General features: G+C 39.6%; 2 protein-coding genes across 2 annotated transcripts; both read left to right on the forward strand.

Moving 5' to 3' along the window:
* The first annotated feature begins 5,401 nt into the window (after nt 1–5,401).
* Nucleotides 5,402–14,444, forward strand: LOC307167840 (rhomboid-related protein 4-like). Its single transcript, XM_079887144.1, has 6 exons — nt 5,402–5,433; nt 11,704–11,841; nt 12,060–12,339; nt 12,795–12,927; nt 14,019–14,107; nt 14,396–14,444. Exons 1-6 carry the CDS (start codon nt 5,431–5,433, stop codon nt 14,434–14,436), a joined length of 684 nt encoding a protein of 227 aa, XP_079743270.1. The 5' UTR covers nt 5,402–5,430; the 3' UTR covers nt 14,437–14,444.
* Nucleotides 14,445–23,882: 9,438 nt separating this feature from the next.
* On the forward strand, nt 23,883–43,500 carry LOC307167841 (rhomboid-related protein 4-like; the record flags this gene model as incomplete). The annotated part of the gene is made up of 6 exons (XM_079887145.1): nt 23,883–24,251; nt 40,214–40,309; nt 40,528–40,807; nt 41,265–41,397; nt 43,345–43,433; nt 43,490–43,500. 6 exons carry the CDS (start codon nt 23,883–23,885, stop codon nt 43,498–43,500), a joined length of 978 nt encoding a protein of 325 aa, XP_079743271.1.
* Between the last annotated feature and the right edge of the window lie 14,688 nt (nt 43,501–58,188).

Below are 58,188 nucleotides of genomic sequence, written 5' to 3' on the forward strand. Positions count from 1 at the left end.
AGGGCGATAGAAGTTCCGTTAAATACCCAGGAGCTAAACCATTTAGGGCTTTATAGGTCATTAGTAATACTTTGTAATTGATACGGAACTTAATAGGTAACCAGTGTAGAGATGATAGAATTGGTGTTATATGATCATATTTTCTTGAGTCGTAAGAACTCTAGCAGCTGCATTTTGGACTAACTCTAGCTTGTTTATTGAGGATGCAGGACAACCAGCTAATAAAGCATTACAGTAATCTAGTCTCGAGGTCATGAATGCATGAACTAACTTTTCTGCATCAGAAACAGATAGCATGTTACGTAGCTTAGCAATGTTTCTAAGGTAGAAAAAGGCTGTTCTTGTAACATATGAAATATGATTTTCGAAAGACAAGTTGCGGTCTAGTATAACATCCAGGTCTTTTACTGTAGTGGATAAAGTAACAGGACATCCTTCTAAATTAAAGTTGTATTGTAAGAGGTTTTGTGGGCAGTTTTTTGGACCACTAAGTAATACCTCCGTTTTATCTGAATTTAATAGCAGAAAATTACATGTCATCCAGTATTTTATATCTTTAACACACTCTGTCAATTTAGATAATTTAGTGTTTTCATCTGGTTGTGAAGAAATATATAATTGAGTGTCATCAGCATAACAGTGGAAACTAATTCCATGTTTTCTTATAATATTACCAAGTGGCAGCATATATATTGAGAATAGCAGAGGGCCTAACACAGATCCTTGCGGCACTCCATAGTTTACTGACGTTATCTTCCCCATTTAAACAGACAAAATGGTAGCGGTCTGATACTGTAAGTACAATCTAAACCAGCTTAATGCCTGTCCATGAACACCAGTGTAGTTTTGTAGTCGATCTAAGAGTATTTTGTGATCTATAGTGTCGAATGCAGCGCTAAGATAGAGTAAAACTAGTATTGAGATACAGCCTTGGTCAGAAGCTAGAAGTAAATCATTTGTAATTTTAACGAACACAGTTTCTGTGCTATGATGCGGTCTGAATCCTGACTGAAATTTTATATAGATATCAGTTTCTTGCAAGAAAGAACACAATTGAGCAGACACAACTTTTTCTAGTATTTTAGACATAAATGGAAGATTTGAAATGGGTCTGTAATTTGCTAGGTTATTATGATCTAATTGTGGTTTCTTAATGAGAGGTTTTATAACTGCCAACTTGAATATTCTTGGAACATGACCTAAAGATAAAGACGAGTTAATAATATTGAGAAGAGGCTCTTCCACTACAGGTAACACTTCTTTCAGTAGTTTAGTGGGTATTGGATCTAATAAACATGTTGTTGGTTTAGATGCAACGATAAGTTTATTTAGCTCTTCCTGTCCTATAGTTGTAAAGCGGTGTAGTTGTTCTTGAGGGGCGATAATTGAGGCTGAATCATAAGACACCATTAAAGATTGTACATTTACAATTGTGTTTCTGATGCTTTCTATTTTCTCAGTGAAGAAATTCATAAAATCATTACTACACTGTAACGGAAACACTGTAATTTTGCTCAGGTGATGTCTGTTTATTTGTTAGTCTAGCCACGGTGTTAAATAAAAACCTTGGATTATTTTGGTTATTTTCTATTAGTTTGCGGAGGTGCTCAGCCCTGGCTGCTTTTAGGACCTTTTTATAATGTGACATACTGCCTTTCCACGTGATTCTAAAGACCTCTAAATTAGTTTGTTTCCATTTACACTCTAAATTACAAGTTTCTCTCTTGATAACATGCGTAGCACTGGTGCTTTAGTTTTCTCTCTAACCTTTTTTAATCTAATTGGTGCAACAATGTCTAATGTACTAGAGAAAATGGTGCTCATAGTGCTAGTCATTTCCTCTAGTTCATTTGTTTGTTTGGGTTGACTGAGCAGCTGAGATAGATCAGGTAAGCTATTTGAGAATCTGTCTAGTGGTTGGAAGAGTTGTTCTGCCTAGTCGATAACGTGGCGCAGCATGACAAATTTCAGCAGTACGTATATGCAAGTTACCATGTAATGATCAGTGACATCATCACTTTGCGGTATAAATATCTATATCGGTTGGATTGGTTCCATGTGTCTTCTGCCCTCGGTTGAGTGTGTGGCTACTCAGCCTATATGCAGCGAGCTAAACATACAGTAAGAGAAGGTGGTTCCAGGAATAACAGGACACAGTTTTCTTCTTAGTACCTTTACTGAAGACCTCTCTTTTTTGATTGTAAAACTGTGAACATACAAGCAAATTTTATTAAAAACACATTATTTAACAAACCAAGACTCATTGCTGTGAATTTAAATGCTGGAAGTGATCAGAGTTCAAGATATAAGAATCACAAGATTACATCTTTAAATGATTCAGTTTGTGTCAGTTTGCCACCATGTGGTTGCGGAACATACTGCAGTTAATTGCAGTTTCAGTGCACAGATTCACAGGTAGTTCAAAATATTGTTCAACATATCTGTCAAAGTATAACAGGTCTTTCCTCTTTAGTTAGATTTAGTAGAACATGAACTCAGCAAGCCTTAATCAAAGCTACACAGTAAAACAAAAGCTACTTGTTTTACTTTTGACAACCTGTATGTACAACTTGACGACCTGAGTTGAGTAAAAAGCAGTGTTCACATTGACTTATAAGATATTGTACAACCACATACTAAACAGAAGCTAGCAACATTAGCTTGGCTTAGATCAAAAACAACTTTTTGCTTGTACACTGTAAAAATAAAAGGTGCCTGGAGGAACCTTTTGGGGTTCTTCACTTTGCCACACCGGCGGAACCGTCCGTAGATCCTCTTAGGCACCCTTTAAAAAGAGCTGGTTCTCTGAGGAACCACACAGGTTTCCTGAGGAACTCTTATATAAGGCACTGTGTGGAACCACTGTGGGTGCCTCCAGGAACCAAATTTAAATTTTATTTTATTTGTATTAAATTAATTTCATGTTGTTACTATGGTTACCATTAACTTCTATTATAATAAACAAACTGAACCAAATACAAAATAAGAATTGTTTATTACATATTTTAGATCCATTTTAATACATACACTTCCATGCACTTGGGAAAAAAATCTAGTAATAGAACAATGAATACACACACAAAAAAAATGTATAATACATAAGTAACATGAATAATCATCCATGTGTATACAATAGGCTACACAAGAAAAGACACCTCAACAAAATGCATGGAAAACACATGTTCCATGTAATAAATCAATGTAAAAAATTAAAATTGACTAATTAAAAATGTCCATCTTCACTTGTTTCAGTTTGACGCCACTGTTTCCAAGTCCAAAAGCTCTATCAGATGCCAAAAACAAACAACAAACAGTGATAATATGCACTCATTGTGCTGTAATATGATCCTAACCTTTATCTCTATTCCGAAATCTCTGATGGTTTAGTTATTCAGCCATTTTGAATCATAAAATGTTGAAGTCTGGGATGCCGTGAGACTGGAGACTGTAATCGGGGTTCCTGCAGGTTTCAGTTAGTCAAATTTAAGACCTTTTTAAGACATTTTAAGACCATAAAGATTGAAATTTAAGACCTACACGACGCATTGCCAAAAAATATTCAAATCAAAGAATTCATTTTATTTCAATGAATTCAGTAATTGAAAAAGCATTAACTTAATTTACAGATAAAGCAATCACATTAGTAACCTTCCAGACCCAACAACGCGTCAGAGAAAAGAACAGAATTAGATATAATTTTTTTAATAGAAAATTGTACTTTGCATATTATAGGCCTACTGTAAAAAACACATAATTAGTTGATTTTAGTTGATCATAGTTCATCATAACTAGAGATGAAATGGCATGAACATTTCATTTAATTATTATAGTGCCAAAAATTATCACTTATCACAGAATCCTGTTCAAAAAGTACTAATACTTCACAATGAAATCAATTCACCAATGTCGAAAAACAGCAACAAATAAAATTAGCATCAATACGCACAAACATAAACATTAAAATAATACGATTAAAAATGATAGCCAGATTTTAAAAGTGTCTTGCAACATGTTATATACTAACATGTAGGCCTACAAGTTCAAATAAAGTTGATAAAAAAGGTTTGTATAAAAAGATAAACCTCACATATTTCAGACTTTAATTATTTATTTATTTTACTCATTCTTTTTATAAAAAATGATTTAGTGACATTTACAATGCACTTTAGCTTATCTTTTATTATCAATAGTAAAATTCGGTCCGATTTTCCCGTGGCGTCTGTCGTTGCTATGCAACTCCACAATGACAAAAAAGTTTTAGAGGCTAATGGATTTCCACCGCCGAAAAACGCTTGCTGTAGCTCTGTTACAAGATTTATTTACGGAGAAGAGAAAAACACCCGTAGTGTTTGGGTGCACCCGCATCCTCATGTCTTTTTTCATGTTGCGCCTGGAAAAAAAACGAGCGCGTCGCTTCAATTATAAGCGCGCTTACCGCGCGCCTACATTTGAATGAACTTGAGCGCGAAAAAGACGCGATATGTGAACTGCCTCTTGGCGAGCGACTTAGATACTTTTTTGCTACTTTGTAATAACTTTATGCGGCCAGCGTTTCTGGAAATGAACGAAGGTAAAATCTTTTTTAAGACCTGACTAAATGAAATTTAAGACCGCGGATGAAAATGAAAAAACGTTTTAAGGCCTTAAATTTCAAGTTCAGAATTTAAGACATAAGACTTTTTAAGACCCCGCGGGAACCCTGTTTAATGCTCATTGGTTTTAAACAACCGTATTATTCTCTTTTAAACTGTATGATTTTAAAACTCTGATTTCATGTTTTTATCTATATAAATTAGCCTATGTGTTAGTATTCCCAAACTCTCTGACAGTTTGATTTATGGGTTATTTGATTGTTGTCATATTTATAAAAATATAAATATAAAACATGTCTGTAATTAAAGTAAAAATGATTGATAAACACGTCTTTGGTAGCCTATGTTATAAAATGGGTCTAGTTCATTATAAATATTTTCAAATAAAAGCAACTTAAACTTAAATTAAGCTACATCCAGTTTATTAGCAACACTGTGCACGAGCGTGAATACCGCGATATCCATCTTTGATCTCACAGGTGTCTGATCCACTGCGAGAAGAGAGAACTGTCCGTCTTGCCTGCGCTTTTTTCACTCCCCTCACTGCAGCCGTCTACTCTAGCATACATTTCAGGCGAGGCTATAGGCGCATCTCAAACAAGCCTACTTTTTCGCTCGCCTGCTTTGAAGTATGCGGTTTCGAATTCGAACGCAGCCAGTGTGAAATGAAAGTAGGCCTAAAATCTGACGTGTACTCTTTTTATTACAGTCTATGGTCCTACTGTTGATCGCTAATATTAGGACTCGGAATCGCTTGACACAACATCCAATTTACAACGTAGGAACTCAATCAATGCTCGTAGGAGCATTCAAAACAGCAGCTGTACATTCAGTTGTAATGGTAAGTCATAAATGCACAGTTATTCTGTCTATGTAGCCTAGAATACTTTATTTATTTATTATTTATTTAATTACATGATTTAATTTTAATTTTAATTTAGCATCATCTGTTTCAAATTGAAAAATAAAATGCAATTGGTGATTTCACGTTTTATTTTCACTACAATTTCGAGGCAAGACTGCCAATATTAAAATGAAAAGGCAAACGTGAAAAAGAAACTGCATATACAGTTTTTACAGAGTTTTTTTTATATCACACAATAATAGTGACACATTTCATATTCAAATTTAAAGTTTAGTTGTCATTTTATTTCCTCTTTTATTTCACAGTTTTCATTTTCATTTTCAAAGACAACCTGTATGCAAATTCTATGTTAATGAGTTGGGATGGGCAGTATTTCAGATACATGTATTTAAAATACGTATTTGAAATACAAAATACTATTTAGTATTTTGTATTTTAAAGCATTTGGAAATGTAATTTGTATTTAAATACATTTAAGATGAGTATTTTTGTATTTTCAAAATACATAAAATACTTTTTGCCAGTCAACCTCTTTATCAGGGTACTGATGTTGTGCATCCAGACATTCACTATAGCTCAACATTTGATCAGCGATTTTTCTTTTCTTTTTTCTTTTTTTATAAGGTGAGAATGTCAAGATCAATTCTACTTGTTGATTAAAGTTATGCATTATTCACTTCAGTAACATGAAAGAATAAACGAAAGAGTTGATTTTTATCAACTATGTCAAATGTGTTTAAAGCATTACTGCATGTTAGGGCTGGGTGATATGACACAACATATCATGGCGATGATATAAAGTTTGAATTGATGGAACTTTTTCTAAATCGTTTACAGATGGGCGGGCCTATTTGTGGGGTAAGCAAATATCCGTGCAGCTTTTGGGCAGGAATTATTGGAACGTTGGAGTGGAAAAAGAAGCACTGATGAATGATACTCCACAAAAATCTTCAGCTTTTAGTTTTATTTTACATAAAAAATAATAATCAAAAAGGGGTAAATAGTGTCAAATGAATCTAAATTAATTCTAATTTTAAATTTGAGATATTTTCAAATTTTAATAAACGTATAGAAACAAATAAACTTGACATAAAATAAACATACAATTACTTAAAAAGCATTGGACTACCTGCAAAAAAAATAAATAAATAAATAAATAAATAAATTTCGGTTTCGACCGCAGCCAAGGTGAAATGAAAGTAAAATCTTACGTGTCCTACTCTTTTTATGACAGTCTATGGTCCTACTGTTGATCGCTAGTATTAGGACTAGGAATCGCTTGACACAACATCCAATTTACAACGGAACTTCGAGCATCCAAAACAGCAGCTGTAGCCTACATTCAGTTGTAATGGTAAGTCATAAATGCACAGTAATTCTGTCTGTAGCCTAGAATACTTTATTTATTTATCAAAATAATAGTGATTGTATGTATGTAGAAGGCTAGATAAGATTACATGCGTGAAGGAATGCCTATTTATGGAAGGCATTTTCTGCCAAAATTAAATAAATCAATTAAATGATAAAAATGAAAACTAAAACCAGATTAACCATTTCATTACAGAAAACTGTACGCAAAATATGTGACAAAATTGAGAATGAAATGAAATGATTTAATTTTTTAATTAATTTAATTAATTTTGACAGTGCACCATCCGTTTCAAATTGAAAAATAAAATGCAATTGGTGATTTCACGTTTTATTTTCACAATCTCAAGACTGCCAATATTAAAATGAAAAGGCAAACGTGAAAAAGAAACTGCAGTTTTTACAGAGCTTTTTATTAAGCTTACACAATAATAGTGACACATTTCATATTCAAATGTAAAGTTAGTTGTCGTTTTATTTCCTCTTTTATTTCACAGTTTTAGTTTTCGTTTTCATTTTCAAAGACAACCTGTATGCAAATTCTATGTTAATGAGTAAGTGAGGCTTATTCAAATAACCGTGCAACAGACACGATACGAAGTTATTGAAATATGATCATATTGTAATCGAGAAGTGAAGAGTCATGGCGAAATCTGAAGTCAGCTTTTGCGGGAAAAGCTGATTACCGCAGCATTGGAACGAGAGAAGAACAACACAAACCAGACTGTCCAGCAAGCGTCAAACCCTCGGCCCACTGTTCCTCAGCCTGAGTCGCGGGCATCTTCAGTTGCCAGAGAAACTGTTCAGCGAAAGTAGGCCGTAATGATGTTAGACTATAGAGCTGGTAAGTCCCGCCCCTTCCGCTAATCCCCCTGGACCTCTAGGTTGAAAAATCGTCAATGCAAGTGAATGGGAGAAAATAATTATTTTCTGGTCCCGTTTGAATTTTGCCATGAATGTGAACATGTTGTCTGTGAATTTTTTATATAACTTTTCGTGTAAAGAATGCTAAAATTTAGCGGGTAGAAGTTTGATACGGTTAGACTTTGTGTGAGACCACTTTGTGGACTACAACTCTTCGCTGCTTTCGACGCGTTTGAAACGTCAACACCACTAGCACACGGACACTAGCTCACGGATCCCGCTAAACATGGCTGTGTCTTTGGTGCACTTCACCGCCTTCTTTCAGGGAGAGGACAAAATCGTTGAAGTTGGTGAAAACCACGGGTAAGTCAACTTTATGGGGTGACGTCACATAGGCGACATGTAGTCTTTCTCGTTATGTCTTTCCACAACTGCTAGCCGAAGAATCATATACTGTCAAACTCGTAACATGAAAAATTATTGGCGGGACTTAGCAGCTCTATAACGGAAAATAGGATACAATTCATAACAAGAAAAAACATTTAGCCCCATGCCCTTGATCTGCAATTTTCAATGTCTAGCTTCACAATCAATGGAAACATGCAGTTTAATTTTAATAAATAAAGTATATTCCTATATCTATAATCAATAGAAAATTAAACTGAATATAGGCTAAATAAATGGATAGTCCTGCAGCACGGATTTTTCTTTCAGATAATATAACAAATAAATAATTATTGATAGGCCTTACTTGTTAAAAGGCTTTTTTCCCCCCATTTATTTGGCTAGTTTACTGTCATCTGTCAATAATAGAAAAAATAGAATGAACGAATTAATTAAAACGAATTGAATTAATAAATAAATAATAATATTGACGCACGCTTTTCTGTCTCATTATTGCAACATCTCTTTCTAATAACTGCATAAAGCCAGCCGAGGTGATAAACCTATGCGCGTGAACTCGGCAATCGACTACTTTGGACTTCAACCGAAAACAGGATGTAAACACAGGTATTTGCGCTGGCTTAAATAACATCATTTTTATACATATCTTTCACATCTACTGCAGTCAGATTAACTCGTGTTCACTCTGAAGGAATCACTCACATTTTCTGTGCACTTGTAATGACACATCAAGGATGTTAAGAGGCTAAAAGCAGGTTTAAAACTTGCCCCATTGAAGTCAACAGGGTGCAAATTTTAAAAATAGAATAACTCGGTGTAGGCAATCGATTTTTGTCGTTGTTCTCTGTATTGACAGCACTCCAAATGTACAAATGAGCTCAATGTTAAAATTGACCGGAGTTCTCCTTTAAGGCCGGTTATGAACTTACTGCCCAAACGCGTGTTCAAAGTCGGTGTATAAAATATGCTGCAATGAAAACAGTCAGAGAATGTGTCAGCTAGTCGTGTGTCCCCAGCATTAGTCTGCTATCAGTGGCTCAAACCTCCGTTACTAACTCTAAAATGACGTTTTGGAATTAGCAACGGAGGCATTGGATTAGATTCGTAAGAAATTAGTCCTGTGTTTGTGTGTGTGTGTGTGTTCATATTACATGTGCTCGCTCAAAACACACAAGGGCGTTTTAATGACAAAAACTTTACAAACGTCTTGAAATACATAATCTGAACAATGTTTCGAGGTGTGGTAACTGTAGTATAAGCGGAATAATTGACTTCAGGCCGTTGAATTATTAGAAAAATAATGCACACCCGAGGTGTAACGGCCGCTTCGCGTCGTGACCGCATTACCACCTCGGGTGTGCAATATTTTTCTAATAATTCAACGGCCTGTCGTCAATTATTCCTTACATAAAAACGACTGAACTAAAGATACACGGATTCTCTTGAACCACCACCGCATTTGCGGCAGCCAAAATGCTCCGTTCGACTTTTCTGAGATCCTTTACTCTTCCCTGGATGACCTGTGACCTACTTTCTGTAAGATCTGATTTTTCCGCGGTTTGAATTTTAGAAGTCTGAATTTGAAGTTCTGGATTTCTTCTTCATCTTGAAAACTTGAATCTGTATTTTTTAAAACTGAATATTTGCAGTCTGAATTCAGAACAAAAAATAGCTGTTTGAAAATGCATGTCTAATAAATTCAGCCATAATTTCAATTCGTTAAATTTCAAATGTTCAATATTTGTTTAAAGAAATCAAATTCAGAACTATTTAAAATACCACATAAAATTCTAATTTGTTAGATTACACGTCTTGTAGCCTAAATAATTCAAATTTACACAATTCAAATTCAAATCATATTGTCATATTATAAGCTCCATACAGCAGAACTCTCACTGTTTCCTTATCAGTTACAGTCCCATTCATCCAACATTTTTGGTGCATCCATCTAGCCATGACATTGCCCAGATGTTTGAAGTTGTTGTTCTATGAAAGCTGCCACCTCTGCCACATCCGTTTTGTTCTTTCTGCGCCAAAGTGCTTAACATCCTCTCAAGTTTCCTCTGTTCCTCTCAATCCTCCTCTGTTTGCTCAGAGCTATTCCATGCCGTTCAGCTAGTACGGCAAGAATTTCATCATTTGTAAAACCACGATCGAAATACTCCTTAATTTGTTCATAATTCATTCATCATGTGTCGGGTCGCGTGCGTCAGATCAATGAGCGTGCCAGTCGGCAAGTCATAATTTCGATTTAGTTATGTCATAATTTTGACTTTTAAAGTCATAATTTCGACTTTTTTGATCTCATAATTTCGATTTGGTATGTCAAAATTTTGACTTTTTATCTCATAATTATGACTTTTAAAGTCATAATTTCGACTTACTATGTCAAAATTTCGACTTGGTATGTCAAAAGTTTGACTTTTTATCACATAATTATGACTTTTAAAGTCATAATTTCGATTTAGTAAATCATAAATTCGACATTTTATGTCATAATAATGACTTAAGAATGTCATAATTTCGAGTTTTTATGCTCGTTTTTTTTTCTTATGTGGCGGGAATGGGCTTCCATATATAAACTCACAATTGTGAGATATAAAGTCCAATTCTAAGGAAAAAAAAGACAGACTTTTTTTTTTTTTTTTTTTTTTTTTTTACCTCAGAATAGTTTATAGGCTATCTCACAATTCTGACTTAATAACACGCAATTGCGACTTTATATCATGCAATTCTGACTTTATATCTCCCAATTGCGTATTATAAAGTCAGAATTGTGTAAAAGCCAGAATTCTGACTTTATAACACGCAATTGCGACTTTATTTCAATAAATTCTGACTTTATAACACGCAATTGCGACTTTATTTCACGCAATTCTGACTTTATATCTAGCAATTCTGAGAAATAAAGTCAGAATTGCGAGATGTAAACTCGCAATTGTGAGATAAAAAGTCGCAATTATCTTTCAAAATGTTTATTCTGTGGCGGAAACAAGCTTCCATATCTATATGCACTTTCACCATTAAAATAAAATAATTTAATTTCATTCTCAATTTTGTCACATAGGCCTATTTTGCGGACAGTTTTCTGTAATGAAATGGTGAATCTGGTTTTAGTTTTAATTTTTATCATTTAATTAATTTATTTAATTAAATGCCTTCCATAGGTATTACCCATAATATTCTTATGATGTTTATGTGTAATAGATAGGGCTTGTGAAAAAGCAAATTTCTTGGTTTGATGATATTTTGATTTGAATGTCCTTGTGTGTGTAGCACATACTATGAATGCATGATGACTTTATTGTGAAATTAAATGAAATACTTAATGTTATGCTAATAACATAGAAGGGACCCATTTCCAACTATTTTAGATTTAGATAAAATAAAATACACACTTTTAAAAATTCACATCGAAATAGACAGAAAACGTTGATGACTCATCCTGCACCACACAGTTTTTGTCCAATCAGATGCTCTCTAGAATGGAATGCCCCTCCCCAATATTGAACACATTACTGTAAAAAAAGCAGTCTTTCAAGAAATGTAAACTAAAACTTTTACATAGATAAAACACTATGTGTATGAGAATGTGGTTGTGTGTTTTAGATGCGCAACAGACAAAGGGGATCCAATCTGGCCTCTCAGGTTTTCCAGCTGGGAATAGACAACATCCCACCCGTCACTCTTGCAACACTGGGCCTCAATGTCTACTTGTTCCTGTTTCCTGTCAAACCCCTCCCACAGGTAGATCATGTTATTATAACAAACTTCAACACAGAGCACATCCAAAATGGGTTTTTGCCACATCTGCCGATAGCAACTGAATGTAGAAAATTTGCCGATAACCATTCAACTTTTGTATTATTTTATTTAAAAGGTTGGTAAAAGTTGTAGACACATTTCTTAATATGTTAGTGTTGATAAGATGTTTTGTAAATCTGGTCTGTTTGTATGTTTTTCAGACGTGTTTGAGTGTTCGGGAGGCGTACTGGTACGGAGACTGGGCTCGTCTGTTGCTGTCTCCGTTTCACCATGCTGACGACATGCATCTATACTTCAACATGGCCTCCCTCCTTTGGAAGGGCATCAAGCTTGAGAGGAAACTGGGAGGCGCCTGGTTTGCGTACCTGCTGTCTGTCTTCTCTGTGCTCACCGGATTGATCTACCTGCTCCTGGAGACAGGACTGACACGGATGACGGAAGACTCGTCGTATAGTCTACAGTGTGCGTTTGGGTTCTCAGGTGTGTGTTGTGTTGGATCATGATAACATTATGACAATTTAAAAGAACTGTTTTCCATTTTAATATATTTTTAAATGTAATTTATTCCTGTGACCAAAGCTGTATTTTCAGCATCATTACTCCAGCCTTCAGTGTCACATGATCCTTCAGAAATCATTCTAATATGATGATTTGCTGCTCAAGAAACATTTTTCATTATTATCAATGCTGAAAACAGTTGTGCTGCTTCATATATTTCATAAATCATGATTAAGAATTAATCTTTGATTAATAGAAAGTTCAAAAGAACAGCATTTATTTGAAATATAAATCTTTTGTAACATTGCAAGTCTTTACTGTCACTTTGATCAATTTAAAATATCTTTGTGGAATAAAAGTATTCATACATTATAGATGTAATTTTTATATTTCTCTAGTAAGAAATAAGCATTGCAGCTGTTTGTGGTTGGTTTCAGGTGTTCTGTTTGGGCTAATAGTGGTGGATAATCATTATCATCCAGACGAAGCCACATACATCATGGGGCTGCCCATAGCCAATCGCTACTCTTACTGGGTGCAGTTGGTCCTCATCCATGTCATGAATCCGAAGTAAGCATGACACTCATTTCAAAGACACTAGAGAAAAACAGTAATACTATTAGATTTAGGCCAATCCCGATATAGGGAAATTTTTTCCCTTGTCATGCAAGACATGAGCAGTGCTCCACATTTCATTTAATTTTGTAATTTTGTCTGTAATTTTTTTTTTTTTATATATAATATTTTTTTTCTTTGCTGTTTAAAAATACATTTGCGCAGCCATCATTTGCTAGAGCAGGAAATTAAGCAACCAGCACACTCATAGAGATGTATTTTTTTTTCCACTTTTTTTTTTTTTTTTTTTTTTTTTTTTTTTACTGTGAAATGACAGTTCCATGTTTTTATTAAAATCAAGAAATACAAGCTCAATATGCACTGAATCCAGTAAAATGCATTTATTGTTTGCATAGTCTAATAAAGGAAAATAAACTAGTCGCTACTAAAAGAAATTTATATTAGTATAAAATGTGATTTTTACCTACTAGCCTGTTATTCAGTTCATAATATTTAGCAGACTGAACAGATGAGATGGCATCGAGTAAATGACATTGTATCACTCAAAACTGGGCAAATTAAGGGAACATTCATAGTCTCACAGAGCCTGTCACAATTAACAAAGCTTATTGCCATTTTAAAACATGTTATTATCCAACATAATGGCAAATAGGCTTTCCAAAGAATGTAAATCAACATTATGTACTATAATAGTAGTACATTTATCTCTCTCAAGGTGATGATACACAGGGCAACTTTGAGCATTGTTGCTTGGGCACTTTCCCATTGAAAATGGGCAATACATTTCTATCTGGATAATTTTTTTCGGTCGTGGGCCCTGTGTCTCATCTGGTTGCCCATTGACGGCAACATTGCTCTGCAACATTGCTCAAAAAGTTGCCCTGTGTATCATCACCTTCACTTGTGTCCCACATTTGTCCCGCAAAATCACATCTACATCCTGCAACAGAGCAATAACCAGGTGGTCACCGTAATTACACTACAGACCATATGACATAGTTTTTTTTTCTCTAAACTACATTTTGATTTATTGTTGGCCTAGGATCTGATTCACAGCTTATATTAACACACTTTCACTCTTGCAGGGCGTCATTTGTTGGACATCTGGCTGGGATCCTGGCTGGGCTTCTCTACACGAAAGGACCACTAAAGAGGCTCATGAAAACCTGTGCAGGTAAACACAACAATTTGAGTGTTCTTGTGTGTGTTTGACATCTTTGTACCTTAAAGGGCTGGCATAATGCCCTTTTCACAAGATGTAAAATAAATCTCTGGTGTCCCCAGAGTGTGTATGTGAAGATTTAGATAAAAAAAAAAAACACACAGATATTTTTATATAGCATTTTAAAGTTGTCACTTTTTGAGGGTGAGCACAAACGCACAGTTTTTGTGTCTGTCCCTTTAAATGCAAATGAGCTGCTGCTCATGGCACATTTTCAAAAATGTAGCCTTTTATGTTCAGACCGGAGTCAGACAAAGATGGAGAGACTCGAGAAGAAGTGACAACATGTAGACAACATTTCTGATTGGTTAGTTGGTGAATTTATGTAGCTTATGTGTAGTTATCTTCTAGTCATTGATTATCAAATTATGTCTTGATATTCTAAAAATCGTGTTCAGGGCGGGGTTTATGTAAACTTTAGGATTGGTGAAGTCACTAACACGGGAGGAAGCTTGTGTAGTCCCTACCAGCCGTTTGTTGTAGTCCTTAAAAAGAAATTTCTTTAAAAGAAAATATCTCCATTGCTTTGAACTTTGGGCGCCGTGACTTTGCAGATGTTGTTTATGCTCAAACAGCAACATTACACACTAACTAAAGTTAGAAAAGTGAAATCATAATCAACCACCCCTTTAAATATGTTAATACTGTACGCATATACACTACATTACTGTTCAAAGTTTAGGGTCAAGGATGTGTTAAAGTGATCAAAAGTGACAGTAAATATATTTATTAGGTTACAAAAGATTTCTAAAAAATCCTGAAAAAAATGTATCAGTTTCCACAACATTATTAAGCAGCACAACTGTTTCCAACTGTCAGGATCATGTGACACTGAAGACTGGAGTAATGATGCTGAAAATTCAGCTTTGATCACAGGAATAAATTACATTTTAAAATGTATGATTGAATTAGAAAACAGATATTTTAAACTGTATTAATATTCCCCAAATATATATATATATTTACTGTATTTTTATCAAATAAATGCAGCCTTGGTGAGAATAAGAGTCTTAAAAACATAAAAAATCGTTCCTAACCCAAACTTTTGAACGGTTGTGTATTTATTAGATTTTTGTACAGTCCACAAATGAAAAGTGTCATTCCAAATGCTGGTTTTCTCTTTGTCAAAAGTGTTAGTGTGAATTACAGTGAGTTATGTTGAAGAAAAAAAACGTGGGATATTTTAGTGGAAAGAAATCACTTCTCACATTATATCCTGCTTAAGTGGACTAGTTGCACAACTACTTCCGTGTTCTAGTTAGTACATATCGGGAGTTTCCGGTTAGAGCGTTCAGCGCACCTTTTTTTTTATTATTATGCTTCAACAACACAATTAAAAAGGTACATTAACAAATCTCTCCATATCACCGCAGTTGTTCATCCTTAGGTTGAGCATAGCTAGTACAAAGAACAGAAAACTCATAATAAAACAAACGAATAATTAAATAAAAGAAATACAAAAAGAAATAAAATGAAGAGTAAATCAATCAAAAGGGGCTTTTTAAATTAATTTAAACGTATCCAGAAGAGAAATCAAATTAAGGGCTTTCTGATTTTTTACAAATTTTAAAGATTTGCACAAGAGTTTAACCTCATTCATCCAATGATTAAAGTTTGGTTTAGATTTAAACCATCTGCATCTATGAATGAAAAACTTTTCAAAACATAACAAGAAATGAATAACAAACTCACAATATTTGTTTTCCAGACCGACAACGACACCAACCTAATCAACTTCACCGTGAGGGGTGGGACTTCAACCCTCCTAGACTCTAACCAATTCTGCACCTTATTCCAAAAGGATTGCACCATATCACAATAAAAGAAGACATGCTCTAAATTTTCAATATTTGTTTCACAAAAAAACACAATTATTCACATCAAAATTAAATTTGAATCTTAAAAATTCATTAGTAGGATAACTCTCGTTTAAAATTTTGATGTTCACCTCCTTAGCTTTAGGAGGGAGGGGAAAAGACAAATCATTTTTCCTAATTTTTTTTTATTTCAACCGTATCAAAATCTTTAAGCACATATTCCCGTCTAATTGGGTTTGGGTAATAAGCCTGTAAAATAAAACTTCTGATGATTCTATTTGCGCATTTTTTATCACAGAAATCATAACCTTCTAAGGAGAGCTGTCTCAGTTGTGGGGAGATTTTGGAGTACAACATGTCTTCTTTGACCATTATCCTTAAAGGAATTGGTATGGCTCTGATCATTCTATTAACATTTTTTTACGGTACACTGTAATTGGAATTTCTCACAAAACTCTCTATACAATAACAAAATTCCATTATCATCCAAGAAATGGGCAATAGCCCAAATCCCTTTAGATTTCCATTCCTCAAGATATACAGATTTTCTGCCAAACTTTATATATCTACTATTCCAAATTGGAGTGTTGTGAGGCGTGAAGTTGTGTTTGAACATAGTTTCCAATAGAGCAGCACTTGCTGATGGAAGGTTGAAAGTTTAACTGGCAACGAGGTACACTCAAAGTCACAACATAACAAGAAGTTTATTCCCCCCAGTTTGTTAAAGATAGCATTTAGGACAATAAACCAAAACGAGTGGCTATTTTGAATGAAGGATTTTAACCATTTCAATTTCAAAACACCATTCATAATGTCAAAATCGATTGCATTCACACCACCGTCTTCATATTTTTTATCATGTCATCCTTTCTTATGTACTGACACTTATTCCTCCAAATAAATTTAAAATTCACCTTATTTATTCATTTAATTATTTGTGTCAATATGGGCAAGGAGAAAGTAGGATAGATGAGTCTGGACAAACTATCCATTTTAGATAAAATAACTCTTCCAAAAATTGTAAGATCCCTCTGCAGCCATCTATTTATGGACTTACATTTATCTATGTTATTCAACACATTTTTATTCTCCATAACATCTTTTTGTAACTTCTTTAGAAATAATAATCCCCAAATATTTAACTTCCCTTTTAATTTGTATATTACATAATGACTGCAAAAGAAACTCATGCAATGTTAACATTACACATTTGTTTAGGTTTAAATGTAACCCCGGAGCTTTAGAAAACTGGTCAATAGAATGTAAAGCTATTGGAATTTGATATTCATTTTTTAGAAACAATGTTGTGTCGTCAGCAAACTTATTTGTCTAACACTGTTAGGCCTTCAATACGATTATTTTAATCAATATAGATAATGACTCTGCAACCATTATAAATAATAATGATGAGCTACCACATCCCTGACGAATCCCCCTTTTAATTGGAAATCTTGAGCAGGTTCCATGCCCTAGAGAGAGCTACAGAGCTATTGATTCCATTATATAGCATTTCAATTAAGTTTATACATTTTACTCCAAAACCAAAATGCTGCAAGGTTTTCAAAATAAAAGGATGCTCAACAGCATCAAATGCTTTGTAAAAATCTATAAAAAATAAGAAACCCACTCTCTTGAACCACTTCACTATAATCAAGTAAATCTAAAACCAATCTAATATTATTATGAATCGACCTTCCTCCCAAAAACCCTGACTGTGTCTCACTAATTATAGTATAAATACTCTTTTTCAGCCTAGAAGCGATAGCCCCAGAAATTTTTTTGTAATCAATGTTAAGCAAAGTGATAGGCCTCAGATTGTCTAAGACTCTTTTATCTTTACCAGCTTTTGGAATCAATGTAATCAAACCTTGCTTCATACTTTCAATCAATTCTTTTTTTCAATACCTTCTTTTAGGGCACAGAATAATAGATTTCTCAAATCTCCCCCAAAAAATAAAAAAAAATTATTAGTGAGCCCATCTGTCCCTGGGGATTTGTTTAAAGGCATCTTCTCAACAACTGAATCTAATTCTTCAATTTTAAGATCCAAATCACATAAAACTTTGAAAGAGTCCTCAATACGTGGAATATTGTTCTGAATTTGAGCAAAAAAAAAAAAAAAAAAGATCTGACTCATAAGAGGAGAAATCAGAGGAATATAGTTTAGAATAGAATTGAAACACTTCTTTTTCAATTATTTTAGAATCTTTGCATTCCTCTCCTTGGATCATTAAACTACTGATAGAGTTCCTTTGCTGTCTATTTTTTTTCTAAATTACTGAAATATGAAGAGTTCTTTTCACCTTCCTCAATCCACTTGGCGTGCGATCTTATATACGCACCCTGCGCCGTCTCAAGATACAAATTATCTAATTTACTTTGAAGCTCCATCACCTTATCATTTTCATTTAAAACAGGTTTGTTACAACACTGACTTATTTCACAAATTAAATTCCTTTCATATTCTCTTTTATCTTTTATTAGTTTCTTAGAGAAACCAATGGAAAATTCTCAGATTTTAAATTTTAGAAATTCCCATTTACTTTTATTACAATGAAAAGAATAATTTATCTCAATATGTCTTATTAATGTTTTAATTTGATTGCAAAATTCTTCATTTTGTAAGAGGAAGGCATTGAACTTCCAATAACCTTCATTTCTAAATTGCTTATTTGTGGGTTCTAAAACAAGATCTATGAAACAATGATCTGTTAACGGAGCTTTAGAAATTGTAGATTTTGAAACATATTTTAGAATGTTGTCACTGACCATCCAATAATAAATTCGTTCAGCGCACCTACATACATGAGAATGTAGATTATCACGATGTTTAATGGCTGCCAATTGATTAAAACAGTGAATAATGATCTCTGTATTAATTATCTTGAGCCTCCTGAAATGTGCCTATAAATATATTTTCTTTCCAACAGTGCATTCTGAATAATAAATAGGCTAAATATATTTATCCACTAAGCTGCAGCAGTCCTAAATGCTCGTCTTCTCATTAACAGTTTTTTTCTCATTCTGACATTTCATACTGTACCTGTTGGGTTTACATTTTAAATAAAATGGACTATTAAAATGATTGCTTGTGTGCGCTGGTGTTTATTCCAGTATTTTAAAATAGTTGAATGAATGAATGCTCGCAAGGTGCCTGTAACGATGTTAAATAGGCTAGGCTAATTTAATCAACAACGTACACAGCGTAGAGGAGAATGACAGTCAACTACTTTGAATATTATAGCATTTTGGGCATAAACATGTAAATAGTGAAAAGACTGACATTGAAAAATGACACAGAATGATTAAAATATTAAAATGTTTGTGGTTCGTACTGATGTTATTCATCTGTTCTCATACACTTCAGCGTCGCGGTCACTAGTTTAGACGAACACTGACACCTTGTGGTGAAATAATGCCGTTCGTATTTTTAACACCCGCTGTTCTCTTACGAGAGTACTCTTGTGGAAAAACTCATTTTTCTCGAGAATACTGAAGCAGAAAATTATCCTTAATTTTTAATAATTTAAAAACTTTACTCGCCGTGCCTGCTGCGCTATCCGGCGCCTATATCCTTTTCTCGCTCCATGTGTGTTTGCCGCTGCGACACACACGTTTTCTTCCGAAAGAGCCGGCATTTTTCAATGCCCACCATGTCCTGCAGCTCGTGTCAAGCCACGCTCAACGATGGGGACTGCCACGCGCTGTGCGCTTCCTGCCTGGGCCGGGACCATGCGGACCACGCGCTTGCCAACGGCGGCCGTGAGTGCGAAGCACTGCCTCTCTCGACCCTGCGGGCTTGACAGGCTCTGTTTTCCGCAGAGTCCGCCCCTCAGATGCCTCCTGCTGGACCACGCCGTAAAAAGCGCCGTTCGCAGAGGCCTTCGGTGAAAGAGCTCTCGCCGGCGACTTCCCTGCGAGCCTCTCTCTCGGAGTCCCCCGTCTCCTTCATCAACGGTCAGCGCCCCGCTATGACGGGGCTCGACGAGATGGACGGGGGTGTTATGGTGGATGACAGCTGCTCTCTCATCGCGTCCGGGAGCGAGGAATGGTCGGGATCCGTCCCGGACCCCGCCCCGTCGACACTTGAGTCCAGCGTCAGGGCTTCGGTTGACACTGAGCTTCTCCGCCTCCTCACGAAGGCCGTGGAGGACCTCGGCCTTGAGTGGACCGCGCCCCAGGAGCCCGCGCCCAACAGGCTGGATGGCTGCTTTCTGCCAGGACGCCGCTCTTCGCCTGTTCTGCGGCCCGCTCCCTTCCTCCCTGAACTGCATGATGAGCTCTCCAGGTCGTGGGTAGCTCCGTATTCGGCTAGGCTAAGATCCTCTGTTTCCTCGGCGCTCTCTGCGGTTGACGGCGCCAAAGAAAGAGGATATCTCTCCGTTCCTCCGGTCGAGGAAGTGGTAGCGACTCACTTATGTCCGCCCTCTGCGGGATGGCGGTCCAAGTCTAACCTACCTATTAAAGCCTGCCGGACCACCTCGGCGTTGATTGGCCGTGCTTATGCTGCCGCCGGTCAAGCCGCTTCTGCGTTACACGCTATGGCAATTTTGCGAATACACCAGGCCAACCTTCTCCGCTCCCTGGATGAGGCTGGCCCGACTTCGGAGCGTGTGACGGACCTGAGGAGTGCGACGGATCTGGCTCTCAGAGCTACCAAACCCGCCGCCCAGGCCATTGGACGTAATATGGCCTCCCTCACCGTTACGGAGCGTCACTTGTGGTTGACGCTGTCCGACATGTCTGACTCTGACTGCGCCACTTTCCTGGATGCTCCTGTGTCACCGTCGGGTCTCTTCGGTCCCTCGGTGAAGGGCTTCGCGGAACGCTACTCTGAGGTACAGAAGGCGTCTCAGGCCATGAGACATTTTCTGCCACGGCGTTCCAGTTCCGCAGCGGGTCACGCTAAAAAGCAGCCGCCTGCTCGGAACCTCACGGCAACCCACATAAATCTCAAAAAGAGCATTATGTCTGGTCATATTCCGGCTCAGGCCGAAGGTGTTTTGTATGTAGGAAATGTGCCCACTACCCAGTGCCCACCCCTACACATAAGCACTACCCTCTCTGTGTGTCACACTCATCCAGGGTCAAAAACAGTAAAGCTGGCTCATGCCGCTCGACCGTTAAGTGTAAGAAAAGTGCCCGCTGCCCAGTGTTCACCCCTACACATAAGCACTACCCGCGCAGTGTCTCACACCACCCCGGGGTCCATATCAGTCAAACTGGCTTGTGCCGTTCATGTTTCACGTGTAGGGAATGTGCCCGCTGTACAGTGCTCACCCCTATCTATGAACACAACTGTATCTGTGTTACTAAGCACCCCGTGCCTTGTGTCGCGAGCTCACACAGCCTCATCTGTAATACAACACCTTCCCGGTTCTACGGCCAGGAAGTTAGCTACAAAACCACTGCACGAAGTGCTGACTGCCCCATTGAACATGAACTTGATTAACAGAGTATGTCATCATGGCCGGGTTCCCGAGTCCCTGAATACCAGCGACCGGAGCCCAGATTTCATTCTACCCCTGGCTATTCACGCAAAAGCGTGGGAATCGATTCCAGGGGTCTCAAAGTGGGTTCTAGAGATAGTAAGACGGGGCTATTCGCTGCAATTCGCTCGCAGACCGCCGCGCTTCACAGCACGGGTCGAAACCTCGGTCAATCAGGAAGTAGCACACCTACTTTGCGGCGAGATAGCGAATTTGCTAAGGAAAGGAGCGGTAGAGACCGTCCCCTTGGCAGAGAGCGAGTCTGGGTTTTACAGCCGTTACGTCTTAGTCCCGAAGAAGGACGGCGGGCTCCGCCCTAGACCTCAGGCTTTTGAACAAAGCTCTTATGATAGAGTTCTCAACGGGTCGGGTCGGCCCGACAAACCCGACGGGACCCGCGGGTTCGGGCCGGGTTCGGGTCGAAAATATAATCAAATGACTCGGGTCGGGTCGGACCTCGGGCTTAATCTTTTCCGCTCAGTAAAAAAAAAAAAAAACATTTATTAATCATCGCTGCTGTTCACCGTAAAGAAAGTCTTGCTGCTGCGTGTAACGTGCATCACGGAGAGGGGCGGCGGCAGACCTGACGCCGCTGCGTGCACGCCTTTACTGTACGTTCACACCGCCGCCGGCGAGAGCGGCAAAATTCGCTCTCGCCGCCCTGCCACCGACGCCGTAGAAAGATTCGGGGACGCTCTGACGCTCTGACGTAGATTAGAATGCGTGATTTTATAAAAAACTTCATTTAAAGGGGCCGCAAAAACCGTTGCTGCAATTGGTCAAAATCATTATTATTTTGAGCAAATGAATTGCATTCCTGCTTAAAAAACAAGCGTTTTTAGTTCAAAGAAGTTCTAGCGCGAAAATGTTGCCTATAAATAGTGTTGCGCAGCTTTTTCTAATCAACTAACAACACTATGGATGACAAGTCGTACAATAACGGGAAACCCGCAACAGAAATGATTAATTTTTCCTCCATTTTGCTTAGGAACTAATGTGGTGGGAACCAAAGTTTACAGAATTGTGTTCTCTCGTATCCTCTCAGGCGGAGGACTTCTACATTCCGACTGGTTGCCGCTGGTTGCCGCCGAACCGCGTCATAGCTTATTACCATAAAGTTGACTTGATTTCAACTCTTCTCGCCGCTCTCGCCGTCCAAGACGCGCCGCGCCGCCCTCGCCGGAGCTCGCCGCCGGCTCTCATTGAAAATGAATGGCTTCCGGCCACTTTGACGCTCTCGCCGCCGGCGGTGTGAACGCACAGTTAGTCTGGAGAAGAAGATGGAGTTGGTGAGAAGTAAACTTGCCGCAGGTGAATTCACCGTCGCTACTACAGCCTATTTATATATTTAAAGTTTATTGTTTCAGTTGTTTGTATTGTTAAAAGGCATGAACATTAAAGGTTGATTTGAATTCCCATCTGCTGGTCATGATAATACGTGTATGAGAGAAAAAAAAGTCCGACGCGGCGTCGGGCCGCGGGCCGGGTTCGGGCAGATAATTCATGTTTATGTGTCGGGTTACATCGGGTCCGGGCTTTAAAAGCCACGGGCCGGGTCGGGTCGGGTTGTAATTTTCAGGCCCGTTGAGAACTCTATCTTATGATATGCTCATTCAAAATGTTTACAACCAGACGAATCCTCGCTTGAATCCGACCGGGGGACTGGTTTATATCAGTGGATCTGAAAGATGCCTACTTTCAGATTCAAATAGCAGCCTGTCACAGGCCATTCTTGAGATTCGCCTTCGAGGGCCAGACTTATCAGTACACCGTCCTTCCGTTCGGCCTGTCTTTAGCACCTTGTACATTTACGAAATGCATGGACACAGCGCTCGTGCCCCTCAGACGAAGGGGGCGTGAGAATTCTGAACTATTTGGACGACTGGCTGATTTTAGCGCAGTCGAGGGAGGAATTGGTATTGCACAGAGCGCTATTGCTGTACCATCTAAAACAGTTGGGTCTCAGAGTCAACTGGGCCAAAAGCAATCTATCTCCCAGCCAGGAAATGTCTTTTCTGGGGATAGAGTTGGACTCCAGGTCGATGTTGGCGCGCCTAACGCGAGAACGCGCTGCAGTAATCCGGTGCCTAGCAGCGACATTCTTAGTGGGGAGGAATCTCCCCCTCAGAGTGTTTCAGAGGATGATGGGTCTTATGGCCTCAGCCTTGACGGTGCTGCGGCTGGGTCTGCTATACATGCGCCCCTTTCAGCTATGGCTGAGGCGGCATGTTCCGGCGCGAGCATGGACATCAGGCTTGCTGCGTCTCACGGTGAATCAGACATGCGTGGCAGCTCTGAAACCGTGGACGAAGGCCGACTGGGCGAGGCTGACTGAACCTGGGCTTACCCCCAGCAGTCAAAGCAGTCTCGACAGACGCCTCCAACACGGGTTGGGGCGCCCTTTACGAAGGGAGGCCATCGATGGGCCTGTGGTCAGACGCAGAGAAGCGTCTACACATAAACTGTCTAGAGATGAAAGCGGTCGAGAATGCCCTACAGTTTTTCCTCCCTGTGCTGAGGAATCACCATGTTCTAGTCAGAACAGACAATATGTCAGTGGTGTCTTATATAAACCTCCAGGGCGGCCTCAGGTCCCGGAGCCTTTTTGCAAGAGCAAAACACCTCTTTATATGGGCCCAGCACAATCTGTGCTTGCTGAGAGCAGCACATGTTCCAGGCGTCCTGAACGTGGGCCCAGACATGCTGTCCAGGGCCAAGCTTCCTCCAGGGGAATGGTCCCTGCATCCCCTGGTGGTACAAAACATCTGGGACATCTTCGGCAGAGCGGAGGTAGACCTATTTGCGTCACAGGCCAACGCTCATTGCCCAATGTTCTTTTCAAAAGAAAGGGACGCGCTGGCCCTATACTGGCCCAGACGCCCTCTCTATTCATTTTCCCTGGTCGCCTTGTTACCACAGGTAATCAAGTGAATCAGGGAGTACAAATGTTCAATAGTTTTGGTAGCCCCGCTCTGGGAGAATCAAGTTTGGTTCCCAGAGTTGATTGAACTGGGGAGCACAGCTCCATGGCCGATTCCGCTGAGGAAGGACCTGTTGTCCCAGGCCGAGGGCGCAATTTGGCACCCATACCCCGAGCTGTGGGCCCTACATGTGTGGGTGATCAATTATTACCATTTCACCTCCCAGAGGGAGTGATGAACACGATCACACAGGCTAGAGCTCCGTCTACTAGACAGCTCTACACGTTTAAATGGTCAGTGTATGCTGAATGGTGTTCAGCTCATGAATTGGACCCTCTACATTGTGAGGTAATGGTGGTGCTTTCTTTCTTGCAAGAGCTGTTGGACAGCGGGAGAACCACATCCACGCTCAAGGTGTATGTGGTGACCATAGCAGCATTTACGAAACCTGTAAATGGCCAGTCGCTGGGAAAGAATGACCTCATAATCTGTTTTCTCAGGGGTGCTAGGAGGCTGAATCCTACTCGACCCCCCTCGGTTCAATTTTGGGACCTTTCTACGGTCCTAGAGGCCATGAAAGGTGTCCCATTTAAACCCTTACATGTGGTGGAGCTAAAATACCTTTCCTTCAAAACCGTTTTTCTGCTGGCAATGGCCTCAGTAAAACGGGTGGGCGACCTACACGCACTCTCAGTGAGTGCTACGTGTCTGGAATTTGGGCCTAATGACTCTAAGGTCATCCTCAAACCAAGGCATGGTTATGTCCCGAAGGTGCTTGCGACTCCGTTTAGAGCGCAAGTTATTTCCCTGTCAGCCCTCCCTGCACCCGACAGTGAGGATGGGGTTAATTTCCTTTGCCCAGTTAGGGCCTTGAGGATTTATGTAGAACGTTCTGCTGCCTTCAGGCAGACAGAGCAGCTTTTTGTTTCTTTCGGTGGCCGCGTTAAAGGGCTAGCCACCTCGAAACAGACCCTGTCCAGATGGATAGTTGATGCTATTGCGTCAGCTTACGCCTCCAAGGGCCTGGATTGTTCCTTGGACGTTAGAGCCCACTCAACTAGAGGCATGGCCTCGTCGTGGGCATGGACAAGCGGGGTTTCACTTCAAGATATTTGTATGGCAGCAGGCTGGGCCTCCATGTCTACATTTATAAGGTTTTAAAACCTAGAAATGCCTGCCCTACAGGCTAGGCTGTTCTCAGTCTGATTATGCTATTTTAACTATGTCTACCCAACCCAGTTCACTTAGACTGTTGATATATTGCAATGTCCTGTGGGCCTATGCAGTTTCAAGGCTGATATATTGTCTTAACTGTATATATGTGTAAGCACCTATCTTCATAATTCCGAGTTGTCCTGCCCCGTTTGGCCGCTATGCGTCTATTCCACTTATACATGAGCCCCGGGCAAACTGCCCTTGGGAGATTGGTGTTGGCTAAGTAAAAGTAAGCTAAACTTACGCAACACGAGAGTACTCTTGTAAGAGAACGACACTCGGTTACTAACGTAACCTCGGTTCTCTCTAGAGAAGGAACGAGTGTTGCGTAACCTGCCGTGCTTGTGCTGCGTTATGGTTTTGCTTCCAGTCAACCTGAGCGATGGGTATTTATAGGCTTAGCCACACCCATATTGGCGGGCCATGACGTAGCGCAGGGAAAGCTTCCCATTGGCGCTTAAGTCATGGCAGACGCATTGATAGGTTGCAGCAGTTGCCGCGGAGCAGCCTATATGCGCGCGAGCTGCCTCGCCTAGGTCTGCTGCTGTAGCAAATGCGTTTTAAATTATTAAAAATTAAGGATCATTTTCTGCTTCAGTATTCTCGAGAAAAATGAGTTTTTCCCATAGCGTAAGCTAAACTTACGCAACACTCGTTCCCTCTCTAGAGAGAACCGAGGTTACATTAGTAACCGAGTGTCGTTTTCTCAGATCAGCTTGGGTTGGATTAAAACTTCATGTTTTGATAAATTTGGAAAATTCTGCACAAAATAAACATCAGAATATCCCTTCTCCGATGACCGATGACTGAGTAACGCATGCGCGTAGTTCGAGACACTGTGCGGAAGATGGCAGACCACTAGACGCTGAACAAACTATCAACAGTTACATTCCGCAACTGGATTTACAATAAAACTGGATTTTATTATACCCCTCGCCACACTGGAAGAACTCGAGGATTTTATCGACTCACATTACGACAAATACTCCACACTGGAAGATCTTGAGGACTCTATCAGCCCACGCCAGAACAAAACATGCCACACCGATCCGCTACCGGTAACGTTACCAAGAACACTCCTAAAAGAGCTCGCAATGAACGATCTATCTCGGAATCTCCAACACCTAAATGCTGTACCGAAAACAAAGAAATATTACTCTCCATTCAGACGCAACTCACCGGCTTCGAAGCCAGACTGTCACTCATCGAAGTATTACACAAGGAGATCCTTTGTATTCCAAGCTCTACGCCATAGCCTCGAATTCAGCCAAGAACAAATAGACACTCTCAAACAAGAAAACAAATCACTAACAGTATCTGTTCAGTCACTCACTATACAACTCTCCACTAATACTGTTGATTTGAAAAATGTGAAAGCTACCATCTTAGACCTTCAAACACGCAGTATGAGAGACAATCTTATTTTCTCAAGCATACCGGAAAAAATTCACGAAAACCCCGAAGCAACAATACGAGCATTCATGTCCGAACAGCTCAAGCTCCCAGCAGAAACGGTGCAATCCATCAGCTTTCACCGGGTACATCGCATACAATCCAGAAACAACCGAAATGATCGTCCCAGACCCATCGTTGCAAAATTCGAACACTTCAAACAAAAAGAACTGGTTCAACGTCAAGGCAAACATCTCAAAGGCACGGACTTTGGACTCAACGACCAATACCCAAAAGAAATACTACAACGCCGCAAGCAGTTATTCCCCATTCGCAAACAAATGAAAGAAGAAAGTAAGAAAGCAGTTATAGTTGTCGATAAACTTTACATAAACGATCAGCTGTATCGGGACAAGATCATTACCCCCTGGCTGTTCTAATTCTCACACTGGTAAATATGCAACACCCATTTCTCTTCACTGTCATGCTCTCTCTCTTTCTCTCTATCTATCTCGCTCTCGTCTCCATCATACCTATATCTATATGATAACTATATGCATTGAAACATTAGCACAGGTCTTGTAACTACAGTTTCCCTCTAGTAACTTTAGCTACTATACTGTCATTATTAATGTTTGTGTTGGTGTCTCTGTCTCCGTTGTTATTGTTATTGTTAGTTATATTATTTTTTTGTATTATTTTATTACTGTCAGTACCCAACTTTAGCTACCATGCTGTTATTATTAATGATAGGTGTATTATTGTCAGTGTTAATCACTGTGTCTACTCTGGCCTATACACCCCCCCACCACCACCCATATCCCACCCCCGTTCCCCATTCTTTCTCACACTAACCTTTGCTTTCACAATACAGATAACACATGCTTCTATGCATTCACAATCACTTATTGATAACATTTCATACACTCTCATCCATTCATGCTCATCTGTACATTACATTCAATTAGACAGAAATTATTACAGTTAAAATATGTCCGAACTGTCTTTTCTAACATGGAATATTCGTGGTATTGGGTCTCAGGCAAAGAGGGCCAAGGTATTTGACCATTTAAATAAATTACAGGCAGACATTTGTCTTCTTCAAGAAACTCATCTGGCAAAATCTGATTGTAACAGAATCAAATCATCTCAATATAATCAGGTATTTTCTGCAAATTATAATACAAAACAAAGAGGAGTCTGCAGTGCATACTGATTCATAAAAATATTTCATTTATTCATAATATTACAATCGCTGACACTGAAGGGCGCAATATTATCATCAATATCTCAATAGATAATAACCCAATCACAATTGGAAATATATACGGTCCAAACTCAGACGATCCAACGTTTTTCCAGTCTTTTTTCTCTGCCATATCAGACCTGACTGATTGCCCAGTAATAATTGCTGGAGATTTCAATACAGTTCTTGACCCTTCAATAGACCGTTCTGGTAATTCAAGAAATAAACCAATATGGCAATCCACATCAACAATAAAACAATTCATGACTGATTATGGTCTTGCTGACAGCTGGCGCTTACAACACCCAAGCAGTAGAGAATACTCATTTTTTTCTCCAGTCCATCACTCATACTCCCGCCTGGATCTTTTTCTCACAAGTAACTCCATGATTTCTAATATATCTCAGTCATCAATTCATCCAATTATCATTAGCGACCACGTCCCCTGTCACAATTAATTGGACAATGACTCGTACACACAAAACAACATCTAGATGGCGTTTTAACAGCTCTCTCCTCCAAGATTCACAATTTGACGCCCTCATCAAGAAAGAGTGGGCATTCTTTCTAGAAACGAATGATTCTTCTGAGTTATCACCCTCTCTTCTATGGGAAACAGGAAAAACAGTACTTAGAGGAATTATTATATCATTCTCAGTCCACAAAAAAAAAATAGAACAGGAAAAAGAAACGCATTTAGAACAAAAAATTAAACATATCGAAAATATTAACATGACTAAACCAATAGTCGAAACCAAGAATAAATTCGAGTTATATAAATCAGAACTCAATGAAATAATTAACAAACGAACCTAATTTCTAATACACAGGTTAAGACAGGAACAATTTTATCATAGCAATAAATCTGGTAAATACTTGGCAAATCAAATAAAAAGAAACAAAGAAAAAACTATGATAACAGCAATACAGGACTCAGCAGGGAAGCTTACACACTCACCAATTGAAATCAATCAAATCTTCTATCAGTTTTACAACCAGCTCTACTCATCAGAAAAAGATCCAGACAATAAAGAAATTAACCATTTTCTCAAAAACATTAATCTACCTAAAATTAACGAGGACCAAAAAAATAAGTTAGAAACTCCAATATCTCAAGCTGAATTTCAGGCTGCACTTATTTCAATGCCAAACAACAAAGCACCTGGTCCAGATGGCTTCCCTGCTGAGTTCTATAAACACTTTTGGTCAATTTTGGCCCCACTCTTCATCCGAATGATAACCGAATCAAAACACAACTCTAGGCTTCCGGCAACCTCTAACACAGCATCAGTTTCGCTTCTACTCAAACCCAATAAGGATCTGACTCTACCATCGAGTTATAGACCAATTTCATTAATTAATGTAGACACCAAAATCATGGCAAAGGCTCTAGCAATTAGATTAGAAAAGGTTATTCCATCCATAATTCATCCCGATCAAACAGGTTTTGTTAAAGGCAGACTAGTCGCAAGCAATACACGCAGAATGTTCAATATTATGCATCAATGTACAATTCAAGAAAATAACACAGTCATTGTCACATTAGACGCCGAGAAGGCATTTGACAGAGTCAATTGGAAATTCTTGTTTTCCACATTAGAGCGGTTTGGTTTTGGGGAATCATTTATTAAATGGGTTAAACTATTATACACTTCACCGACAGCCACTATCACCACAAATGGATTATCCTCACAAAACTTCACATTGCACAGGGGGACTAGACAAGGATGCCCACTATCACCTCAACTGTTCACTATTTTTATTGAACCTCTAGCAGCCGCCATACGCCAAGACACACTCATTACAGGCATCAGGACTAAAAATATGCATCATAAAATTAGCCTCTATGCAGATGACATACTACTATTCTTGGAGAACCCTCTAATTTCAATACAAGAAACAATCAAAATCATACACTCATTTGCCAACATATCAGAATACTCGATTAACTGGGATAAATCATCTGTTCTCCCATTACAATCCAAAAGCTGGGATGCAGCAGCCATCACATTACCTATACCCCTATGCACTGATCATATCACCTACTTGGGTATAGGAGTTTCCACCAGGCTGTCAGATCTATTTACATTAAATTTCACCCCACTTCTAAAATCAATTCAGGAAGACCTCCATCGCTGGGCAAACCTACCACTTTCCATCATGGGCAGGATAGCCACAATCAAAATGACAATATTACCCAAAGTAAACTATCTACTCTCAGTGACCCCAATACAACCAACCACCGCCTGGTTTAAATCCCTAGACTCAGCAATTACAAAATTCTATTGGAAAAATAAGACTCCAAGAATAAAATTATCCACCCTTCAGAAACCAAAGAGCCTAGGAGGATTAGAAGCACCAAATTTAGCTTTATACTGTTTGGCAAATCATCTGCAATATGTACACAGATGGACTCACCCTAACCAATCCGATATCACCTGGCTAGACTTGGAACAAAATATGTGTGATAACTTTCAGATCTCAGACTTGCCTTTTTTTACCCAGACAATTAAAAAACACTCCTGTTTCAAAGCACCCACAATTAGCTCAAGTCTGACAGCCTGGTGGAAATTCCACAATATTACTAACACAAAGCTCTCACATCTGAAACTCACCCCAATTTGGAATAACCCTGATTTCACTTGCAATAATAAAACACTCAATTTCAATTCCTGGAAAGATAAAGGTATTACTCATCTGCAACATATTTTCGTCAATGGCAATTTCTCTACATTTGAGGACTTGGTCCAGAAATTTGGCATCACCGACAAACAATTCCTACAATACCTACAGATTAAATCATCAATTAAATCATCAATTAAACCAACCACTAACACTCCAATGGTCAATTTAGAACTCGCCCCACCTATCTCACAACTAATTAATATTCCATCTTCCAAAAAACTACTGTCCAAAATCTACAAAATAGTGATACAAATAGACATTATCATAAGTCTCCCCACTGCTAAATGGGAATCGGATTTATCTATTCACACTGATGCCGATTTCTGGACTCAAGTCTGCAAAAATACTTTTCTCATGACCAAAAATGCTAACCTACAGCTAATACAATACAAGACTATCCACAGGACTCACCTCACTGGACGGAAATTATTTCATATGGGCACCACTTCACTTCATTTCATCTGTCCACACTGCACTCAAAACTGCAGGGACACATATATTCATGCACTTTGGCACTGCACCCCTATAAAACAACTCTGGGAAAAGGTTACAAAGATTTTATCCGCCTTCTTCGGCTGCTCCATCCCATCGTCCCCATCTCTATGTCTACTCGGAGACATCTCCACAATCAACTTAAATCACATGAACAGTAAAACTCTGCTGGTGGCGCTAGCTGTCGCCAAAAAAAACATCTTCATAAATTGGAAAACAAAAAACAAAATCCATATCGCTTTATCTTGAGGGAGAACATGTCTCCCCTTTCACCACGCCTCCACGGACCTCCTCCTCCACTGCAACTGCTGGGGCCGGCTCTACTCTGTACACCTCACTTTTTAATGCTCCTCATGCTAGATGGCCAACATTCACATTCCTACTTAAGAATTAAGGTGTGCTGTGTGGAGGGCCTGAAGAGGTCCTGCACTGTTGCCCCCCACCTTTTTTAATGCATCTCACATCACACATTCAATCACACAATCAATCAATAGGTAGGGAAATGGGTGGTGCTTGAGGTGGTTCTGAATAAGTTCTACCCCCTGCGCCGCACCTCTTTTAATGCACTTACACTTCATTTAGACCCTAGAAGACATAACGCAGGGATAGTGGGGTGTGTAGATGAGCTGGCCCGTCAGTAGGACAATAACTGACGGTAGGGGCAGGGGAGGGCAGAAGTGGAGAGGGGTTCTGGCACTGAGTGCCTCTGGATTAATTCCCCCCCCCCCAACCCCCCAACCCCCCCCCCACCTCCTAGGATTAATATGCTCCTCAGCCCCGGTGAGGGCTGGAGCAGTCAGAGGAAAGATCCTTTGAGCCCGACTCAACCCAACCCATCCCCTCTTATAACTAAGGCACAGTACTTTAATTACAACAATTCATACTATACCAATCCTGCTGATTTCAACATTCAAACACAAAACACTCAATCATCCACAAACTTAAACGCACAATAATGTTTATTCTAGCGCACACACACACACACATAGCCTTCCTTCTCCACCCTCATGGTAATCTATCCCAGTGGTTCCCAATCCTGGTCCTGGGGACCCACAGCTCTGCACATTTTATATGTCTCCTTTATCTGACACACCCAGTTCAGTTCATAGAGCTCTTTCCTAACGAGATGATGATCTGAATCAGGTGTGTTAAATGAGGGAGACATACAAACTGTGCAGAGCTGTGGGTCCCCAGGACCAGGATTGGGAACCACTGATCTATCCCAATATATATATATATATATTTTTTTTTTTTTTTATTTTTTTTTTTTATTGTCTTGTCAATTACTGTTCTTATTTGTTTCATGTTGAATGTGTGATACAGGCTCTCTCTCTATATATATCTATATATATTTTTTATTATTATCAAATAATCATTGTATGCTGTACGTTTTATGTCTTTTACACTTTGTTTGGGTTTTGTATCATATGTGTGGTTTTGCCAATATTTGTATAACACTTAGTGAAAATTAATAAAAAAGAATAAAAAATAAAAAAAAGAATATCCCTTCTCCTGTCGATAAAAATTGCCACATTTTTAAATATTATTGCGGACACTCATTTTAAGTGGCGTTTGTACAACTCATTGACCACAGTATTGAAAGTAAACATAATCGGAAATAAGTGAGACGTACTATTTCCAAACGGAAGTGCGTCACGAAGCTCAGTGCAAGTGGTCCACAGAGGTCATTTCTGTAAGATGTAATGGAAGGTGCTGAAGGGGTATTCAAGTAGTGTGTTTACAACAAAAGACTGAATGTTCAAACCCCAGAAGAAGTGATAAGTTTCTTCCATCTGCAGTGTATGCTTAATATTACATGTGTATTAAGAATCTCTCTCTCTCTCTCTCTCTCTCTCTCTCTCTCTCTCTCTCTCTCTCTCTCTCTCTCTATCTAACTCTCTCTCTCTCTCTCTCTCTCTCTCTCTCTCTCTCTATATATATATATATATATATACAGTGAGGAAAATAAGTATTTGAACACCCTGCTATTTTGCAAGTTCTCCCACTTAGAAATCATGGAGGGGTCTGAAATTGTCATCGTAGGTGCATGTCCACTGTGAGAGACATAATCTAAAAAAAAAAATCCAGAAATCACAATGTATGATTTTTTTACTATTTATTTGTATGATACAGCTGCAAATAAGTATTTGAACACCTGAGAAAATCAATGTTAATATTTGGTACAGTAGCCTTTGTTTGCAATTACAGAGGTCAAACGTTTCCTGTAGTTTTTCACCAGGTTTGCACACACTGCAGGAGGGATTTTGGCCCACTCCTCCACACAGATCTTCTCTAGATCAGTCAGGTTTCTGGGCTGTCGCTGAGAAACACGGAGTTTGAGCTCCCTCCAAAGATTCTCTATTGGGTTTAGGTCTGGAGACTGGCTAGGCCACGCCAGAACCTTGATATGCTTCTTACAGAGCCACTCCTTGGTTATCCTGGCTGTGTGCTTCGGGTCATTGTCATGTTGGAAGACCCAGCCTCGACCCATCTTCAATGCTCTAACTGAGGGAAGGAGGTTGTTCCCCAAAATCTCGCAATACATGGCCCCGGTCATCCTCTCCTTAATACAGTGCAGTCGCCCTGTCCCATGTGCAGAAAAACACCCCCCATGCTTCACAGTAGGGATGGTGTTCTTGGGAGGGTACTCATCATTCTTCTTCCTCCAAACACGTTTAGTGGAATTATGACCAAAAAGTTCTATTTTGGTCTCATCTGACCACATGACTTTCTCCCATGACTCCTCTGGATCATCCAAATGGTCATTGGCAAACTTAAGACGGGCCTTGACATGTGCTGGTTAAAGCAGGGGAACCTTCTGTGCCATGCATGATTTCAAACCATGACGTCTTAGTGTATTAACAACAGTAACCTTGGAAACGGTGGTCCCAGCTCTTTTCAGGTCATTGACCAGCTCCTCCCGTGTAGTTCTGGGCTGATTTCTCACCTTTCTTAGGATCATTGAGACCCCACGAGGTGAGATCTTGCATGGAGCCCCAGTCTGAGGGAGATTGACAGTCATGTTTAGCTTCTTCCATTTTCTAATGATTGCTCCAACAGTGGACCTTTTTTCACCAAGCTGCTTGGCAATTTCCCCGTAGCCCTTTCCAGCCTTGTGGAGGTGTACAATTTTGTCTTTGCCACAGCTCTTTGGTCGTGGCCATGTTAGTAGTTGGATTCTTACTGATTGTATGGGGTGGACAGGTGTCTTTATGCTGATGGGTCAGAGATTTATGTGTAGCCTACACCAGAGAGTCCTGCACGGGTCCGATTTTGTAAATCCGCACCCGACCCGTTTTCCAACAGCAGCACTAATAAAAATCTGCACCGACCCGCTTAAAATAGAACCGACACCCGACCCGCACCCGAAATAAAATCAGTTTAGACTATCACATTATAGACACACTTACAAAAATGTTTATTGCCAGGTCATACAGAAGTTATTACACGACAATTAACACAAGGACAACTTCAGCCGAAGCTGTCAAAAGGCCGATACATGAAGAACATGGCTAACGTTACCACACAAATCGAACAGACGCGGCTACACCACTATATGCCACACAATTTCGTCTAGCCTACATCTGACAATTTTGGGTTCAAACACGCCCTGCACACCACACATACTAACAGTGTTAAATATGAAAAATACCGTTCGATAGAACGGCTTTGTTACCAGTTATCTGCGTGCTTCCTCAGGGATGAAGTTCCACATTTGCGGCTATCCAACACGAAAATGTTTGCAGCAAAGCTTTTTACAATATTTTCTTCAGATAACTCCAAATTTCTCCCACACACTGGACTTGATTTTTGATGACGTATTGTCGACAACTTTACAATCTCCACTAGCTATTCTTTTCTTCAACTCCTCAGCATCTATCTCGACGACTGCAAGCAGATCGCGCGCGCGGTTATGAATTTTTAAAAGTGGAAGTAGCCTAGGTAACGTTATAGATCCTGGGAGGGCGTGGCGCGTCGGCACAAATAAACTGATGTGGATTTTAAATTATTTTATCAACTTGAAATACAGGCATATTTTTGTAGATGTGTTTGCTTGCTAAACTAAATATGCATATATTTTTACGTCTGTCATGTTGGATCCATAGATAAACAAACTGCTTCGGTGTGTCGCATATACTTCGTCATCGTCTTGCTGCTCCCTCCCCGTTCTGTGATTGGTTCCCTATTTCAGGGGAAAAATTAGCCCATGGTAGCCAGACTACCTTGCAGCGTGAATAAAATCGCGCTGCTCAAGGCAGTATGGGGAAACCCAGGCTAAGTCATAAATGCAGTTATTCTGTCTATGTAGCCTAGAATACTTTATTTATTTATTATTTATTTAATTACATGATTTAATTTTAATTTTAATTTAGCATCATCCGTTTCAAATTGAAAAATAAAATGCAATTGGTGATTTCACGTTTTATTTTCACTACAATTTCGAGGCAAGACTGCCAATATTAAAATGAAAAGGCAAACGTGAAAAAGAAACATATACAGTTTTTACAGAGTTTTTTTTATATCACACAATAATAGTGACACATTTCATATTCAAATTTAAAGTTTAGTTGTCATTTTATTTCCTCTTTTATTTCACAGTTTTCATTTTCATTTTCAAAGACAACCTGTATGCAAATTCTATGTTAATGAGTTGGGATGGGCAGTATTTCAGATACATGTATTTAAAATACGTATTTGAAATACAAAATACTATTTAGTATTTTGTATTTTAAAGCATTTGGAAAAAATCTAATGTAATTTGTATTTAAATGCATTTAAGATGAGTATTTTTGTATTTTCAAAATACATAAAATACTTTTTGCCAGTCAACCTCTTTATCAGGGTACTGATGTTGTGCATCCAGACATTCACTAGCTCAACATTTGATCAGCGATTTTTCTTTTTTCTTTTTTTATAAGGTGAGAATGTCAAGATCAATTCTACTTGTTGATTAAAGTTATGCATTATTCACTTCAGTTAACATGAAAGAATAAACGAAAGAATAGTTGATTTTTATCAACTATGTCAAATGTGTTTAAAGCATTACTGCATGTTAGGGCTGGGTGATATGACACAACATATCATGGCGATGATATAAAGTTTGAATTGATGGAACTTTTTCTAAATCGTTTACATAGATGGGCCTATTTGTGGGGTAAGCAAATATCCGTGCAGCTTTTGGGCAGGAATTATTGGAACGTTGGAGTGGAAAAAGAAGCACTGATGAATGATACTCCACAAAAATCTTCAGCTTTTAGTTTTATTTTACATAAAAAATAATAATCAAAAAGGGGTAAATAGTGTCAAATGAATCTAAATTAATTCTAATTTTAAATTTTAGATATTTTCTAATTTTAATAAACGTATAGAAACAAATAAACTTGACATAAAATAAACATACAATTACTTAAAAAGCATTGGACTACCTGCAAAAAAAAAAAAAAAAAAAAAAAAAAAAATTCGGTTTCGACCGCAGCCAAGGTGAAATGAAAGTAAAATCTTACGTGTCCTACTCTTTTTATGACAGTCTATGGTCCTACTGTTGATCGCTAGTATTAGGACTAGGAATCGCTTGACACAACATCCAATTTACAACGGAACTTCGAGCATTCAAAACAGCAGCTGTAGCCTACATTCAGTTGTAATGGTAAGTCATAAATGCACAGTAATTCTGTCTGTAGCCTAGAATACTTTATTTATTTATCAAAATAATAGTGATTGTATGTATGTAGAAGGCTAGATAAGATTACATGCGTGAAGGAATGCCTATTTATGGAAGGCATTTTCTGCCAAAATTAAATATCAATTAAATGATAAAAATGAAAACTAAAACCAGATTAACCATTTCATTACAGAAAACTGTACGCAAAATATGTGACAAAATTGAGAATGAAATGAAATGATTTAATTTTTTAATTAATTTAATTAATTTTGACAGTGCACCATCCGTTTCAAATTGAAAAATAAAATGCAATTGGTGATTTCACGTTTTATTTTCACAATCTCAAGACTGCCAATATTAAAATGAAAAGGCAAACGTGAAAAAGAAACTGCAGTTTTTACAGAGCTTTTTATTAACGCTTACACAATAATAGTGACACATTTCATATTCAAATGTAAAGTTAGTTGTCGTTTTATTTCCTCTTTTATTTCACAGTTTTAGTTTTCGTTTTCATTTTCAAAGACAACCTGTATGCAAATTCTATGTTAATGAGTAAGTGAGGCTTATTCAAATAACCGTGCAACAGACACGATACGAAGTTATTGAAATATGATCATATTGTAATCGAGAAGTGAAGAGTCATGGCGAAATCTGAAGTCAGCTTTTGCGGGAAAAGCTGATTACCGCAGCATTGGAACGAGAGAAGAACAACACAAACCAGACTGTCCAGCAAGCGTCAAACCTTCGGCCCACTGTTCCTCAGCTTGAGTCGCGGGCATCTTCAGTTGCCAGAGAAACTGTTCAGCGAAAGTAGGCCGTAATGATGTTAGACTATAGAGCTGTTAAGTCCCGCCCCTTCCGCAAAACCCCGCTGGACCTCAAAGTTGAAAAACCGTCAATGCAAGTGAATGGGAGAAAATAATTATTTTCTGGTCCCGTTTGAATTGTGCCATGAATGTGAACATATGTTGTCTGTGAATTTTTTATATAACTTTTCGTGTAAAGAATGATACAATTTAGCGGGTAGAAGTTTGATACGGTTAGACTTTGTGTGAGAGCACTTTGTGGACGACAACTCTCGACGCGTTTGAAACGTCACCACCACTAGCACACGGACTAGCTCACGGATCCCGCTAAACATGGCTGTGTCTTTGGTGCACTTCACCGCCTTCTTTCAGGGAGAGGACAAAATCGTTGAAGTTGGTGAAAACCACGGGTAAGTCAACTTTATGGGGCGACGTCACATAGGCGACATGTAGTCTTTCTCGTTATGTCTTTTCCACAACTGCTAGCCGAAGAATCATATACTGTCAAACTCGTAACATGAAAAGTTATATAAAAAATTCACAGACAACATATGTTCACATTCATGGCACAATTCAAACGGGACCAGAAAATAATTATTTTCTCCCATTCACTTGCATTGACGGTTTTTCAACTTTGAGGTCCAGCGGGGTTTTACGGAAGGGGCGGGACTTAACAGCTCTATAGAGCTGGTATAGTTGTATACACCACAACTATAACGATAAAGATATGAGGAACGATATCGTTGGGATCACTTTCAGAACGATTTTTTTCCAGCTGTCGAACGATAAAACACTGACAGCCAATCAGAATCCATTCTAATTTAAAGGTCTCGCGCATTTAAAATGAATCTGGATCATCCGGGCGCGCGCGTGCTTAGAATAAAAAGACCGTTATCGGTCGTTGGTGTGGACGCATATATAGTCATCTTTATCGTTATCTTTATAGTTATCGTGCTTGGTGTGAACGGGCCTTTACAGTCCCATTCATCCAACATTTTTGGTGCATCCATCTATAGCCATGACATTGCCCAGATGTTTGAAGTTGTTCTATGAAAGCTGCCACCTCTGCCACATCCGTTTTGTTCTTTCTGCGCCAAAGTGCTTAACATCCTCTCAAGTTTCCTCTGTTCCTCTCAATCCTCCTCTGTTTGCTCAGAGCTATTCCATGCCGTTCAGCTAGTACGGCAAGAATTTCATCATTTGTAAAACCACGATCGAAATACTCCTTAATTTGTTCATAATTCATCATGTGTGGGGTCGCGTGCGTCAGATCAATGAGCGTGCCAGTCGGCAAGTCATAATTTCGATTTAGTTATGTCATAATTTTGACTTTTAAAGTCATAATTTCGACTTTTTTGATCTCATAATTTCGATTTGGTATGTCAAAAGTTTGACTTTTTATCACATAATTATGACTTTTAAAGTCATAATTTCGATTTAGTAAATCATAAATTCGACATTTTATGTCATAATAATGACTTAAGAATGTCATAATTTCAAATTTTATGCTCGTTTTTTTTCTTATGTGGCGGGAATGGGCTTCCATAGATATAAACTCACAATTGTGAGATATAAAGTCCAATTCTAAGGAAAAAAAAAGACAGACTTTTTTTTTATTATTTTTTTTTTACCTCAGAATAGTTTATAGGCTATCTCACAATTCTGACTTAATAACACGCAATTGCGACTTTATATCATGCAATTCTGACTTTATATCTCCCAATTGCGTATTATAAAGTCAGAATTGCGTGATATAAAGTCGCAATTGCGAGAAAAAAAGCCAGAATTCTGACTTTATAACACGCAATTGCGACTTTATTTCACGCAATTCTGACTTTATAACACGCAATTGCGACTTTATTTCACGCAATTCTGACTTTATATCTAGCAATTCTGAGAAATAAAGTCAGAATTGCGAGATGTAAACTCGCAATTGTGAGATAAAAAGTCGCAATTATCTTTCAAAATGTTTATTCTGTGGCGGAAACAAGCTTCCATATCTATATGCACTTTCACCATTAAAATAAAATAATTTAATTTAATTCTCAATTTTGTCACATATTTTGCGGACGGTTTTCTGTAATGAAATGGTTAATCTGGTTTTAGTTTTAATTTTTATCATTTAATTTATTTATTTAATTAAATGCCTTCCATAGGTATTACCCATAATATTCTTATGATGTTTAGTATGTGTAATAGATAGGGCTTGTGAAAAAGCAAATTTCTTGGTTTGATGATATTTTGATTTGAATGTCCTTGTGTGTGTAGCACATATGAATGCATGATGACTTTATTGTGAAATTAAATGAAATACTTAATGTTATGCTATAATTTTCCAGCTGGGAATAGACAACATCCTACCTGTCACTCTTGCAACACTGGGCCTCAATGTCTACTTGTTCCTGTTTCCTGTCAAACCCCTCCCACAGGTAGATCATGTTATTATAACAAACTTCAACACAGAGCACATCCAAAATGGGTTTTTGCCACATCTGCCGATAGCAACTGAATGTAGAAAATTTGCCGATAACCATTCAACTTTTGTATTATTTTATTTAAAAGGCTGGTAAAAGTTGTAGACACATTTCTTAATATGTTAGTGTTGATAAGATGTTTTGTAAATCTGGTCTGTTTGTATGTTTTTCAGACGTGTTTGAGTGTTCAGGAGGTGTACTGGAATGGAGACTGGGCTCGTCTGTTGCTGTCTCCGTTTCACCATGCTGACGGCATGCATCTATACTTCAACATGGCCTCCCTCCTTTGGAAGGGCATCAACCTTGAGAGGAAACTGGGAGGGGCCTGGTTTGCGTGCCTGCTGTCTGTCTTCTCTGTGCTCACCGGATTGATCTACCTGCTCTTGGAGACAGGACTGACACGGATGACGGAAGACTCGTCGTATAGTCTACAGTGTGCGTTTGGGTTCTCAGGTGTGTGTTGTGTTGGATCATGATAACATTATGACAATTTAAAAGAACTGTTTTCCATTTTAATATATTTTTAAATGTAATTTATTCCTGTGACCAAAGCTGTATTTTCAGCATCATTACTCCAGTCTTCAGCGTCACATGATCCTTCAGAAATCATTCTAATATGATGATTTGCTGCTCAAGAAACATTTTTCATTATTATCAGTGCTGAAAACAGTTGTGCTGCTTCATATATTTCATAAATCATGATTAAGAATTAATCTTTGATTAATAGAAAGTTCAAAAGAACAGCATTTATTTGAAATATAAATCTTTTGTAACATTGCAAGTGTCTTTACTGTCACTTTGATCAATTTAATGTATCTTTGTGGAATAAAAGTATTCATACATTATAGATGTAATTTTTATATTTCTCTAGTAAGAAATAAGCATTGCAGCTGTTTGTGGTTGGTTTCAGGTGTTCTGCTTGGGCTAATAGTGGTGGATAATCATTATCATCCAGACGAAGCCACATACATCATGGGGCTGCCCATAGCCAATCGCTACTCCTGCTGGGTGCAGTTGGTCCTCATCCATGGCATGAATCCGAGGTAAGCATGACACTCATTTCAAAGACACTAGAGAAAAACAGTAATACTATTAGATTTAGGCCAATGCCGATATAGGGAAATGTTTTCCCTCGTCATGCAAGACATGAGCAGTGCTCCACATTTCATTTAATTTTGTAATTTTGTCTGTAATTTTTTTTTTTTTTTATAATATTTTTTTCTTTGCTGTTTAAAAATACATTTGCGCAGCCATCATTTTCTAGCTAGAGCAGGAAATTAACCAACCAGCACACTCATAGAGATGTATTTTTCCTAGGGGTGTAACGATTCATCAACTACATCAATGTATCGATTTATATTCTTAATGATCCAACTACATCGATCTGTGCTCGGCAAGTTATATTGATCTAGACATATATCGATCTAACATCGTTTTAAAAGGTAATGAATCGATTGTATCGATACTATGAAATAACGCATTGGATTTAAGCACGTCAGACTTTATAAGAATGTTTTTTTTCTTAGCACTTTTAATGATAAAGGCGTTAAAGTTACTCGATTCAGTCTGCCTATCTGTGACGTGATCGCCATGCGTGACGCGCCAGCAGCAGCGCAAAGACAACAAGCAGCGCAAAGTCTCTCGCCTCACAAAAACGGACTTTCCTGTCCTCTCAGCCGCTATAGCGCGCACTCTTCAATTGCACGCGCAAATGCGGCGGCGCGCGCTGTAGGCTTATATCGTTTCACTATAGCCTATGTATAAAGCACAAAATAAACTACAAGCAGGCAACGTCGTTACGTTTTAAATTAGAAAAAAACGTGTTGTCCAGATTCATGCGGTCAGATGATGTTGTCAGGCTGTATGTATGTGTCATTATTCTATCATTATTTTCATAACTTGTAACAAAATAAAGTCTCTCACCTCAGAAAAACGAAATCTCATGTCCTGTCATCGTTATACTGTGCTCGTAGCGTGCACTCTTTAATTGCACGCGCATAATTAATTGATACCTGATTCCCTTTCAAGAATTTTTGGCTAAAAAGTCACTGAATCGATTTCAAGTCACTGAATCGTTTCGGATCTTATCGTTCTAAATGAACCAATATCGTCCTTGAATCGTATCGACAACCACGAATCGCGATACGAATCGAATCGTTGTTAAAACGAATCGTTACACCCCTAATTTTTCCACTTTTTTTTTTTTTTTTTTTTTTTTTTTTACTGTGAAATGACAGTTCCATGTTTTTATTAAAATCAAGAAATACAAGTTCAATATGCACTGAATCCAGTAAAATGCATTTATTGTTTGCATAGTCTAATAAAGGAAAATAAACTAGTCGCTACTAAAAGAAATTTATTTTAGTATAAAATGTGATTTTTACCTACTAGCCTGTTATTCAGTTCATAATATTTAGCAGACTGAACAGATGAGATGGCATCGAGTAAATGACATTGTATCACTCAAAACTGGGCAAATTAAGGGAACATTCATAGTCTCACAGAGCCTGTCACAATTAACAAAGCTTATTGCCATTTTAAAACATGTTATTATCCAACATAATGGCAAATAGGCTTTCCAAAGAATGTAAATCAACATTTACGTACTATAATAGTAGTACATTTATCTCTCTCAAGGTGATGATACACAGGGCAACTTTTTGAGCATTGTTGCTTGGGCACTTTCCCATTGAAAATGGGCAATACATTTCTATTTGGATAATACTTTTCGGTCGTGGGCCCTGTCTCATCTGGTTGCCCATTGACGGCATTGCTCAAAAAGTTGCCCTGTGTATCATCACCTTCACTTGTGTCCCACATTGTCCCGCAAAATCACATCTACATCCTGCAACAGAGCAATAACCAGGTGGTCACCGTAATTACACTACAGACCATATGACATAGTTTTTTTTTCTCTAAACTACATTTTGATTTATTGTTGGCCTAGGATCTGATTCACAGCTTATATTAACACACTTTCACTCTTGCAGGGCGTCATTTGTTGGACATCTGGCTGGGATCCTGGCTGGGCTTCTCTACACGAAAGGACCACTAAAGAGGCTCATGAAAACCTGTGCAGGTAAACACAACAATTTGAGTGTTCTTGTGTGTGTTTGACATCTTTGTACCTTAAAGGGCTGGCATAATGCCCTTTTCACAAGATGTAAAATAAATCTCTGGTGTCCCCAGAGTGTGTATGTGAAGATTTAGATAAAAAAAAAAAAACACAGATATTTTTATATAGCATTTTAAAGTTGTCACTTTTTGAGGGTGAGCACAAACGCACAGTTTTTGTGTCTGTCCCTTTAAATGCAAATGAGCTGCTGCTCGTGGCACATTTTCAAAAATTTAGCCTTTTATGTTCAGACCTGAGTCAGACAAAGATGGAGAGACTCGAGAAGAAGTGACAACATGTAGACAACATTTCTGATTGGTTAGTTGGTGAATTTATGTAGCTTATGTGTAGTTATCTTCTAGTCATTGATTATCAAATTATGTCTTGATATTCTAAAAATCGTGTTCAGGGCGGGGTTTATGTAAACTTTAGGATTGGTGATGTCACTAACACGGGAGGAAGCTTGTGTAGTCCCTACCAGCCGTTTGTTGTAGTCCTTAAAAAGAAATTTCTTTAAAAGAAAATATCTCCATTGCTTTGAACTTTGGGCGCCGTGACTTTGCAGATGTTGTTTATGCTCAAACAGCAACATTACACACTAACTAAAGTTAGAAAAGTGAAATCATAATCAACCACCCCTTTAAATATGTTAATACTGTACGCATATACACTACATTACTGTTCAAAGTTTAGGGTCAAGGATGTGTTAAAGTGATCAAAAGTGACAGTAAAGATATTTATAACGTTACAAAAGATTTCTAAAAAATCCTGAAAAAAATGTATCAGTTTCCACAACATTATTAAGCAGCACAACTGTTTCCAACTGTCAGGATCATGTGACACTGAAGACTGGAGTAATGATGCTGAAAATTCAGCTTTGATCACAGGAATAAATTACATTTTAAAATGTATGATTGAATTAGAAAACAGATATTTTAAACTGTATTAATATTCCCCAAAAATATATATATGTATTTTTATCAAATAAATGCAGCCTTGTTGAGAATAAGAGTCTTAAAAACATAAAAAATCGTTCCTAACCCAAACTTTTGAACGGTTGTGTATTTATTAGATTTTTGTACAGTCCACAAATGAAAAGTGTCATTCCAAATGCTGGTTTTCTCTTTGTCAAAAGTGTTAGTGTGAATTACAGTGAGTTATGTTGAAGAAAAAAAAAACGTGGGATATTTTAGTGGAAAGAAATCACTTCTCACATTATATCCTGCTTAAGTGGACTAGTTGCACAACTACTTCCGTGTTCTAGTTAGTACATATCGGGAGTTTCCGGTTAGAGCGTTCAGCGCACCTTTTTTTTTTTTATTATGCTTCAACAACACAATTAAAAAGGTACATTAACAAATCTCTCCATATCACCGCAGTTGTTCATCCTTAGGTTGAGCATAGCTAGTACAAAGAACAGAAAACTCATAATAAAACAAGCAAATAATTAAATAAAAGAAATACAAAAAGAAATAAAATGAAAAGTAAATCAATCAAAAGGGGCTTTTTAAATTAATTTAAACATATCCAGAAGAGAAATCTAATTAAGGGCTTTCTGATTTTTTACAAATTTTAAAGATTTGCACAAGAGTTTAACCTCATTCATCCAATGATTAAAGTTTGGTTTAGTTTTAAACCATCTGCATCTTTGAATGAAAAACTATTCAAAACATAACAAGAAATGAATAACAAACTCACAATATTTGTTTTCCAGACAGACAACAACCTAATCAACTTCACCGTGAGGGGTGGGACTTCAACCCTCCTAGACTCTAACCAATTCTGCACCTTATTCCAAAAGGATTGCACCATATCACAATAAAAGAAGACATGCTCTAAATTTTCAATATTTGTTTCACAAAAAAACACAATTATTCACATCAAAATTAAATTTGAATCTTAAAAATTCATTAGTAGGATAACTCTCGTTTAAAATTTTGATGTTCACCTCCTTAGCTTTAGGAGGGAGGGGAAAAGACAAATAATTTTTCCTATTTTTTTTTTATTTCAACCGTATCAAAATCTTTAAGCACATATTCCCGTCTAATTGGGTTTGGGTAATAAGCCTGTAAAATAAAACTTCTGATGATTCTATTTGCGCATTTTTTATCACAGAAATCATAACCTTCTAAGGAGAGCTGTCTCAGTTGTGGGGAGATTTTGGAGTACAACATGTCTTCTTTGACCATTATCCTTAAAGGAATTGGTATGGCTCTGATCATTCTATTAAAAAAAAATGTACGGTACACTGTAATTGGAATTTCTCACAAAACTCTCTATACAATAACAAAATTCCATTATCATCCAAGAAATGGGCAATAGCCCAAATCCCTTTAGATTTCCATTCCTCAAGATATACAGATTTTCTGCCAAACTTTATATATCTACTATTCCAAATTGGAGTGTTGTGAGGCGTGAAGTTGTGTTTGAACATAGTTTCCAATAGAGCAGCACTTGCTGATGGAAGGTTGAAAGTTTAACTGGCAACGAGGTACACTCAAAGTCACAACATAACAAGAAGTTTATTCTCCCCAGTTTGTTAAAGATAGCATTTAGGACAATAAACCAAAACGAGTGGCTATTTTGAATGAAGGATTTTAACCATTTCAATTTCAAAACACCATTCATAATGTCAAAATCGATTGCATTCACACCACCGTCTTCATATTTTTTATCATGTCATCCTTTCTTATGTACTGACACTTATTCCTCCAAATAAATTTAAAATTCACCTTATTTATTCATTTAATTATTTGTGTTAATATGGGCAAGGAGAAAGTAGGATAGATGAGTCTGGACAAACTATCCATTTTAGATAAAATAACTCTTCCAAAAATTGTAAGATCCCTCTGCAGCCATCTATTTATGGACTTACATTTATCTATGTTATTCAACACATTTTTATTCTCCATAACATCTTTTTGTAACTTCTTTAGAAATAATAATCCCCAAATATTTAACTTCCCTTTTAATTTGTATATTACATAATGACTGCAAAAGAAACTCATGCAATGTTAACATTACACATTTGTTTAGGTTTAAATGTAACCCCGGAGCTTTAGAAAACTGGTCAATAGAATGTAAAGCTATTGGAATTTGATATTCATTTTTTAGAAACAATGTTGTGTCGTCAGCAAACTTATTTGTCTAACACTGTTAGGCCTTCAATACGATTATTTTAATCAATATAGATAATGACTCTGCAACCATTATAAATAATAATGATGAGCTACCACATCCCTGACAAATCCCCCTTTTAATTGGAAATCTTGAGCAGGTTCCATGCCCTAGAGAGAGCTACAGAGCTATTGATTCCATTATATAGCATTTCAATTAAGTTTATACATTTTACTCCAAAACCAAAATGCTGCAAGGTTTTCAAAATAAAAGGATGCTCAACAGCATCAAATGCTTTGTAAAAATCTATAAAAAATAAGAAACCCACTCTCTTGAACTACTTCACTATAATCAAGTAAATCTAAAACCAATCTAATATTATTATGAATCGACCTTCCTCCCAAAAACCCTGACTGTGTCTCACTAATTATAGTATAAATACTCTTTTTCAGCCTAGAAGCGATAGCCCCAGAATTTTTTTTGTAATCAATGTTAAGCAAAGTGATAGGCCTCAGATTGTCTAAGACTCTTTTATCTTTACCAGCTTTTGGAATCAATGTAATCAAACCTTGCTTCATACTTTCAATCAATTCTTTTTTTCAATACCTTCTTTTAGGGCACAGAATAATAGATTTCTCAAATCTCCCCCAAAAAATAAAAAAAAATTATTAGTGAGCCCATCTGTCCCTGGGGATTTGTTTAAAGGCATCTTCTCAACAACTGAATCTAATTCTTCAATTTTAAGATCCAAATCACATAAAACTTTGAAAGAGTCCTCAATACGTGGAATATTGTTCTGAATTTGAGCAAAAAAAAAAAAAAAAAAGATCTGACTCATAAGAGGAGAAATCAGAGGAATATAGTTTAGAATAGAATTGAAACACTTCTTTTTCAATTATTTTAGAATCTTTGCATTCCTCTCCTTGGATCATTAAACTACTGATAGAGTTCCTTTGCTGTCTATTTTTTTTCTAAATTACTGAAATATGAAGAGTTCTTTTCACCTTCCTCAATCCACTTGGCGTGCGATCTTATATACGCACCCTGCGCCGTCTCAAGATACAAATTATCTAATTTACTTTGAAGCTCCATCACCTTATCATTTTCATTTAAAACAGGTTTGTTACAACACTGACTTATTTCACAAATTAAATTCCTTTCATATTCTCTTTTATCTTTTATTAGTTTCTTAGAGAAACCAATGGAAAATTCTCAGATTTTAAATTTTAGAAATTCCCATTTACTTTTATTACAATGAAAAGAATAATTTATCTCAATATGTCTTATTAATGTTTTAATTTGATTGCAAAATTCTTCATTTTGTAAGAGGAAGGCATTGAACTTCCAATAACCTTCATTTCTAAATTGCTTATTTGTGGGTTCTAAAACAAGATCTATGAAACAATGATCTGTTAACGGAGCTTTAGAAATTGTAGATTTTGAAACATATTTTAGAATGTTGTCACTGACCATCCAATAATAAATTCGTTCAGCGCACCTACATACATGAGAATGTAGATTATCACGATGTTTAATGGCTGCCAATTGATTAAAACAGTGAATAATGATCTCTGTATTAATTATCTTGAGCCTCCTGAAATGTGCCTATAAATATATTTTCTTTCCAACAGTGCATTCTGAATAATAAATAGGCTAAATATATTTATCCACTAAGCTGCAGCAGTCCTAAATGCTCGTCTTCTCATTAACAGTTTTTTTCTCATTCTGACATTTCATACTGTACCTGTTGGGTTTACATTTTAAATAAAATGGACTATTAAAATGATTGCTTGTGTGCGCTGGTGTTTATTCCAGTATTTTAAAATAGTTGAATGAATGAATGCTCGCAAGGTGCCTGTAACGATGTTAAATAGGCTAGGCTAATTTAATCAACAACGTACACAGCGTAGAGGAGAATGACAGTCAACTACTTTGAATATTATAGCATTTTGGGCATAAACATGTAAATAGTGAAAAGACTGACATTGAAAAATGACACAGAATGATTAAAATATTAAAATGTTTGTGGTTCGTACTGATGTTATTCATCTGTTCTCATACACTTCAGCGTCGCGGTCACTAGTTTAGACGAACACTGACACCTTGTGGTGAAATAATGCCGTTCGTATTTTTAACACCCGCTGTTCTCTTACGAGAGTACTCTTGTGGAAAAACTCATTTTTCTCGAGAATACTGAAGCAGAAAATTATCCTTAATTTTTAATAATTTAAAAACTTTACTCGCCGTGCCTGCTGCGCTATCCGGCGCCTATATCCTTTTCTCGCTCCATGTGTGTTTGCCGCTGCGACACACACGTTTTCTTCCGAAAGAGCCGGCATTTTTCAATGCCCACCATGTCCTGCAGCTCGTGTCAAGCCACGCTCAACGATGGGGACTGCCACGCGCTGTGCGCTTCCTGCCTGGGCCGGGACCATGCGGACCACGCGCTTGCCAACGGCGGCCGTGAGTGCGAAGCACTGCCTCTCTCGACCCTGCGGGCTTGACAGGCTCTGTTTTCCGCAGAGTCTGCCCCTCAGATGCCTCCTGCTGGACCACGCCGTAAAAAGCGCCGTTCGCAGAGGCCTTCGGTGAAAGAGCTCTCGCCGGCGACTTCCCTGCGAGCCTCTCTCTCGGAGTCCCCCGTCTCCTTCATCAACGGTCAGCGCCCCGCTATGACGGGGCTCGACGAGATGGACGGGGGTGTTATGGTGGATGACAGCTGCTCTCTCATCGCGTCCGGGAGCGAGGAATGGTCGGGATCCGTCCCGGACCCCGCCCCGTCGACACTTGAGTCCAGCGTCAGGGCTTCGGTTGACACTGAGCTTCTCCGCCTCCTCACGAAGGCCGTGGAGGACCTCGGCCTTGAGTGGACCGCGCCCCAGGAGCCCGCGCCCAACAGGCTGGATGGCTGCTTTCTGCCAGGACGCCGCTCTTCGCCTGTTCTGCGGCCCGCTCCCTTCCTCCCTGAACTGCATGATGAGCTCTCCAGGTCGTGGGTAGCTCCGTATTCGGCTAGGCTAAGATCCTCTGTTTCCTCGGCGCTCTCTGCGGTTGACGGCGCCAAAGAAAGAGGATATCTCTCCGTTCCTCCGGTCGAGGAAGTGGTAGCGACTCACTTATGTCCGCCCTCTGCGGGATGGCGGTCCAAGTCTAACCTACCTATTAAAGCCTGCCGGACCACCTCGGCGTTGATTGGCCGTGCTTATGCTGCCGCCGGTCAAGCCGCTTCTGCGTTACACGCTATGGCAATTTTGCGAATACACCAGGCCAACCTTCTCCGCTCCCTGGATGAGGCTGGCCCGACTTCGGAGCGTGTGACGGACCTGAGGAGTGCGACGGATCTGGCTCTCAGAGCTACCAAACCCGCCGCCCAGGCCATTGGACGTAATATGGCCTCCCTCACCGTTACGGAGCGTCACTTGTGGTTGACGCTGTCCGACATGTCTGACTCTGACTGCGCCACTTTCCTGGATGCTCCTGTGTCACCGTCGGGTCTCTTCGGTCCCTCGGTGAAGGGCTTCGCGGAACGCTACTCTGAGGTACAGAAGGCGTCTCAGGCCATGAGACATTTTCTGCCACGGCGTTCCAGTTCCGCAGCGGGTCACGCTAAAAAGCAGCCGCCTGCTCGGAACCTCACGGCAACCCACATAAATCTCAAAAAGAGCATTATGTCTGGTCATATTCCGGCTCAGGCCGAAGGTGTTTTGTATGTAGGAAATGTGCCCACTACCCAGTGCCCACCCCTACACATAAGCACTACCCTCTCTGTGTGTCACACTCATCCAGGGTCAAAAACAGTAAAGCTGGCTCATGCCGCTCGACCGTTAAGTGTAAGAAAAGTGCCCGCTGCCCAGTGTTCACCCCTACACATAAGCACTACCCGCGCAGTGTCTCACACCACCCCGGGGTCCATATCAGTCAAACTGGCTTGTGCCGTTCATGTTTCACGTGTAGGGAATGTGCCCGCTGTACAGTGCTCACCCCTATCTATGAACACAACTGTATCTGTGTTACTAAGCACCCCGTGCCTTGTGTCGCGAGCTCACACAGCCTCATCTGTAATACAACACCTTCCCGGTTCTACGGCCAGGAAGTTAGCTACAAAACCACTGCACGAAGTGCTGACTGCCCCATTGAACATGAACTTGATTAACAGAGTATGTCATCATGGCCGGGTTCCCGAGTCCCTGAATACCAGCGACCGGAGCCCAGATTTCATTCTACCCCTGACTATTCACGCAAAAGCGTGGGAATCGATTCCAGGGGTCTCAAAGTGGGTTCTAGAGATAGTAAGACGGGGCTATTCGCTGCAATTCGCTCGCAGACCGCCGCGCTTCACAGCACGGGTCGAAACCTCGGTCAATCAGGAAGTAGCACACCTACTTTGCGGCGAGATAGCGAATTTGCTAAGGAAAGGAGCGGTAGAGACCGTCCCCTTGGCAGAGAGCGAGTCTGGGTTTTACAGCCGTTACGTCTTAGTCCCGAAGAAGGACGGCGGGCTCCGCCCTAGACCTCAGGCTTTTGAACAAAGCTCTTATGATAGAGTTCTCAACGGGTCGGGTCGGCCCGACAAACCCGACGGGACCCGCGGGTTCGGGCCGGGTTCGGGTCGAAAATATAATCAAATGACTCGGGTCGGGTCGGACCTCGGGCTTAATCTTTTCCGCTCAGTAAAAAAAAAAAAAAACATTTATTAATCATCGCTGCTGTTCACCGTAAAGAAAGTCTTGCTGCTGCGTGTAACGTGCATCACGGAGAGGGGCGGCGGCAGACCTGACGCCGCTGCGTGCACGCCTTTACTGTACGTTCACACCGCCGCCGGCGAGAGCGGCAAAATTCGCTCTCGCCGCCCTGCCACCGACGCCGTAGAAAGATTCGGGGACGCTCTGACGCTCTGACGTAGATTAGAATGCGTGATTTTATAAAAAACTTCATTTAAAGGGGCCGCAAAAACCGTTGCTGCAATTGGTCAAAATCATTATTATTTTGAGCAAATGAATTGCATTCCTGCTTAAAAAACAAGCGTTTTTAGTTCAAAGAAGTTCTAGCGCGAAAATGTTGCCTATAAATAGTGTTGCGCAGCTTTTTCTAATCAACTAACAACACTATGGATGACAAGTCGTACAATAACGGGAAACCCGCAACAGAAATGATTAATTTTTCCTCCATTTTGCTTAGGAACTAATGTGGTGGGAACCAAAGTTTACAGAATTGTGTTCTCTCGTATCCTCTCAGGCGGAGGACTTCTACATTCCGACTGGTTGCCGCTGGTTGCCGCCGAACCGCGTCATAGCTTATTACCATAAAGTTGACTTGATTTCAACTCTTCTCGCCGCTCTCGCCGTCCAAGACGCGCCGCGCCGCCCTCGCCGGAGCTCGCCGCCGGCTCTCATTGAAAATGAATGGCTTCCGGCCACTTTGACGCTCTCGCCGCCGGCGGTGTGAACGCACAGTTAGTCTGGAGAAGAAGATGGAGTTGGTGAGAAGTAAACTTGCCGCAGGTGAATTCACCGTCGCTACTACAGCCTATTTATATATTTAAAGTTTATTGTTTCAGTTGTTTGTATTGTTAAAAGGCATGAACATTAAAGGTTGATTTGAATTCCCATCTGCTGGTCATGATAATACGTGTATGAGAGAAAAAAAAGTCCGACGCGGCGTCGGGCCGCGGGCCGGGTTCGGGCAGATAATTCATGTTTATGTGTCGGGTTACATCGGGTCCGGGCTTTAAAAGCCACGGGCCGGGTCGGGTCGGGTTGTAATTTTCAGGCCCGTTGAGAACTCTATCTTATGATATGCTCATTCAAAATGTTTACAACCAGACGAATCCTCGCTTGAATCCGACCGGGGGACTGGTTTATATCAGTGGATCTGAAAGATGCCTACTTTCAGATTCAAATAGCAGCCTGTCACAGGCCATTCTTGAGATTCGCCTTCGAGGGCCAGACTTATCAGTACACCGTCCTTCCGTTCGGCCTGTCTTTAGCACCTTGTACATTTACGAAATGCATGGACACAGCGCTCGTGCCCCTCAGACGAAGGGGGCGTGAGAATTCTGAACTATTTGGACGACTGGCTGATTTTAGCGCAGTCGAGGGAGGAATTGGTATTGCACAGAGCGCTATTGCTGTACCATCTAAAACAGTTGGGTCTCAGAGTCAACTGGGCCAAAAGCAATCTATCTCCCAGCCAGGAAATGTCTTTTCTGGGGATAGAGTTGGACTCCAGGTCGATGTTGGCGCGCCTAACGCGAGAACGCGCTGCAGTAATCCGGTGCCTAGCAGCGACATTCTTAGTGGGGAGGAATCTCCCCCTCAGAGTGTTTCAGAGGATGATGGGTCTTATGGCCTCAGCCTTGACGGTGCTGCGGCTGGGTCTGCTATACATGCGCCCCTTTCAGCTATGGCTGAGGCGGCATGTTCCGGCGCGAGCATGGACATCAGGCTTGCTGCGTCTCACGGTGAATCAGACATGCGTGGCAGCTCTGAAACCGTGGACGAAGGCCGACTGGGCGAGGCTGACTGAACCTGGGCTTACCCCCAGCAGTCAAAGCAGTCTCGACAGACGCCTCCAACACGGGTTGGGGCGCCCTTTACGAAGGGAGGCCATCGATGGGCCTGTGGTCAGACGCAGAGAAGCGTCTACACATAAACTGTCTAGAGATGAAAGCGGTCGAGAATGCCCTACAGTTTTTCCTCCCTGTGCTGAGGAATCACCATGTTCTAGTCAGAACAGACAATATGTCAGTGGTGTCTTATATAAACCTCCAGGGCGGCCTCAGGTCCCGGAGCCTTTTTGCAAGAGCAAAACACCTCTTTATATGGGCCCAGCACAATCTGTGCTTGCTGAGAGCAGCACATGTTCCAGGCGTCCTGAACGTGGGCCCAGACATGCTGTCCAGAGCCAAGCTTCCTCCAGGGGAATGGTCCCTGCATCCCCTGGTGGTACAAAACATCTGGGACATCTTCGGCAGAGCGGAGGTAGACCTATTTGCGTCACAGGCCAACGCTCATTGCCCAATGTTCTTTTCAAAAGAAAGGGACGCGCTGGCCCTATACTGGCCCAGACGCCCTCTCTATTCATTTTCCCTGGTCGCCTTGTTACCACAGGTAATCAAGTGAATCAGGGAGTACAAATGTTCAATAGTTTTGGTAGCCCCGCTCTGGGAGAATCAAGTTTGGTTCCCAGAGTTGATGGAACTGGGGAGCACAGCTCCATGGCCGATTCCGCTGAGGAAGGACCTGTTGTCCCAGGCCGAGGGCGCAATTTGGCACCCATACCCCGAGCTGTGGGCCCTACATGTGTGGGTGATCAATTATTACCATTTCACCTCCCAGAGGGAGTGATGAACACGATCACACAGGCTAGAGCTCCGTCTACTAGACGGCTCTACACGTTTAAATGGTCAGTGTATGCTGAATGGTGTTCAGCTCATGAATTGGACCCTCTACATTGTGAGGTAATGGTGGTGCTTTCTTTCTTGCAAGAGCTGTTGGACAGCGGGAGAACCACATCCACGCTCAAGGTGTATGTGGTGACCATAGCAGCATTTACGAAACCTGTAAATGGCCAGTCGCTGGGAAAGAATGACCTCATAATCTGTTTTCTCAGGGGTGCTAGGAGGCTGAATCCTACTCGACCCCCCTCGGTTCAATTTTGGGACCTTTCTACGGTCCTAGAGGCCATGAAAGGTGTCCCATTTAAACCCTTACATGTGGTGGAGCTAAAATACCTTTCCTTCAAAACCGTTTTTCTGCTGGCAATGGCCTCAGTAAAACGGGTGGGCGACCTACACGCACTCTCAGTGAGTGCTACGTGTCTGGAATTTGGGCCTAATGACTCTAAGGTCATCCTCAAACCAAGGCATGGTTATGTCCCGAAGGTGCTTGCGACTCCGTTTAGAGTGCAAGTTATTTCCCTGTCAGCCCTCCCTGCACCCGACAGTGAGGATGGGGTTAATTTCCTTTGCCCAGTTAGGGCCTTGAGGATTTATGTAGAACGTTCTGCTGCCTTCAGGCAGACAGAGCAGCTTTTTGTTTCTTTCGGTGGCCGCGTTAAAGGGCTAGCCACCTCGAAACAGACCCTGTCCAGATGGATAGTTGATGCTATTGCGTCAGCTTACGCCTCCAAGGGCCTGGATTGTTCCTTGGACGTTAGAGCCCACTCAACTAGAGGCATGGCCTCGTCGTGGGCATGGACAAGCGGGGTTTCACTTCAAGATATTTGTATGGCAGCAGGCTGGGCCTCCATGTCTACATTTATAAGGTTTTAAAACCTAGAAATGCCTGCCCTACAGGCTAGGCTGTTCTCAGTCTGATTATGCTATTTTAACTATGTCTACCCAACCCAGTTCACTTAGACTGTTGATATATTGCAATGTCCTGTGGGCCTATGCAGTTTCAAGGCTGATATATTGTCTTAACTGTATATATGTGTAAGCACCTATCTTCATAATTCCGAGTTGTCCTGCCCCGTTTGGCCGCTATGCGTCTATTCCACTTATACATGAGCCCCGGGCAAACTGCCCTTGGGAGATTGGTGTTGGCTAAGTAAAAGTAAGCTAAACTTACGCAACACGAGAGTACTCTTGTAAGAGAACGACACTCGGTTACTAACGTAACCTCGGTTCTCTCTAGAGAAGGAACGAGTGTTGCGTAACCTGCCGTGCTTGTGCTGCGTTATGGTTTTGCTTCCAGTCAACCTGAGCGATGGGTATTTATAGGCTTAGCCACACCCATATTGGCGGGCCATGACGTAGCGCAGGGAAAGCTTCCCATTGGCGCTTAAGTCATGGCAGACGCATTGATAGGTTGCAGCAGTTGCCGCGGAGCAGCCTATATGCGCGCGAGCTGCCTCGCCTAGGTCTGCTGCTGTAGCAAATGCGTTTTAAATTATTAAAAATTAAGGATCATTTTCTGCTTCAGTATTCTCGAGAAAAATGAGTTTTTCCCATAGCGTAAGCTAAACTTACGCAACACTCGTTCCCTCTCTAGAGAGAACCGAGGTTACATTAGTAACCGAGTGTCGTTTTCTCAGATCAGCTTGGGTTGGATTAAAACTTCATGTTTTGATAAATTTGGAAAATTCTGCACAAAATAAACATCAGAATATCCCTTCTCCGATGACCGATGACTGAGTAACGCATGCGCGTAGTTCGAGACACTGTGCGGAAGATGGCAGACTACTAGACGCTGAACAAACTATCAACAGTTACATTCCGCAACTGGATTTACAATAAAACTGGATTTTATTATACCCCTCGCCACACTGGAAGAACTCGAGGATTTTATCGACTCACATTACGACAAATACTCCACACTGGAAGATCTTGAGGACTCTATCAGCCCACGCCAGAACAAAACATGCCACACCGATCCGCTACCGGTAACGTTACCAAGAACACTCCTAAAAGAGCTCGCAATGAACGATCTATCTCGGAATCTCCAACACCTAAATGCTGTACCGAAAACAAAGAAATATTACTCTCCATTCAGACGCAACTCACCGGCTTCGAAGCCAGACTGTCACTCATCGAAGTATTACACAAGGAGATCCTTTGTATTCCAAGCTCTACGCCATAGCCTCGAATTCAGCCAAGAACAAATAGACACTCGCAAACAAGAAAACAAATCACTAACAGTATCTGTTCAGTCACTCACTATACAACTCTCCACTAATACTGTTGATTTGAAAAATGTGAAAGCTACCATCTTAGACCTTCAAACACGCAGTATGAGAGACAATCTTATTTTCTCAAGCATACCGGAAAAAATTCACGAAAACCCCGAAGCAACAATACGAGCATTCATGTCCGAACAGCTCAAGCTCCCAGCAGAAACGGTGCAATCCATCAGCTTTCACCGGGTACATCGCATACAATCCAGAAACAACCGAAATGATCGTCCCAGACCCATCGTTGCAAAATTCGAACACTTCAAACAAAAAGAACTGGTTCAACGTCAAGGCAAACATCTCAAAGGCACGGACTTTGGACTCAACGACCAATACCCAAAAGAAATACTACAACGCCGCAAGCAGTTATTCCCCATTCGCAAACAAATGAAAGAAGAAAGTAAGAAAGCAGTTATAGTTGTCGATAAACTTTACATAAACGATCAGCTGTATCGGGACAAGATCATTACCCCCTGGCTGTTCTAATTCTCACACTGGTAAATATGCAACACCCATTTCTCTTCACTGTCATGCTCTCTCTCTTTCTCTCTATCTATCTCGCTCTCGTCTCCATCATACCTATATCTATATGATAACTATATGCATTGAAACATTAGCACAGGTCTTGTAACTACAGTTTCCCTCTAGTAACTTTAGCTACTATACTGTCATTATTAATGTTTGTGTTGGTGTCTCTGTCTCCGTTGTTATTGTTATTGTTAGTTATATTATTTTTTTGTATTATTTTATTACTGTCAGTACCCAACTTTAGCTACCATGCTGTTATTATTAATGATAGGTGTATTATTGTCAGTGTTAATCACTGTGTCTACTCTGGCCTATACACCCCCCCACCACCACCCATATCCCACCCCCGTTCCCCATTCTTTCTCACACTAACCTTTGCTTTCACAATACAGATAACACATGCTTCTATGCATTCACAATCACTTATTGATAACATTTCATACACTCTCATCCATTCATGCTCATCTGTACATTACATTCAATTAGACAGAAATTATTACAGTTAAAATATGTCCGAACTGTCTTTTCTAACATGGAATATTCGTGGTATTGGGTCTCAGGCAAAGAGGGCCAAGGTATTTGACCATTTAAATAAATTACAGGCAGACATTTGTCTTCTTCAAGAAACTCATCTGGCAAAATCTGATTGTAACAGAATCAAATCATCTCAATATAATCAGGTATTTTCTGCAAATTATAATACAAAACAAAGAGGAGTCTGCAGTGCATACTGATTCATAAAAATATTTCATTTATTCATAATATTACAATCGCTGACACTGAAGGGCGCAATATTATCATCAATATCTCAATAGATAATAACCCAATCACAATTGGAAATATATACGGTCCAAACTCAGACGATCCAACGTTTTTCCAGTCTTTTTTCTCTGCCATATCAGACCTGACTGATTGCCCAGTAATAATTGCTGGAGATTTCAATACAGTTCTTGACCCTTCAATAGACCGTTCTGGTAATTCAAGAAATAAACCAATATGGCAATCCACATCAACAATAAAACAATTCATGACTGATTATGGTCTTGCTGACAGCTGGCGCTTACAACACCCAAGCAGTAGAGAATACTCATTTTTTTCTCCAGTCCATCACTCATACTCCCGCCTGGATCTTTTTCTCACAAGTAACTCCATGATTTCTAATATATCTCAGTCATCAATTCATCCAATTATCATTAGCGACCACGTCCCCTGTCACAATTAATTGGACAATGACTCGTACACACAAAACAACATCTAGATGGCGTTTTAACAGCTCTCTCCTCCAAGATTCACAATTTGACGCCCTCATCAAGAAAGAGTGGGCATTCTTTCTAGAAACGAATGATTCTTCTGAGTTATCACCCTCTCTTCTATGGGAAACAGGAAAAACAGTACTTAGAGG

This window comes from Squalius cephalus (genome assembly GCF_949319135.1).
Source record: "Squalius cephalus genome assembly, chromosome: 11".
Taxonomy (NCBI): Eukaryota; Metazoa; Chordata; class Actinopteri; order Cypriniformes; family Leuciscidae; genus Squalius; species Squalius cephalus.

Excerpts from the sequence above, each read along its gene's own strand:
- LOC307167840 (XM_079887144.1), top strand. Across the intron at positions 12,340-12,794 it reads GTGTGCGTTTGGGTTCTCAG|GTGTTCTGTTTGGGCTAATA; the intron begins GTGTGTGTTGTG and ends GGTTGGTTTCAG. Across the intron at positions 14,108-14,395 it reads GCTCATGAAAACCTGTGCAG|ACCGGAGTCAGACAAAGATG; the intron begins GTAAACACAACA and ends TTTTATGTTCAG.